Raw genomic sequence first — 71,918 nt, forward strand, 5'->3', positions numbered from 1 at the left:
AGAGAGAGAGAGAGAGAGAGAGAGAGAGAGAGAGAGTGCTAGGACACGAATCCACAAGTTAGGGAGTCTCTTTCTCCTCCACCATTCCTGCAGTTGATGCTCCATAAGTGTGTGTGTTGACAGCCTCATGGAAAGTTTGAGAGGCACTGGCTCTGGCAAAGCCCAAGACCTCCTTGGCTACGATGACAAAAATTCCTCTACTTGTCTATGTCTGGGCTTCTGGCAAGACCCCAAATTCCTTTTAGGAAAAACCCCTAAGTACAAACTGTGATGATTATGTAAGGAAACAAATTCTGGGAGAATCAGTGGAATTACTCATAAAAGTGGGCAAGGGGAGAGAATGCAAGTGTGAAGTGACCCAGCATCTAATCAGGCTATGGGCAGGGGGCTTTCATACTCACATGATAAGAGAGTGATAAATCCAAGGAGATGGGGACAGGCAACATTACAAATAATGCATTACAAACACCTATTTGCCCAGCTCTGAGGGTGTCTATCCATTTATCACCTTCATCTGGTCAGTTCTTTCTGAACCTTAGTGTAGACATCTAAAAATGTGATTATAGTCCCATTTTCACCATCTCATTTGGTTGTTGTGAAAATCAAAGTCATTTTTAGTGCCACAGATTTACACCTGAACATGACCTTAGGGGTTATAGACGTCAACTTTCTTAATTTTAGAAGGGAGGAAGACAAGTCCTGGAACTGCTTCAGTGTCAGTGGTGGTAGGTGGAAAGTGAGGGTTAGATAAAAGTTCTCTGTCCTTAAATTCAGCAATCCTGCCACTCTGCCTCTCTATATAAATGCCAATCTGACAAAATGACCAGAGCCAGACCGGGTGTGCAATAGGAAGACAGCAGGCTGGGTTGTGCTTGGACAACTGTGTAGTATAGCATGTTGTTACCTGACCTAAGAATCCTGTCTTTTTATCAAAAATGCTCTAAGTTAAGGCTGTATGACTCTGAATCTTATAACATCATCATCTTAGAAAGTTTAAAATTCTGGGTGGCTCACATGGTGGGTTTAATTTAATTAAGTAGGCTTCTACAATTGTCACTGATGACTTTGTGCAGAAAGGGTAAATGGGTACTCCACTGGACCTGGGATGTCCCTGTGGGAGTTTCCTCCAAGGATGCCCTGCCATCTTCTAGAACTTCTATCCTGCCCTCAGTTTGCTCCAGGGGTTCATCCAATATGTTCTCCATCTTCCCCTGCCTCAATTTCTCCTGACATTGAGGACGCTAGTACAGCACTCAGGCTAGCTGCCTTCCACCCTCACCTTTACCACACAAGACCAGCCTGTCTTCCGAATTTCTCAGATTTCCCCGTTGACAATTCATTTTGTTCTTTGAAGCTGATTCTCACTTCTATGTTGCAGCTAGCTCACATCCACCAGTTGCTTTGAGATGGACCTGTAAGTGATGCTTAATTTAAATTCTTTGGAGACTACTACCTTCTGTGACTTATAGCCATACTATTAAAAAAAAAGGTAGACTCTTGATTTAGGTAGAAATGTGGATTCATAAAAAGAGCTTCACAATTTCCCATAGCACTCTGGACAGTTCTCCTTCTAATTCCCACACACACACACACACACACACACACACACACACACACACGTATTTAATGTATGTATATATTAATGAAGGGGCACTGTTGTTGGTTCATCTAACTTACATTGCCACTTGGGCAACATATATTCCTAAGCCACCTAGATTTTCTCCTGTGTGTGGTCAGGCCAAATGGGTATAGAGTGGGTCACAGTTTTTGCTGGACTCTGCAATGTTCCAGGGCCTGATGCAACCAATGAGATCCACATCTGGAGCTTTGAATGTGGCTTCACCATTGGTAGATACATTTACGGCTTGAACTCTCTGCTGGATCTCCTGTATAGTGGTGGTGAACACCATTGGTAATCCTCCATCAACCTGATTTGATGCCTAGCCTTAAGTTAATGATCAGAGAGATGGTAAACTAGGTTCTCTCAGTTGTTATGTCAAGGAAATCATAAACTTTTGTGATACATGAATGGGAAGCATCTTGTTGCAAGAGTTGTTATGGTGGCATTTTGTTCTATGGAATCAGATGCTCATTTTTAAAAAAAAACAACAAACAAGCAAAGAGGTCTGCATCTTCTGCATCATTCTATTAACTTTATGATGTTAAAACATGCCATCTACCATGGAATATAACTGGTGATCTCACTCAGGAAATTTATGGTCAGAAAAAGAAGTGGGTCCATCATGTGGAAAGACCAAGAGTTAGATGGGCATCCTTGTCCTTACAGCTATGGGCCGTAGAAAGACTGAGAGGCTGGCAGAAGACATTAAGTAGATATTCAGTGGAATATTAATGGAAAAACATGGACAGAAATCACCCAGGATGTACAAGTTGGGTTAGGTGGTGATCTGTGACCACCAAAAGAATACCTCTTCTACCCATGATTCCAAGGATCCATTGTAATACCAATAGCAGCTATCAGTAGCAGTATTTCTATCGGGAGGATTTCTGAGCAAGATGGCTAATGCTGGTGCCAATCCTAAAACTTTTGTGGAAGGATTACTTTAGCTTGAGAGGAGACCCAGTTTAATGTAGGGTATCTGAAGTTAGAAGAGGTGTGTCTCAAGTTCTCATTCTGCTCATCACTCCTTGGTTAAGTTGCTTAGCTACTTGGGGTTTCAGTGTGACTAGATGGGCTACCAGTTTCAGCTGTGCAATCTCAGGCACATCCCATCATCTCTGTAAGCCTTAGCTTCCTCAGCTGTATGATAGGGGCATGATCCCTTTACCTTTACCTCAAATGCCTATACTGAGGAAACTATTGTGCTGCCTGCCCAAAACACGAATGATATGGACTGTTCATAACTCGCTCATCACTGCTCCTCCATAGACACTAAAATGATTTGATGTCCCTCTATACCACATCAAAGGAACTGGGGATGTTCTGCCAAGGGAGGAGAAGGCTGGGGGGAATAAGACAACTGTCTTCTAGTATCTGAAGGGTTGTCACACAGAAGAAGGAAGAGTCTTGGAGCCCGATATCCTGCTATTTCCACTAGACCAAGCTCATTTGTTTTGTTTGGCCTCAGAGGGCATAACTTGAAGAAATGGGTAGAATCTGCCAATGGGCAGATGTAGGCTTGCTGTCAGACCCCAAAGCAGCAAGGGTTGCTTCAGGGGGTAGGGATAGCCCCTTCACCAGAAACCTTCAAGTCAAGACTGGATGCTCATTTGCTGAGGGAGAGAAAGGGGTTTTGCTTGTTCAAATCAGCTTCTGAGGTTACCTCTAGCTCTGGAATCCCATGAACACGTCATTTTCAACATGTGTTTATTAAGAGCCCGCTAGGACACTGTATTAGGAGGCACTGGGGATACAGAAACAAACCTCTAACAGCTCCTGAAACTATAACATACCTGGGCAGGTACGTGAGCTCGTGAGAATGGCAGGAGGAGAGAGAATGGAGCCATTCAGCCTCGTCAGTGGCTTTTAGTTAAATATGCACAATTTTATTTATTGAAGAGATTAGGACAAAAACATGAAATCGAAATCCGTGACAAAGCACCAGAGGGTGGAGAGCCCCGCCATGCACATCACCGATCTTTCTTCTACTAGGGATTTTAAAAAATGAGGCGGGGGAGGGGAAAGGAGAGGGGGAGGGAGAAATCAGACAGACAAACAAACGGGGGAAAAAAGGTCCTTCTTGCCACAGCACCATCTTCAGAGTGTAAAAAATAAAATAAAATAAAATAAAATAAAACAATCCTCCTTTAGAGAGTCTCAGTGACCAAAATGAAACCAAGGGCAGCTTGGCGGCAGCTCTGTCTCCTGGGAACAGTTGTCTTGCGAGTGTGACCATGTTATATCCTGCCGGGCAGGTTGGGAGAATCCAAGCATCTGCATGTACATGCCACATACTCTAAGAAAACACAAATTCAAGTAACATTTACATCCTAGAGAGTCCACGTGTTACCTACCCAGAAAATGTGACCATTTCACAAAGCACACACACAATTAATCAAGTCCCCACAGTGAGGTACATACTGGAAACACAAAGACAGAGGCTGAGGGAGCTCCTTATCATACAGCAAGAGAAAAGCGGGGATCTGCCAGGCTAAATCAAAGCAAGCTAGCTACCTAGGAAAGCCAAAGCAACAGTCATCTCAGGGACAAATACCCGGATGGAGGAAGGAGCAAAGAAAAAAGGATCATTGTCAGCGATAGCATGTAACATGTCATCCCGGCGAACCCGTAACTGACATACTGGCATTTATCTATCACAATGGTGACTTTTTCCTTAATAAATAGAGTGATTGCAGACCATACAATACAAAACGAAGGTGCATCTTTCCTCTCTGTTGAGTGTGAAGATGACGGGCTGCTGTGCTAAATCAGAAGCCACAAGCTAATTAACACCCCCCATTCCAGTGGGGCACCACACCAGTTCAGCCAGGACTGGGATCCTCTCTGAAAGACAAGGACTGACCCTGGATTTTACCCGGGGGGCCAACCAGTCGTGATGCTGTTGTGTCAAAACCCAACGCTGAGAATCACAGAAGAGTCCAGTGTGAGAACCAGGAGGGAACCTGGAACCTGGATGGCAGAGCTGGAAGGGACTTGAGCAATCACCCTCTCATTTTACAGAGGAAGAAACTGAGGCCAAGAGAAGAACAGGACCAGACCAAAGTCACACAGTGACTTAACAGTATCCTGTTCTCTCTGGCCTGTTTGCTTATAATAAGCCCGGTAAACAGGGAAGCCCGTATTCCCAACCTATTCCATCAATAACAAAATGACAGTGCATTTCACTAGCCTTCTTTCCCAATGTCCCTCTTTTTCTATTAAAAAAAACAATAATTAGCTCTTGTAGCAGTAATGCTGCTGGAATTTCAGAGTCCTAATAGCTTCCTGTGACAACCCCCTCAAAACAAAACAGAAGGGTTTGAAGGAGAGACCCTTTCCTGAGAGGGGCATGAAGCACTCTATGTCAACTCCTGATGAGAATATTAGCTAGTTGACTTAGAAGAAACAGATTGGACATGAACTGAACTCTTCTTGGGTTCTATTTTAGCACCCCCTTTTCACACGCCAGACCATTTTGCACCGGCTTTCGTTTTTTGTTGGAGTGAGTCCTGTTTAGTTATCAGACAAGTTGGTTTGTTTTCTTGAAAAGTAAAAGTCGTCAGCCAATTGTCCCTTCCCTGAATAAATGACAAGGAATTAAATACTAACAGTGCGATGCCAAGATGTGTGTCTGAGGCAAAAAAGTAAAAAGGAAAGTTTCGATCCCACTGAGATCTGCAAAACAAAACAGAAATTGGAGTGGTCGAAAGCTGCCCCTGGAATTAAGAGTTGAATGTGCCATCTCCATGGAGCCAAGGTACATCGAGAGGAGTCACGCCCTCTCCCTACTGCCTTTGCTCCCATTGATCTGTCCTGATAGCAGAGTTCTGCCCTGGCCCACCCCAGCCCAGCCTCGGTTCTCCCCCCGTGCTACATGTGGTGGGGTAGGGCAGCTCTCATAGGGTGGATTTTCCTTCCTTGGACCCAGCAGCTCGTGAGCATGTCCCTCTCTTGCTACCAAGCTAGGCTGATGTGGCGGGGGGGGGGGGTTGGTAGAACTCAGCCAAGAAGGGATCCTTCATGTGACTCGCGTACCTTCTAAACACTGAGTCTCTAAGTGTGCTCAATTAAAAAAAGGGTCCAAGTCTTCCTCCATGTTCACATCTGGCACCAGCTGGTCAGATACTTCCTTAGCACCATATCCCGAATTTGAGACGTTAAAATCTGTTGAAAACCAAGGATGGTCCAGAATTTCCTGTGAGGTCAGCCGCTCGGAGGGCTCCCGCCGCAGGATGCTACGGATGAGGCATTTAGCCTTGGGGGACAGAGTCTCTGGAATGTTGAACTGGCCACGCCGGATCTTGCTGAAGAGGGAGCTGGGCTCAATGTCATGGAAAGGGTAACGTCCAACCAGCATGGTGTAGAGCATGACACCCAGGCTCCACACATCCGCGGCTTTGCCAGAGTAACTGCCGTTCGTGTTCAGGATCTCCGGGCTCACGTAGGCCGGGCAGCCGTGCTTGTCGGACAAGGAATCGTCACCACCTCGTAAAATGTACGCGTCTTCCAAGCTCTCGAGCTTCACTCTGGTCCTGCAGAGGGAAGGAAGAGGAAAGAGGCAGAGACATGAGCACCATCACAATGTCACAGCGGGATGAAGAGAATGGAAAAAGAGAAAGCACAAGCAGGGAACACGTCATCCCCAGTGAACCCATAACTGACGGACTTGAATGAAAACATGCCAACCGTGACCTCCTCCTTAACAGAGTGATTCGGACAACATAACGCAAACCAGTAATACAACCATAGTACAAGAATATAAACAAACAAATAAATAAACCATGATGCAAAGAGTTTGCTCATCATTCTAGAACATCCAAGCATGGAGGGATCTGAGATCAGGGAATGCCATAGCACAGAAGGGCCTTTAAGCAAGGGAGACAGAGCTGGGGAGACTGTAAAACCTGGGACAGAAAATGTCAGAAAGGAAAGGAATTTGGAACATAAAATATCAGAGAAGAAAATGTCACTAGAAAAGTTCAGACAAGTGCCATCAGAGCTGAAAGATGTCCTGAGAACAAACAATGATCAAAAAAAGAGAACCTCAGAACATATGGTGTCCGAACTAGAATGGACCTAGAACACAACGTCAGAGCTGGAAGGGCTTTAGAACACAGGATGCAGAACATTAGAGATGGAAGAGGCCTTAGAAAGTAAGACAAGAGAATGCCAGACAGGAAGGACCTTTGAAGCACAGAAGAGTGGAACTAGAAGGGTCTTAGAACAGTCATTGTCCTCAAAGAGGTGACGACCTAAGAGATCACCCTAACTTTGCAGGGAAGAGTTTCAGGGGAAGGTCACTGCCACATCGCATCGAGGTTGTGGAAGCAGCCTTCAGGGGCGTCCCAAAGGAGACATAACTAGAAATTACAATAGAAAGCTAAAGGAATCATACAGGAACAACAAATTGACATAGATGAGGTTTGGGGCATGAGATCCCAGATGCAGACCTTCAACTCCCTCCTTTTCCAGATGAGGAAACTGAGGCCCGGGAGGAAACTGTGGTTGTCAACCCAAGCTTGACAAGTTGTTAAGCATTTAAGTGCATATACACCACGTGCTTAAGTATAAATAGATTATATTTATACATAAAATTATTTGTGCAGCCAGATATATATAGGTATACATGTGTACACATTCATTCATACACACGTGAATGCATACATCTTGCCTCCCTAATACATATAGGCTTAAATATAGACTCTCTCTCCATACACCCCTATATAGTCATGTATGAAATTGTATGTGCATACACATGCCTGTATTCATGTCTACACATTCATATAAACATGCATACATGCACACATGTTGTCTCCCTAATTGAAGGTAAACTAGCTGAAATCAGGGACTATTTTATTTTCATTTCTGCTGCTAGCACCTAGCACAATGTCTTGTACCCAGCTAGTACTTAATACTTGTGTGTTAATGGACTGATCTTAAAATGAGGAATAGCTTGTTTGTAGATTTCATTAAACATAAAGTGACCACCCCTCATTCCTCATTGGCCCTGGGAACTAGAAGGAGCACAGATTAGTAGCTGAGAGACCTGGCTTCTGGGGCTGCCTCAGAAGGGACGAGGCTCCCGGACTGGTAATAAGCCTGCTCAGTTCTCATGCCTCAGTTTCTTCCCCTGAAAAAGAAGGAACTCAACTGGATGATTCTTTAGGCTCTTTTAGGATTTACTGTATGCATGCGCACACACACATGTAATGTAAATATATAAAATTATATAAAATTTATAATGTAAATATATAACATTATCTACTATCTATCCGTCTCTCTTTTAGTCTATCAAATCTACCTACTGGGCACAGAGAAGCTGTAGACTACTCCACAGAGCCATATCGCACCCCTGCCCCCACCCCCAGCTAAACATGCCACAAAAATAGGACTGAGCCGGATGTGGTAAGCTGGAATTGGAGGGATCAAAGCCAAATCCCTCCTGGTCTGTCAGCGGCTGCTCTGCTCTCTAGGACATAAGGCCCCCCTCCCTCTCAAGCCAACCCCCCTAGAATGGAGAAATAATAATAATAGCAGTAATTGCAGCTAATGTTTACATAACGCTTACTGTGGTGCCTCACAACAAGCCTGAGAAGGAGGAGCAATGGTCATCCCCATTTTTCAGATAAGGAAACTGAGGCAAACAGAGGGGGAGGAGACTTGCCAGGGTCACACAGCTAGTACATGCCTAGAGCCAGATTTGAACTCAGGTCTTCCTGACTCCAGGCCTAGGGCCACCTACTGTCTCCATTTTTTTAGATGAAGAAATTGTGACCCATGGAAGAGGGGTAGAGACTTTCTCACACTGACATGAGTAATGAATGGCTGGACCCCAGCCAAGGCAGAGCCCCTGAGGACACGCAAGATTTGTGGTCAGAAGGAAATGGGTTAGAATCCTGACTCAGAAGCTTCCTAGGACCCTAGATTAACAGTGGGAACAGGTTTCAAAGTCAACTAGTCAAACTTCCCCTTTTTACAGATGAGGAAACTGAGGCCTGTAAAGGGGAAGTGACTCCCATAAGGTCACACAAGTGCTAAGGGGCTAACCAGGACCTGAATCCAGGTCCTCTGATTCCACACTTTCCACCGCTCCATGCTATCTGGGTCAGACACAGTGGGAAAGCAAGCCTCTCTGAATCTCCTTTTGTAAATGGGGACAGTATTTGTATTCCTGACCTCACCAAGTGTTGTGAGGAGAAATGAGAAAGCACATAGAACACAAGACACAGAAAGAAAGACTGTGTTTCAGTGTCATTAGCTTAATAAATGCTCATTGGCTGATTAATTGGACGAGGACGAGCCAGCTGATGAACAGGCTGGGGGCTGTGCCATCGCAGACCCACTGGAGGACCAGGGGCCATTCTGCCCTAGGAAGGATGTGATGGCCGCTGACCCCAAGGCCTCCACGTGTGGCCGTGTGGAAGAGGTTGGCCGCGGCGTGCTTGGACATAGAAGGCAGAACCCGGAGGAATGGGAGGAGACTGTGAAGAGCCCAGTTTGTCAGAAGAAACTTGGGAGGAAGTCGAGCTGTCCCAACCCCGGACGGCCAGGCTCTCTCCTCCACCGGAAGGTCTCTGGCCAAGGCCAGGCTCCCCAGGGGACTCCTTGGGGGTAGGGCTTGTATGAGTCGCTCTGCAGATTTCTTCCTTCTCTGACCTCCTGAGATTCTGTCCATCTGTGTTTGGATGATCTAAGCCCCTCCTAGCTCTAAATGGATAACCCCATCACTTGTGCTTATTAATACATGAAAATAGCCAACTTGTGATTATTGGAAACTGCCTGAAGTTGGCCACTGCCTCCCCCCTGCTCGCCTCCTTCTAAGCCCCCCAGGCACACTGACTGTCCCTCCCGCAGCTCTCCATTTAAGCCACAGACCCAAACAAGCAGGAGAGAGGAGCACAGCAGTCCTGGGGCATAAGAATGGCCAGCCCCGCATCCAGGGTCTCGCTCACATGAGTGCCCCTCAGGGCAGCCGCTGTGGGGCAGGAGGCCTATCTCCCCTCCTGGGCCTGCTGTTGCTCAAGATGAAAGGAATGAGAATGAATGAGGGAGAGCGAGAGGATGGAGGAGAGGGGAGGGCTCGCTTCTCACACTCGGAGGTCATTGATTCTGCCCCTTCTCTGCTTAGCAAACATCCTGTTCTTGTTTACATCAATCCATTAGCAACCACACACATGAGACAGCTCAACCGTGTGAAAGAAAGGCCTATACCTAGGGCCTAGGGCCTAGGCAGGAAGAGACCCATGTTGGAGGCCTGACTTGGCATTTAATCAGGGCCAGGCCTCTGCCCGCTGGGGCCCTCAGGTGCCTCGTCTGTAGGATGGAGGGGGAGGACAGGGAGAGGCAATGGGCTGGATAATCCCAGCTCTGGCAGTCCATATTCTAAGGCCCCGTTCTGCTCTGACATTCTATGTTCCGTATTCTACAGGTCCACCCTAGCTCTACCATTTCATGTTCTAGGTCCTAAGGTTCTGAGGTCCTAAGTTACTTCTGAGCTATAACATTTTATTTTCTATATTCTAAGATTGTCTTCTAAGGTCTTACCTAACTGGTCAGCTCTGGCATTCTATGCTTTTTTAAGGGTCTGTATTCTGAGGTCACTCCCTGGTGATGTTTTCTGGTCCCTGGTCAAGTTTTCCCTTCTGTGTTCTAAGGTCCCTTCGGGGTATGGGTAATGTGCTCTGATCCAGGGTTCCCCTCAAGCTGAATCTCTAGTGTAAGATTCGGCCCATTGCCAGGCCGTCCAACTCCAACATTATAGGATCATGCAAGGTCTGAGTCCGGTGATGAGCCAGAAACACTGTGCCCTCACTCCCTGAGTCACAGACAGCCTCACCCACCATCCCCAGGCTTCCTTGGGATGGCACTGGCCCAGGGAGCTTGGGATGCCGCAGGGCCCCTGATCCCAGCTCAGTATCAGGCCGCCGGACGCGCTTTCAAGTTACAACATGTGAACGAGAAGGAGGCCAGGAGAAAAAATCTATTTGTCTGGTCATTTATATATATAAAAAAAAAGGTTCCATTTTTCTGATGTGTAGAGGGGGGGAAATAAGCCTGCCCAGGGCACACACACACACACACACACACACACACACACACACACACACTCACATACACACATCACCCATATACCAAATACATACTCACATTACACACACACCACACACACTCACACACACCCCACTCATTCATGTACACCACACACATATATCACACACAGCACATACATGCACCACCCCCCACCCCCTACCCCTGACTCATAGCTCTGGAAGGGGGAGGAGGGGGCTTGAGTTCTGCTGTGAACGTCTTCCCATGGCTGGTGAATGGAACCACAGAGGCACAGTCAGAGGGTGGCGGAGGCCCTCCGACGGAAATGCGTGGCCATCTCCATGGAAACAGACAGGGAAACCCAGGAAAAACAAGGCCACTCTGAGGGCTTATCAATATGCCATTCACTGACGCAGAGCACCCAGGCTGAACGGGGATCTTACAGGGACCCCAAAAACCTAGTGCCTCTTCCCTGGCCCCCCTCCTCCAGGCCAGGCACCCAAATGGGGGGAGGGGGCTCAAAATGTTCTTCCTCCTCCCCCCCTCCCTCCAAGAGATGCTCAGGGAGGGAACAGGCCGAAGCACCAAGCTCTAATAGCAGAGGCCCCGAAGCCGGCTCCCGCGGCCTCTCAGCCTGGGGCTCTGTGCCCTGAGCTCCCTCTGGCCCTGCTTCCTAGGCTGACATCCTCAGGCCTCTTCTGGCTCAGACATTCTCTTTTTAAAGTCTTCGGGTTCTGCTCAGCTCTGCCAGACTAAGGTTTCTACTTTAGATCAGGAAGAGGCCTTAGAAGCTGTGAAATTCAACCCCATCCCCTAACAGAGGGAGAAATGGGGGTGAAGTGGACTGCTCGAGGTTACACAGACCCTGGTATCAACAGCACATATTAACAGCACAGCTGGGATACAGACCCCAATCCTCTTCTCTCCTCCTTTTCTCCCTCCCTTTTTCCTTCCTTCCTCCCTCCTTTCTCCCCTCCCTAACTAACTTAACATAAACAATCAAAAGAAATCCCTGCACTGGCCACGTCTCATTCCACGTGTTAATGAAAGCATCTTCCCAAGAGAGTGCTGGCCTTCCAGTCTGAAGACCTGGGTTCAAATCCCACCTGTGACACTTAACTAACTCAGTGTCCTCACCTGTACACAGACATAAAAGTCCCCAAAGCCCCCAGCTCACAGGGCTGGGGAGGCCTAGAATGTGCTCTGCTAACACTGAGAGCTACGGCAAACTTACGGTTTTATTATGAATTCTACCCCTGAGATATCAACATGGACTAGAACAGGCAGGGAAACTTCCAGGACTAGGCTGGGCTAGGAAGGGTGGTGACAACTGAGGGAGGCAAGGAGGGCACTCCGAGGACAGGGAGACTGGCAGGGGGCACAGCACGAGCAAAGGCACAGAGAGTGGAGAATTCATTCATCAATACACATATCTTAGGCACCGATAACAATCAACATGGAAGCTCCCTGTGGGCAGGGGCTGATCCTGACTTTCCTTGTGTCCTCATTATTTAGCAAACTGCCTGCCCAGCTAGCACATAAGAAGAGCTTAAGAAATGCCTGTGCGCTGACACCAATACGTGTGTATTACATGTGTAGACTATATATGTGTATGCATATATGTGCATATAAACGTGTATGTACAGACACTACAGACAGAGAGCTGTTAAGATCTGCAAAGCACTTTCCACATACCACGTACTCCGTCACAAGAGAGAGAGAGGAAAGGCAAATGTCACCAATCACTCCCATTTCACAGATGATAAAACACGCCATTACGAAATGGCAAAGTCAGAATTCTAACCCAATGCCTCCTGGCTCTAAATCCACTGTTCTTTCCCGCTTCACTACCTGCCTAGCTCTGCAATGGGCCAATGGGGGGAAGGGCCTATTGGTAAACTCCAGATCTACAGGGGTCATTTATTTCAGCACAAAAGACTGAAGATGCAAGATGCCAAGTGCAGATGGGCCAGAAGATCCACTCAGTGGGTGATTCAAAGCACCTGCCCCAAATTACTTTGCCTTTTGTGAATTTTCACCCAGAGAAAGGAAACTTTTGGAGTTGTCAGGGTCCATGAGAGGTTATGTGATGTGCCCAGGGTCACAAAGCACGCCAGCTCAGAGGCAAGACTCGAACCCAGGTTCATCTTTTGACTTACTTTACGTTCACTTAGTTGTGGATATTGGAAGCTCAGAAGCTCGTGGCCTAGAGAGGCAGTCTGGGTAGAGAGAGAACTGGCCTCGTGAGGCAGGAGTTGTGGGTTCAAATTCCCCCTTTATCACTACTCCCTATGTGATGGGCAAGGCTGTAAAATGAGGACCTAAGAAAAGACATCACTTTCAGCTCTCCAAATCTGCTCTTTGGAACCTCTCATTGTCCTGGGCAGCTCTTTAAGCCTATAGAGGGGAAAGGGAAGGGAGCACGCATTTACATAGCACCCACTACGTGCCTGGCATTGTGCCGAGGGCTTTCCAGTTACCAACATTACCTCCCCTCAGGTGCAGGAGAGGTGCCACTCTTCACTGGTTGAGGGAATTTCCTCATTGGGAGCTAGATATTGATGAGCTCTCAGGTCCAATCCAAGAAACAGTAATCCCCATGCCTGGCACACAGTAGGTTCTTAATAAATGCCTGCCAATGAGTGAATGGTTTTAAGTACAAGCTCCACCAAAGACTGGCTGTGTGTGCTCAGGAAAGTTGCCCCCTCTCTCTGGCCTTCCATCTCTGACTCCCGTGCCAGCCTGGGCTCCAGCTGTTTACAGTGCTCTACAAGACAGAGCCTGGAATAAGATTTCCCCTCTTTAATTGTGATTACAAAAGCCCTTCACAAATGAAATTACATCCTGCCACTAACACTGCCAACACACTGACGCGCATGTCGCTTTTCCATAAATCATTAAGCCCCAGAAGGTGCAAAGGATTGGTTAATCCCTCCTCCCTCCCTTCACTGGAGCCTGGCACTGAAAATAGCTCTTTTCCGGGAGAAGCAGTACAGGTGACTCATAATTTCATTCAAAATTAGCCAAAGCCCCACAGGCTCCTTTGCCCTGAAGAAGCTGGAGAGGGTGAGTCCCCAAATCTGAGAACTGCTGCCAGGACGCAGGGGACAGGAGACCCAAATTCCTTTTATTCTTGGCTTCCTGTAATTCTAGGCAAGTCTCTGCCTTGCCCCAGGCCTCAGTGTTCTCATCTATAAAATGGACATGACCATCCTAAAGCATTTAGCTCTTAAGAAAATAATCTGGAAGGATCTTAGAGGAACTGGATTCAAACCTTGATGACTATCTGTGTGTCCTTGGAAAAATCAGTTGTTCCAAGCCCCCCCACGCCCACCCCAGGCCTTCAACTGCCAAATGGGAGGGCTGGACAGATGACTTCAAAGTTCCTCGCTAGCTTTGAACCTAGGATCCTTTCAGATTAAAAGTGCTATGAGACCGTTAGAGGAATGTCATGAAGCCCCAGCTGCCCTCACTGGACAGATAAGGGGAACAGGGAGGGGAAGCTGTCTGCTGAACCTCCCACAGGCAGCAGTAACAGAGTCATTGTCCTCTGACTCCAAGGCCAACAAGGAATGAATAACAGAATGAAGGAACAAGCACTTATAGGTCAGTTATTCTGCCCCAAGCTCTGTTCTCAGCCCTGGGGATGCAAGGAAGCCAAGGCTAGCCTTGTCTTCCAAGAGCTTGCATTCTCTGGGATAGCCCTGAAGAACACACTGTAAGTGCAAGCCTTGGGTAACACCCCCAGAGGCAGGGGATGGGAGATCAGTAGTGCACATGGAAAGGAGACTAGGGAAGAGAGGGCTTTGTCACCAAAGTCAAGGGAGGAGACAGAAGCCACCTCGAGGGAGAGGCCAGGAGCATTGAATGCCAAAGAAACGTCAAAAAGGCTGAACACGAAGGCCGGTTCAGGTAGGAGGCAGGTCAGAAAGAACAGAGAAAGGGAGCTTGGAAAGGAGATGGGAGGGCACGAGGGGGAAGGCACACCTCCTTTAGCAACCTGAAGCAGGGAAGGAGGAAGCGGGGGATCAGTGAGGTAGAACAGAGCAGGTAAGCAGGCTGAGCTCAAGGCCTTGATTTGCTCAGTAGCACCGGAGGAGACCCAAGCCGCCATGAGGAGAATCTGAAAGGAATGGGGTCACGTTGGCCTGGAGAAGACGCAGGGTGATATATTGGCAACTTTCAATTATTTGAAGGGCCAACGCATGGCAGAAGGATTAAGTTTCTTCTGCTAGGCCCCAACAAGACAAAAGGAGGAGAATGAGTACAAGTTGCAAATAGAACAATTTAAGTTGATGTTCAGAACCTTTCCCACAATTCCAAGCTGTCCCAAAGAAGGAGCAGCCCCAAGAACGTGGTAGGCTGCCCCTCACTCAGAGCAGACATAACTCCCTCTGTGGGCGGGGGGAGATGCCTTTGCTTTGGGCTAGCTGGCTGCTGGCCACTACCTCCTGAATTCTGTGATTCTGGGAGGGCTAAGGGGGCCGGCTGGGGAGGCTGTTAGCAACTGGCAAAGATTCGGCACAGATGCCGGAAACTGGGCAACAGACGGCAAATCAGGATAGAATGCAAGACCTGCCCTTCTGAGGTGAGGCCCAGCCCAAGCTGGGTAACAGGAGTGGGTAGGAGACCCAGCCACGATGGAGCAAAGGCTCAAAGCAGAGCCACAGTTCAGACAGGATGAGAGCTGTGCTCCAGCGTGAGGAAATGTCATTGAAATTCTGGCTATTTCGCCTCCAGGGCAGAGCAGTAATCCCTCACTCTCTCTCAGAGCGGCCAAGGTCTATTACAAGGATGACAAGGATTCCATTATTTGATAAAATCTGTCTGAAGAGAAAAATAAAGTGCCTGTTCTCTCCCTCTCCGTCATACATGCGATCCCAGGGAGGCTCCGTTTACAGGGCTGGGGGCAGAAGGTGACCTCAGACCATCAAGGTTCTTATGATATAGGTAGGGGGGCCAAAGGACCCTAGCATCCCCAAGTTGGAATGTATCTCAGAAGGAAGATTATTACATCTACTTTACAGATGGGGAAGTAGAGTCAAAGAGATTAAGTTAGGACTTGGGGTAGGGTCAGAACTAGGCAGTCCTCTAACAGTGCTCAGTCCAGGACAGAATATAGCAGAAATAGCCCGGCCCGAAGTTCAAAGTGTCTTCCATCTCATCACAGAACAAAAAATAATAACAACAAACTTTCAGATCACAATTTAAGGATTTCAAAGTACTTTACAGATCTGTGCATCCATCATTCATGGGCTGATTTCTTTCCCCCCTCCCAGTAAGCTGAGGGAAGGAAAATCTCAGAGTCAGAATGGAAACAGACCTCAGAAGACATCTGAGCCAAACTGTTATCTCGATGTGAATCCCCTGGGTACCAGGCCTGACACAGGGCATGATACAGGTGCGATAAGTACCTGAAACCAGGAATACCGAGGCTGCTGACTGAACATCTGGTACCCAGTTACGAGTTAGGGCTTGGGAGGGAGCGGGGCAAGGCAGACACTTCAGGAGAAGCCCGGGTGCTGCCAGACAGTTCTGTCTACCCTTGGGGCTGCACTGGGAGGGGGAGCCCTCTCCAAATACAGACCAACACTTTCTCCACCTCTTCTGGGCTTCAAGAGCACCGAGGGGCACAAAAAGGCTAGCCTGTACCACACAACTACTAAATGTCTGAGGTAGGATGTGAACTCAGGTCTTCCTGCCCTGTCCTCTACACCTCTCCCCATCAAACAAACAGCTACTGCAGGGGCAGCTAGGTGGTGCAGTGGATAGAGCACTGACCATTGGAGTCAGGAGGATCTGAGTTCAAATATGGCCTCAGACACTTGGCACTTACTAGCTGTGTGACCCTGGGCAAGTCACTTGCCTAGCAAAAACAAACAAACAAACAAAATCAAGCAGCTACTGCAGGAGCAATTCTTCTCCCAAGTTTTCCCTGCTCCCAGGAGCTCTGGGGCAACTGACTTTTCAGGAAGTGACTGGGCTTTTCCCTTTTTCTCAACCACTCTGGAAAGGCCTTCCAATTTGCTCTTCACTTCTCTAAGAGAAAGAACTGTTGCCTCTTCCTTTGACTCCTTCTAACTTTGGTGTCTTGAGACTTTAAAATCATTCCATCTCTGAATAATGATGCAGTTCTACTAGTTGAAAAAATGGGATATGCTTAGAGGGCAATGGGAAAGATCACTATGCTGGAATGGATATGGAATCAGGGCCTGGGTTCAAATCCTGACTTTGATAACATCTCTATCACCTTGGCCAAGTCACTGAAAACTTTCTGGTTGCTCAAGGTCACCATCCTATGCTAAATGCATCAGGTATTCACACTGGAAACCAAGGAAATAATTTCCAATCAGCTCAGGCCTTAGCTCTCTCTTACTTAATGCAGCCCCTTTATTAACTCACACAATGGGCATGCCCCTGAGGAGATTTAGGTCCATTGTTACAGAGCCTTCCAGCTCTCAGCAAGCCTGTGTGGGGCAGGTCTGCGAGGACCATTAACCCTATCCTACAGGGAAAGAAACAAGAGTCGTTGAGAGACCTCTCCACTATGACACAGCTTGGAAGGTGCCAGACATGCTGACTGGGGGGTGGGGGGCCAGTGGGATGTGGCAGATAGAACACTGGGCCTGGGGTCCAGTCGACCTGGAATTTGTTCACTGTGCCACCTTAATAGGTAGACAGGGAGAAAAGAAGAGTTTGGGGTGGGGGTGCGGGGCTAAGCAAGACTTTTTGTTTACTCTGATCAAGAGGACTTGAGGGAAGGGACTTGAGGGGAGTCATTGTTTTTAAACATCTGAAGAAACCTCATGGCAAGGGGAAGATTATACCAAGTCTGTTTGGCCCCAAGAGAAGAGAAAGAAGTGAAAGAAGGCAGTCCTTGGGAGGTGCCCATTCTCTGCTACATGGCAGCTGTGTGACCAGGAGAAAATCCTTTAGCTTCTCCCAGCCTCAGTTCCCCCCCTCTAAACAACAACAACAACAATAATGATAACTAGCATTTATAGAATGGTTACTATGTTTACTATGTTTATAGAGTGCTTTACAATTACTATCACATTTGATCCTCACAGCCACCTGGGAGCTACAGGCTTTTATTATCTCCATTTTATAGTTGAGGAAACTGAGGCTAAGTGAGTTGCCCTGGATCACAGTTGTCATTCTGGATATGAACTCAGGTCTTCCTGACTCTAGGCGTGGCTCTCAGCCCACGCTTCTATCTTGGTACCTCTAGCTCACCTGTGACACAAGGATAACAAAGCTGAGGGACCTACCTCAGAGGGGTGTCATGAGGATAAAAGGAGATAATACATGTAAAGTGTTGCCTATAAAAGCATTGCTGATGACTCCCCACATAATGAGCAGGCCCGGTCGTGCGGTGGGAAGAACATGGGCTTGGGAGTCAGGGCCTGGGTTCAAGAGTGACTCAGTGACTTTGGATGTCATCTTCTATGGTCCACAGAAAAAGCCCTGGTTCTGGAGTCAGAAGACCTGCGTTCAAATTCCCCTCCAAGGCTCACGACCTTTGTGACTGTGAGCAAGTCACTCACCCTCCCTGTAAAATGGGTTGGTTGGATGAAATGGTATCAAAGGGCCATTCAAGTTTGAGGTCTGTGATCCTAAGAGTCTTCCTTTGACCTCACTTCCCTCACCTGTAAGATGGGGATGATAACAGAGACTGTTCCTTTTTTTTTCCTCTCTGGGTTCCCAGCACTGAGGCCGGCGCCTGATAAACAGAAGGCGATTAAGGTTTGCAGACTGCCTCCTGCCTGCCTGCTGCTCTCTGCGTCCCTCACTAGCGTGTGGTGAGAACCAGATGAGATGATGCTTTGTAGCCTGTTGCGTGTTTCCCACACGTACGGGGGCTTGATCTCGGGAATGCTTTATCTTCTACCTTACTGCGGCCACAGGACACAGCCTCATTTCTCCTGTTGTTCACCTTCCCAGGTGACTCACTAAAGGGCTGGGGACAACCTGTGCCAATGACTGACCTCCCCACACAGATTCCAGAGGGAGCTGTCGAGAACTTCTCAACAACGGAGGAGGAGGTCCTGCTCTGACAAAAGCTTCCCCGATCCGTTCTTTTCCTCCAAGGCCAAAAAGAGACACCAGGCTATGTGAAGGATCAGGAAGTCAGGTGGTCATTAGTGACAGCCCAGTGATGGAGCCCTGACATCACTCTTTCACAGAATCTGAGAGCCAAAAAAAAAAAATGCCCAAATGATCCTACTATGTGAAACTGGAATACTGTCTACATCGGCCCTGCCAAGTGCTCACTCAGATTCTGCTTGGATACCTGCAGTGATGAGGGACTCACTACCTTTTGAAACACCCCATTCCATCATTGGGCAGCTAGAGATTGTTAATAATAAACAATATTTCACATTCATATTCATATAGTGACAAGATGTCCAAGGCATTTTGCAAATTCATCTTATTTGCTTCTCCCAACAACCCTGGAGAATGGATTGACTCCATTTTAAAGTCATTTAAAAGCATCTGCAAGGTGCTTTATGGTTTACAAAGTACTCTTCTTTCAATGATTCTGAGAAAAAAGATAGCAGGAGTTCCATCAGCTCCATGTAACAGATGAGGAAACTGAGACCCAGGGTGGGAAAGTGACTTGGCTAAGGACACACAGCTGGGCAATGGTCTCAACAGGGACAATTCATGTGGGACTCCTGTCTCCTAGACTATTATCCTTCCTTTTGCAACTATATTGCCTCTAGGAAATTCTTTCTTACATAAGACAATTAACGAGCATTTCTTAAGTGCCTGGTTTGTTGTTGTTTTGTTTTGTTTTTAAAGTAGGCAGTTGTGTTAGGCACCGAGGATACAACGAGGAATGTGAAACAAGCCCAGCCATTAAGGAGCTTAGAGAAAGAGACACTATGTATACACATAAATCTATACAGAGTAAATATAATGTATCTCTTCCCCCACCCCCACTGCCCCATGGGGGGAGAGAGAGCAGTATACCAGCCCCTACACGGGACCAGGAAAAGTCGAATGCAGGAGGTGGTGACTGAGACGATCCTTGAAGAAAACGAATAATTTAGCTGGAAACCTATCTGCCTGTAACCCTGCAGATGTTACAAGCAATCCCTGAGTGAAGGGACTGTCCTCTAGAGAGAGTAACAGGATAAATTTATACCAAGCACTCCCACCAGGAACAACTATTGTGGAGAGATTTCACAAGGAATCGAGATGCTTAGCTAGCCTAGAGGGAAAAAAAAGTAAGGGAGGAGGGGCACAGGGGAAGCAAGATCATTATCTTTCAGAAACATTAGAACTATCACAAAAAAAGAGGGATTTGCCCTGTTCTGCTTGGTCCAACACAGCAGAGCTAAGAATGATAAATGGGAGTACCTAAGAGGCAGATTTTTGCTCTATGAAAGAAATTCTTAATAATTTGAGCTATCTAACCATCAAGTGGGCTGCCTAGGTAGGTAGGGAGTTCCCCATCTCTCAAGGGTTCAAGCATAAGCTAAATAACTCCCTAATAAAGATGCTAGAGATCCTGTTTGGGGTGTGAGGTTGGGCAGCTGTTCCCCAGAGTGAGCTTCTGTGATTCTGGGGGCTGAGGAAGAGTCAGCAGACGGAGGTAATCTCACTCCTTCTCGTTCCCCAGTTTCTCAGGGCATTCATTCCCTGTTAAAAGGTAAGCTCACTGAGAGCGGAGATTGTTTCAGCATCTGACCCAAGTGGGTGCCTAATAAATGCTTGTTGCCTGATGGAACAGCCAAAGCCAGGATTTCATGGGGCTTGAAGGACCTTCAGATCAATGACCTGATGAAATACAGACCAAGCAACAATGTTCCTCTCCAGACTCAGACTCAGAAATGTCAGGACTTAAGAGGATGCTGATGCTTGTGCACAGCCCAGAGCATTCACTTTACAGCCACTTCAACTCTGATGACAACAGCAGTCAAATGGAGGGAAGCATGCGATCCGTGCAGCACGATGAGCCAAGGGCTACAAGTAGTATCGGTCTGATTTGATAATGAGGAAAATGAGGCTCAGTGACTTGCTCATAAAACTAGGAAGTGCCAGAGCCAGGATTTGAACTCTTCTCTTTGATGCCAAGCCTAGCACCTCTCTGCTCCACTTGGCTTCCTCACTACTCCCAAGCCTTCTCACAGGTCTTCCTGGCTCTCCTCTCTACCTGCTGCTCTCCATCTTTCACAGGACTACCAGACAAGTCTTCCTTATGTACCCCTTGCTCAAAGGCCTTCCTTTAGGGCTTCTTCATTGCTCCCGGCTCCTTACCATGGGTCTCAAGGCCCCACAGGCTACAGCACCCAAGTCTCTTGTCCCACTCTTACTTCACACCATTTTCCACCACTGGCACAGTACTTTGGCCAGAACAGCCCCCTGGCACCTCCTGTGTATATGCCTATCATTTCCCCCCCTGGTGCCCCCTTGGAATCTCCCTTCCCCCATTTCTGGCTGTTAAGCTCCTGTGAAATCACCCTAGCCCAACTCCAACCTGGCTTCCTCCTTGACACAGCCTCAGCACTCCCTCAATTAGTACTGACCTTCCACTTCAGGCCTCCCAACACACTTCCATTTGCATCTCTCTGATGCATTTATCATTGCTTAGTAAAGAAGTCTGATCTATACCAGTACGATGGTGTCTGAAAGGTGAAGACAACGGGAGAGGGCGATAAAGAACAAAAGTGTAAATATTTCTTTACAAGAAGAAGAGGAGGTAGAAAACAGCCTCCAACTAGAGGCTAGTGAACTTGACTTAGATTTTGGGCAACATCCTGGTCTGTGTTGTGCACGGGATGATCAGTGGTTAGTTAGAAAAAGAGCCAGCATGGAGTCATCCTCAAGAGTTTGCAGCAGACTGGCCTCATGCTTCCTCTTTCTGAGGAGGCGGCTAGAATGATCTCTCAGTAGATGGGCAATCGCTGTCCTCAGACCAAGTTCGAAGCTGTGTGAAAGTGGAATGAGCTGCCTCAGGAGGGAGGGAGGAGCAAAACCCAGACATATTCTCCTGGCTTTGTCACTTATTACCTATGTGACATGGAGCAATGAACTTGACCTCCCTCATTTGGAAAAAAAGGGATGACCTTCATCCTGCTGAAGATGGATGAGTCTCCTGGAGAAAGGGAAAATGTAAGAAGAGAATGTGGCCATAAAACCTGCCTCCACAACACACTACCTTTGGGATGCCAGGATACCTCAGTTCTCTCATCTGATAAATTTGGACTGGAGGGCCAACTAAGGCAGGTGCCTTCAAACCCTAGACTCCTGCTCCTATGAGATTCTAATCCAGTCAAGAGGGACTTAGCGCCTCTGAACTCTCCTTCCAATTCCTGGCACACAGTCAGTCCTGAATAAATGCTGTTATTTACTGTTACCAGGCTGAGGTTCTGTGATTGATTCTATTAAAATATTATCTCCAGGAGGGCAGGGAGCATCTTGCATCTTTTCTCTGCAGAGAGCTGTCACTTGAATTGAACTGACCTGAATTTTGCAGATGAGGAAATCTAGGTCCAGAGAGGCTGTGACTTGCCTAAGGTCACCCAGCAGGCTAGTGACAGAGGCTGGGCTGGAGTGGTAACTTACATTCCTCATATACTTCAATAGTATATGATCAGTCCTGGAATTTCAGTGCTTGGCACAGATTAGGTGGTTAATAGATGCTTATTAACAGATCTTTCAGAATAGCAGGTGCTTAAAAATATTTGCTATTGTTGAATTCCTAAAATTCATCAAGGTAACAAAATGCTTTCCTAATTTAAAATACAGGTATTATCATTCCCATTTTATAGATTGGGAAACTGATTCTCCCAAGAGGCAGAGTGACAGCTGTACTGTCAATGTCAGGATCTGAAGCCAGGTCCTGACTATGGGCAGCCAGCTTCTCAGGATACCAGTGAGCCTTGTAACTGGCCAGCTTGCTCTAGGGACCAGCAGAAGGTAAGCAGATGCGAAAAGAGAACATGAGGGTGGCCCAGCAGCAAGTTCTAGGAGTTCTCCAGTGAGGACTTTCCCAACACTGACGCCAAGAGGCCAACCGCCCATGCCTGGGCAGCTCCTGTCCAGGCCTGCAGACAGCACATGACAGCTGGTAACTACCAAGATGCCTGTTTTCTAACACAAACCATGGTCCCTTCAAAAAGCTGGAGGGAGTACTCCCTGAGAAGGAATATTGGCCGCATTTTATGGAGGATCAGGATTCGGGCTCAGACAGAGACTGTCCCGAGATTGGCAGGGCCTTCCACTGGCCCAGCTGCCCCAGTGTCATTAGTTTCCCACATTAGCCTGGAGAGGGAAAGCAAAGACAGCATTAGCCACTGCAGGATCTATATATAGTGGCGAGTATTAGGGTCACTAGGAACAGATGTCATTTGCAGATTCTCCCTAGGCAGGTATTAGGCAAAACAACAGTGAGGGAAAGTGCTCTGAATGTCAGTTTTCAGATGTTTGGAAAAGAGGACGCAAGCTCCTGTGATCTAAAATTGGGGCCAGCTGGGACCTTGAGACCCAGAACATCAGAGCTGAGAGAACCTAAGAATGCACAGTGTCAGAGCTGGAAGAGACGAGGCGAGAAGTGTTTATCAAGCTCTTAGTCTGTGACAAGCGTAGCCGTCCTGAGTGCGCCAGAGACCCGAAAAAATCCAAAACAGAATCCCTGCCTTGAAGGAGTTTCCAGACCAGGGAAAGTGACAATACATGCCATAAAATGACAGAGCCAGATGGGACCTTCTAGAACACTAAATAGCAGAGCTGGAACAGACTTAGAACACAGAATATGAGAGCTAGAAAGTTCCTTAGAACAGAGATGGCAGAAAGGAACCAAGATCATGTAATATGAGAGCTAGAAAGGACCTCAGTGATCATACAGTCCAGCCTCCCATTTTTCAAAACAGGAAACTGAGACCCAGAGAGAAGAAATGAGTTGCCAAAGGTCTCATAGGTAAAAGAGTCAGAATTCGAATCCATGCCTTCTGACTCCAATGCCAAGATTCCAACATAGTAACATGGCCTCTTTGAGCTTCCTGAAAAGGATTTGGAGTGTCCCTGCTAAATATGATCCCCACTGAAGACTTGGAGCCCATTCAGAAGAGTAAGACCAAGGTGGAGAGGAAATTTAATACCATTTCATGGGAGGAATAGGTAAAGGAGCTGCGGATGTTTAATGTGGATTGAAGAAGATGGCAGAGATCAGAGGAATGTAGGCCCATCGATTTAGGGACAAAGGATCTCCAAGTCTACCCTCCTCATTTTACAAACCAGGAAACTGAGGTGCAAGGAGGTCATGGGACTTGCTTAAAGTCACACAGAGCAAGGGACAGTATGAGAATCTGAACCTATGTCTCCTGACTCCAAACCTAGCCTCACTTCCACTCTATGCTTCCCTTTACAAGGGCCATGATCGTCATCTTTAAGAAATTGAAGGGGTTCCTTAAGAGAGGGAGATTAGAACCAGAGGGTGGCATTAGGCCAAAAGCAATTAGCCTTGCCTTGCTGGGCACCAGAAGAGAGAATCAGGGCAATGGTGGGGAGGAGTTAAAAATATGCAGATTTGATGAGAAAACTCAAAGAGCAATTCCCACAGTAAATGGGCTGCTTCTGTGGGCTCCCCTCCTTGGAGGTCTCCAATCTGACTGACCACTTGCGGGTCTACTGTGGGGGAAGGTTCAGGGTGGAATAGACAGGCTCTGAGGTCCCCACCAACCCTATGATCCAGGGACTTTACATGGACCTGTACAGATAGGACAGCAACATAACAGCAAAGCAAAAAGAACACCTTCTTAGCAATGAAGAGCTTTCCCACAAAATAGTGGGTAGCTTGTCATATAAAGGAGGGGCTTCTCATTTACTAGAGATATTCCAGGGGAGTGGAAGGTTGTTTTTGAGCAATGGAATGAGGCCTGACACACGGACAGAGGGTCCTGGACATTGGATAGAGGCCTGACGTGGCCACAGCCTGACACATGGACAGAGGATCCAATTAGCCTGGCCACTGTATCAAGCCCCTTCCAATTTTATGATGTTAAGCATCTAACAGCTGAATTACTCATCTATTCACCCATTCATCCAAAATCCATTCATTAAGCACCTACTTGACTGCTAGGCATTCCTGTTAAGAGAACATATTGCACTTGTCCTTTCTCATCTTTTATCCTCGAACACACACTGGAGGAAGCAAAAATCAGAACATCATTTGCACTGGGCTGATGGGATGGCAGGCGCCCAGCAAGGTGACATTTTCCGTCACACTCATTTCAATAAATACTTATAAAGCACCCACCCCAGACAGAGTACTCTAGAAGGCTCCTGGAAAAATAATAATAGCCAACACTTATATGGCACCTACTGTGTGCCAGGCACTATGCAAAGCACTTTATAAAATTATCATCTTATTTGATTCTCGCTACAATCCTGGAAGGGAGGTGCTATTGTGTAACACCATTTTACAGATGAGGAAACTGGGGCAAACAAGGTGAAGTGACTTGCTCAGTCACACAACGACTGTCTGAGGCCTAGCACTCTATCCACCAGCTGCCTGGGAAAGAAATAAAGGTCAGGATGGCAGCACTGTGCAAGGACAAAATACTAGACTAGAAGGTGGAAGAGAGCTCAGTTCAAATCCTACCTCTAGCATAAACCAGCTGCCTGACTCTGGGTAAGGCACTTACCTTTTCTAAGGTTTAGTTCCCTCATCTGTTAAATGGGGATGAGACTTAAACCTGTCCTGTGAGACCCATTCCCCACCCTGCAACAAGACAATGTCTACCAAGGCTCTGGACTTTGAGCGCCTTGTCGCTGTCAGACATCATTTCCCCTGGAGCTCATGGGCACAGAATCAAAGAATCTGAAAGGTGGAAGCCACCTCTGTGGCCGTTGCATCTTGTGCCAGAGGAATCCCTGTCATCCAGCCTGTGCTCAGAGACATCCCAGGAACAGGAATCACCTTTTGGACTGGCTGCTTCCCCTGCTAGGAACCCTCCTTGTCAGGAGGTTTCCTCCTCCTCACTCTCCACCCTCATAACAGCCCAAATCAGCCTCTTTGCTCCTGGGGGGCCAAGCCCAACAAGCCTCAACCCTCTTGAGGTAGCTAGGTGACCAACAGGTACAGTACTGACTTTGGAATCTAGGAGGTCTGAATTCAAATCTGGACTCAGATACTTCCTAGCTATGTGACCCTAGGCATTTCACTTCTCAGCTTTCTCATCTGAAAAATAGGGATTTCAGCATCTACTTCGCAGGATCATTGTAAGGATTGTTGTATCTTTTGTAAAGTGCTTAGTACCATGCCTGGCACATAGTAGGAGCTTATCGAATGTGTGTTCCCTGCCCTTCTCCCCTCCCTATGCTATCCATTCAGATATTTGAAGAAAACAATCATGTGTTCCCCTGAGCCTTTTCTTCTCCAAGTTCAGCTCCCACAGCTCCTTCAGACTAGAAGAGGTTCTGGTCCACAGGAGAACAGGCAGCCTGCTTCGCCTAGAAGATGCCTCTACCTCCTCTTCCCCTCTGGAGCCTCCAATGAGGAAGTGTCCAAGCACGCCAGGCTCACTCCTCTCTGGGTTCCCTTTCTGACCATCTGGACATCCCCACATGTGGCCCCCTTACCTTCCCATATTCTGTTTGCTGTCATCCTCCATTAAAATGTCAGCTCCTGGAGGGCAGGGACTAGCTTTCCTTTGGCTTGTATTTTTATCTCCAGTGTGCTACACAGAGCCTGGCCCAGAATAAGTCCTCAAAATCATGGCTATATCTAGCTTTACATCTATCCCTCCATCAATCCATCCCTCCCTCTGTCCATCAATCTAGCTAGCCAGTTTTCATCTGCCTCTCTAACATCCATCTATCCTGTTTGTCTCTTGATCTCTAGCTCCACTTACATATCATCTATATTATTAATAATAATAACCAATATTTACAGGCACTTTACAATTAGTATCTCCTTTGACCCCCACAATAACCCTGGAGAATAGGTACTATTATTATCTTCATTTTATAGTTGAGGAAACTGAGGCAGACAAAGTCACACGGCTAATAAGTGTGTGAGGTGGAATTTGAACTCAGGTCTTTTTGACTCCAGGTCTGGCACTCTATCTGACTGCACCACCTAGCTGCTCTCTTTCTCTGTCTCTCTGTCTCTCTCTCTCTCTCTCTCTCACTCTGCGTCTGTCTGTGTCTCTCTCCCTGTCTCTGTCTCTATGTCTCTGTCTCTCTCTAATTAAAAGTAGAGTCAGGTGCAGTACTCAGACTGCTGACTCCAAGCACTTCTTTTCCTTCCATCACAACACACTGGCCCTGTACTTGGCTGTCAGAAGGAGGCTGGCCAGATGTCTGACCCACATCAGCCAATGCTATGACACATGAAATTGTAATTGGGAGTCCTGCTGGGGTCCAGGGACACACCACGATGGAAAGATAGAATGCATTCCTCAGCTACGTGAACTCTTCTGAAGTCACAGCCAACTGTCAACTCAACTCACAGCCCAGGTTTAGTGTGGGGGGAAAGAGCCGGGATAAATAAAAAATTCTGAGGATCCATTTTGCCAATCCCCAGACCGTGGTCCTGCCTCCACCCAGCTGAGGTGCACAAGACCTGGGCCCAGAGCACCTGTCCCCTCAGCCAAACTCCCAATAGCAGGCCACTGCATTACCAGACATAAAGGAGAGCCACTTGGAGTGGGGGTGGGAGGGGCAGTGGGTTATCTCTTCAGGGGTCTGTAAAAGGTACATGAAAAGAGGATGGCTGCTAACTCAATGCATGAACTTGGGTCCCCTCTAAGCCATATCCTCTTCTGTCATCTCGAAGGTCCCTCCCAGCTCTGACATTCCATGTTCCAGGTTTCTGCCCAGTGCTGCTAATTCTAGACTCCAAGGATCCTGCCAAGCTTTGACATTCCATGCTCTGAGGTACCCTCCCACTTGGGATATATACTCCACTCCAGGACTCTGGGTGTCACAAGGAATGTGTGCCTTTTCCTGGAGGAGGGATGAATCAGGAGAAGCTGCCACCCTAGGGACACTCTAGTACAGGATTCCCTGGAGGGCCGGGCAGGGTGTTGGGGGTGGGCGGAAGAGGAGGAGTGTGAGAGAAGCATGCAGACTGCCTACATCAGGGAGTGTGTTTCTCTTTGTCACCACTTCCTGTGTTTACATTGTCTTCCCTGTTAGGACCTAAGCCAGCTACTCCCCATCCAACAGATCTCCTCTGTCTCAATTCCTGGCACCCAGTGAAAAGCTAGGCCCCATCTCAGGCAGTGCCACGGAAAGGGCACAGGAAGGAGATGCACAAAGATCCAGGTTTTCATCCTGGCTTGATCACTAGCAGTGACGTGGCTAAGGCCTTGAACCTGTGTAGGCCCCGGGTTCCACACTTGAAGAAGCCGAAGGGTGGACTGGGCTAGATCACCTTGAAGGTCCCTTCTGGTTCTAATTCAGTGACCCCAGGACTTCTCTGAAGGGTCTGTTTTCTCCTCTATTAAATGGAAGGGTGCAGAGATATTGTACAGGGTCCCTTTGGGTGACATGACTTTCCAGCTCAATCTTATCTCAGGTCATTTGTAGACCCCTGAAGGCCAGTACACCTCAGCTAGAAGCCACTCTATCTGAGGTCCTTACTGAACAATGCAATCATAAACCCTGGAAATATCCCTTGGCTCTACTACCAGACCACATCTCTGCCGGTAGCCCAGGAAGTCAAGGGGGTTTCCAAACCAGGTGCTCCAGATACCGTGTGGACGGTAAATAACTGCTCACATTTTCACAAGGTTCCCAAAGTATCTTCCTCCTAACAACTTTCTGAGGCAAGCAGAAAAAGCCCTTCCCAGTCCCCATGGCCCCATTAGTGATTCACCTCATCTATCCACTCATCCAAGATCTCTAGGAACCAGCCTGGCTGCGGGAACTGAAAAGGTACAGCATAAAATCCACTCTTTGCCTTTCTCCAATAAAACGAAATTGATCCAAAGCCTGGAATCCTAGATATTGCTTCACCATTTGCTGGTGCTGACCCCCAGAGAATCTCACCATCCTTACCTTTATAGTCCCCAAGCCCCTAAAATCCTGCTTCATTCTCATTTTGGAGATGAAACACCTCCTGGAATTCCGAAGGTACTGGTGAGTTCATCTGAATGGCCACGGCCCCACCCTATTCCAACATCTCTGATCTCCTTCCAGAGCCATAGCCCCCATTGCAGGAAGGCAGGTACAGCACACAACACACCCAGACACCCAGAACCCACATCGGTGCTTCTTTGCCATGACTTGTGGGGGATCTGAAAGAGTGATAGTCTTAAGGACAGAGACACCTACAGTGGTGTGTGATTTGTCACAGGTCATGGAACTAGGATGAACATCCAGGTCTGTTGGTGTATGGAGAAGTAGAAAGCGCATAAGACCTTGGTGCACAAAACACAGAATTACAGAGGAGGCCACAGACGGGATTCCATCAGCCCAAGATCCTGCAGCTACTCTGCATGGCCCATGGGAAGGATTTAACAAATACTTCTTCATTGATTACTGGCTTGTTTTGGAGCTAAATTCTGGGACTAAAATCCCTAGTACCCAGAGTTAGAACACGTAGGACCTTGAGGGCCTTCAGGATCTAATCTATACCCTCCAAAATGAGGTATTGGATTAAATCAGGGATTCCTAATTTGGGGCCCACAAACTTCTGTTTTTATGACTTTATAGCAATTTCAATGTAATTGGTTGCCTTTGTCAAACTCTGTATTTTATTGTGTGCATTTAAAATCATTATTCTGAGAAGGGGTCTGGGGTCTAGGACACCAATAAGGTAAAGAACTCTTGTATTACATCATCTTTGAGGTCCCTGTTCCTTCCTACTCTTAATTCGATGATTTTTCAAGCAGATAAACATTTTTTTCTTTAAATTTAATTGAGAGAAGAACCAAAGGTGAAGTGTGAGCCCTGCTGAACTCTAGGTAAGCCACATTTCAGTTTACTTGAAATCTTAACAGCAGCCTCAGCAACCATCTAGCGAGTCTAAGCTCTTCATTTTACAGATAAGGAAAGTGAAGTACAGAAAAAAGAAAGCATTTTCCAAGGTCACACAGATGTTTAGGGACAGAAATGGAGATGACCTAGATGTGCTGACTAAAAGGAAATAATATAAAGATTTGGATTTGCCCAGTAGTGAAATCCTAGGATTTAGCCTCAGAGGGCCTGGTTTCCAATCCACACTCTGCTACTCATCTGCTGTGTGTGCAACCTGAAACAAGCCCTTTCTCAGTCTCAATGTGTTCACCTCCTTTTGAAAGTGCACCAGTAGAAGGTGTTTACTCACTTGGGAGTTTCTCATACCCAAGGAATCAGACATCTGGTACCTATCCCTGCTTCTATTATTATTATCCAAATACAATGAGTTGTAGCCATAGAAAAAGGATGCATATTCTTTTGGCTTTCTCATCTTTTAGGCTTTTGTTGAAATCTGAAGACACTGTCTTTGTGGAAGCAGAGATTTAGAGTTGGAAGGGACCTAAGAAGCATTAAGATGAACCCCCTTCTTTTACAGAGGAGGAAACTGAGTCACATAGCTGGTAAGGTCCCGAGGCAAGATTCAAATCCAGGTCTTCCTGACCCCAAGCCCAGCACTCTCTCCAATATATTACCTAGCTGCCTCTCAGAGAATGCACCCTACCAAATTTCTCATACATCTCCACAACACCTCCACTAGAAAAGCAACCTTGCCCCAGGCCACCATGGTAAGAATGAGGAAGCAGGGAACACCTTACCTTTCCTCGTCCTTGAAGATGAACTTTCGAAGCTTGAGGTCCCGAAGGACCAGTCCCCCATCATGACAGTGAGCTACAGCAGATGCAATCTGATAGAACAGTTTGGCTGCTTCCTCCTCCTTTAGCTTCTTGCAGGTTCGCACAAAGGAATGCATGTCCCCATAGCTCCGTTCAAAGAAAACATATGCCTTGGTCTCCCCAAGAAGGATTTCGGTGATCTGGTTGATGTTGTTGTGCGCAGGTAGGCAGAAGCAGGGAGCCAGAGACTCCTGATAGCAGCTGACATCAAACACCTGAGGAGAAGCAGAAGCAGGATTGCAGAGGGTCAGGGCCTGGCTGAGCTGGCTGGCTCAAAGAAAGAATGTCAGAGCAGGAAGGGACCTTACAACACAAAATATCTGACATGTGAGGACTCTGAAAACAGGGAACAGAAACTAACAGGACCAGAAGGATCCCTAAAGGACATACCAGAGAATATCTGAGTTGGGATGGGAAACTTTAGAACATGGAATATCTGAGCTGAGAGGGATCTTAGAACAGAGAACAGACAGTAGCACCTTACAACACAGAATGTCAAAGCTGAGGAGAGACCCAAGAACATAAAAAACAGAATGTTAGAGCTGGCACACTCTTTGAACACAGAACATCAGAGTGGGGAAGGACCTTAGACACACCAAAAAATGTTCTAACTAGGAACAACCTTGGGAAACACACTAAAACCAAACAAAGAATGTTGGCATGGGATGGGGCATCACACATATGTAGAATGTTGGCATTGGATGGGGCTTCACAGATATGTAGGATGTTGGCATTGGATGGGGCATCACAGATATGTAGGATGTTGGCATTAGATGGGGCATCACAGATATGTAGGATGTTGGCTCTGGTTGGCACATCACAAATGTATAGTCTGACCCCCTCATTTTATAAAGAATGAGACCAATGCCCAGAGAAGTAGAGAAATAGCTGGGCTAAGTTCACCCTGAGTTAAGCATGGGGGCCAGGACCACAAGTGTGATCTTGTATCTCTTAGATCCAATTACATTTTCTAGACAATTCATTTCCTTAAAACAGTTAGACAGTGACTCCCTCGTGCAAAGCCCTGAGCTAGATATGGAAGGGTTAGTAAGATGAGGAAGGCCCAAGAAGGTTTCAGTATAGCAGGAGAGGAAGACCTATGTACAAATAGCCAGAATCCACAGAATATGTCTGAGACATACAAAGGCTGGCTGTAAGAGTTCTGAGGCACAAGAAATCAATGCCGTTTATTTTTAGGGAGTGGGGGATGGTAGAAGGTTTTATGAGGAGATATCATTGAAGCTGGATCTTTAAAAATGGGTAGGATCTCAACAGGTAGAGAGACAGGAAAGCAGGGAATTCCAGGCCCAACTGCCTTAATGAAACCACAGCAGAGTGATTTCCTGTCTCTTTTTCTTACTAGCTGGTAAATCACAGGCATTTGTGAGCTAATCAAATGCCCCCAAAGCACCAGGAATTGGAGCCCCATCTAACAGGGACCCAGACTGCAAAACGTGGTGGAAGCCCAGCCTATTGTCTCCAAGTCCTTGAATCTACCATGTGACTGAAAAACAGCGCCAGGAATGAAGGTTAGCGATGTCATTCATGTGAGAGCTTGTGAAGGAGAAAGAGGCAGACACAAAGTGTGGGCGGAACCATTACTTAGAAAGCAGCGTGGCTCCTTCTCTAAACAATGCACTTCATATTATCAATTAATGCCCATTCAGGACTTGGGGAGTGTATCAGCTACCAACCACAGTCGTCAGCTCTGAGTTCCTGCTTGATACATAATGAAATTCTCTGGGCATTTTAAGGTTATTTCCTAGGACTATAGATAATAAGCTCATAGATTCAGAGCTAGAAGGGATGTGGGAGGCATCCAATCCAAAACCCTCATTTTTCATGAGGAAACGAGAGGTGAAATGACTTGTTTAAGGTCAAACAGGATGTAAGGGTCAGAGCCAGGATTTCATCCCAGGTTATAAGATCACACATTTACAGCTGGAAGGGACTCCCGAGTCCAACCAATCTACTCATTTTTCAGATGAGAAAACTGAGGCTTATTGAGGGGAGGTGACTTTTGTGAAGTCACACAGGCAATAAATAGAGAAACCATGATCAGATCCGTGGTTGAACAAGGCTCTGGGACAAGTCAAGGTCACCCGGCTCGCGTACAGGGGGTAAGGCTGCGGCACATCTTCACTGTGGGTGAATGAGCTCTAATAAATGTATCTCCCGAAAGCCATCCAGCCACCACAGCTGCCACCGAGAATTTAAGACTGAACAGCACATCAGTATCGCTCCCATGACCACAAATCACACAGGGAGACCACCAAGTGCTGCCCTCAGAGCTGTGCCCTCAGAGCTCTGGCTTCCGAGGCTGGAGCAATTAAGGTTAGGAAATGTCTGAGTCAACTGGAACACCCAGGAAGGGACAGCAGAAACTGGGGTAAGCCTCACAGATTCCTCGGAGAAGGCTCCCAGGTCTGCCATGGCAGATGGAACCAGCCAGCAACAGAGGGTGTGTTAGAGAAGAGCAAATTCGGAGCCAGCATTTATCTGTTTGACATCACTAATTGCATTTGATAACAATTTACTATCTATTTCTTAGAGGCAGGATGCTTTTTTATTTTTTTTTTAAATCAGTGATTTTCAGAGATGATTTTCTGGAAATATTCAGCTAACGTGGGGCCTTGGAACATGAAATGGGGAAGTAGACAATGCACTAAATTTGATCACCAGAAGACCTAGGGTTCAAATCCAACGTCTGCCACTCTGACCTAGGGCCAGTTACCACTGTCTCTCTAAGCCTCAGTTTCCTTCTCTAGAGCTCACATGAAGGGGTAGGATGAGAAGACTTATAGGATCATAGATTTAGAGTCAAAATGACCACATAGATCAATGGTTCCTTTCATCCTTATATCACAGATGAGAAACCTGAGGCCCGTACAGGTAGGTGACATGCTACCATGACCCAGGTAAGTAGCAGGTGTAGGATTCAAACTCAGGCCCTTTGACTCTCTCCATTGTAATACCAGAGCTGGAAGAGGCCTTAGAACACAGGCACTGGGGCTCTCCAGGATCTGAACAACCAAGTCACAAAGCAGCCAAGGACAATGGGAAAACTGGCTGTCCACAGCTGGGCTCCAATCCTGGATCAGCCACTTAGGCAGGGGACAAATGAGGAAGATGCTTATTGGATTCTACCCTTGAATCCTCTGGACCTAGCAAGATCACTCACACAGACAGAAGGTCAGGAGGACCTGGGCTTGACTCCCCCTCCCCTCTCAGATCTTCCTTAGTTTGGCCTTTCAGGGCCTCAACTGTCTTATTTGTAAAATCAATAACAGCCTCGACCTCACAGGATGCAAAGAGATGATTAATACGTGAAGTTGGCTGTAAACCTAGGAGATTAAGTGTCAGCTCTTGTTATGAGAGTAAATGCTCAATCAGTGTTTGTGGAACTGGATGAGGTCAAAAAGTAAGTGGGGGATAGAGGGAGAGTGACTTTGGCAGGCAGCCCTCAGCCCCGTCTCCCAGCTGTCCCTTCCACTGTCCTTTGCTGTTTCCTTTCATCTGACAAGGCCAACACAGCCTATTGTTTTTCCTCCTCAGGGCAGGAATCCCTCCTGGCAGGAGATAGATTTCCTAAAATCAAAGATGGAAGCATTGGCTAGTCCAGCAGGAAAGGGAAGGGTCGTGGTCCAAGATGACAGACAAGTTCAAAAAACAGAGCAGCTCCTTCCATCTCATAAAATGAGAAAGAGCCAAATTTTTATTAAGGGAAATAACTCCACTTATGAGTTTACATTGCCAATCAATCCCCCTCTATCCCCCAAAGAGGAAACCCAGCCCAGCATTTGGTAAGTCTGGTTTCTTCATTTGGGGACTTGAATTGTAGAGAGTGACCAATGACATCTCTCTAAATGCTGGAGCCCAGAGGGACCATTCAGGCCACTGAACCCACTTGTTTTATAGAGGCAGAACCTGAGGTCCAGAGGAGGGAAGTCACAGGGTCATAGATTCAGACAAGAGACAGCTCTAAGAAGCCATCTTAAGTCCCTTCTATGTACACAAGGCATTCCAGGCTCTGCCTCTTGGAATCCCTGGCTTACCTCAAGGCTCAGCCGAACTACTACCTCCTACAGGAAGGTGGACCTTATCATCCCACTTGCTAAGGCCCTCCCACCAGAAATTACTTTCCGTATTTTTTATATCAGGCTTACATTTAATTTTTCTGAGTCCTACTGTTTTCCCTTAATATAAGGTAAGCTCCCTGTGGACAGAGACTGGTTTGTTTCTTGTTTTTGTATCATCTCAAAATGCCTAGGATGTAGCAAAGAGGGTGCTGTCCTTGCTACCTCACAGCACAAACCAGGCCTTCCTTCCCCAGGTTCCAAATGTAGGCCTCTTTCTGCTCTCCGCACTTCATGAAGGGTGAATTATTTAGTGTCTAATCATTTCTTCCTAGAGAGGTACTATATAACATAAGAGACAGAGGCTGGGGCTTCGAGTCAGAAAGTTTGGGGTTCAAGAACTATTCCTGAGACACACTATTAGAAATCTGTATCAGTGAAAGGAGCTTCCCTCGGTGCTGAAATACTATATCAAAAAGAAGAGTGGGGCGGGGGGGGGGGAACCTCCTGACAAATAAAGATGCTAGCTATTTTTCCAGCACCTTAATTATATCTAGTGTTTGAAATGAATTGTAATTCTCCAGTAAATGACAGATCAGAAAGAAGAACCCCTTAAGAGAATCTGCATTTTTGGTCTCAGAATGACTTTCTTGGACAGTGGTCTCTTACAGAGGCCTTAAAGGATCAAAGATTTGCAGCTGGAAGAGATCTAAGATATTATCTAGCATAACTCCTTGTCTTATAAACGGAGAAACTGAGGCCCAGTTAAGTGATTCAATAAACATAACACAGGGAGCAAGTTACAAAGATTAGTTCCCAACCCAGGCCCTCTGACCCCAGATCCAGACAATGAGATGGAGCTATAGATAGAGAACTAGTCCTAGAGTCAGGAGGATCTGAATTAAAATTTGACCTCTGACTTATACTAGCTGTCTGACCTTGGGCAAGTCACTTAACCTGTTTGCCTCAGTTTCCTCAAATGCAAATAGGGGGTAAAAACAGCACCTACTTCCCAAGGTTGTTGTGAGGATCAAATGAGATAATATTTGCAAAGTGCTTGGCATACAGTAGGCACTTAATAAATGCTTATTTCCTTCCTTCCTCTTTCTGATGCTGCCTCTTAAACAGGGTTGATAATTCACTTGTCCCCTGCCATCACCACATCAGTATCACTGCTACACCTATCCCTTGTGACAATCAGCTGACCTGTATTGAAAAGCTTTTGTTCTCTAGTCAAGAGTAGCAGGTAGAAAGAATGCCGACTTGAAGGAGCCCAGGCTCCTGGGATGATATTTCCAGGCAGTTCATGGCTTTCTCTTGGCATTCCTCTTAAAGCCTGGGCTGGAGCAGCCCTGCATCTGCCTTTAGCCTGTGCTCGCCTAAGCATCATTGTCTGGAAGCAGGTAGTAGGTGAAAACATGCCAGCCGGCTTGGGCTAAACAGCAACACCAGTCCTGTCCTCACGGGGGCGTGAAGGAGCCCTTTAGTTGGTGAGGGGTTCATAGAGGCTGAGCAATCACAAGTCACAGACTGAGTGGATTGTTAGGACTCAGAGCAACGGAAGGGCACAGGTTTACACAGTCAGCAGTGAGTGACTGAATTCAAAGGAAGAGCAGAAAAGGCTGCCACGGTGGGAAGGGCCTGGACTGCCAGCTTGGGCCTAGCTGCCAGACTCTGCCAGGACTTAGTTCAGTTACCTTAGACAAGCAAGCACCTTCCTGGCTCCAGCCTCAGCTTCCTTATTCGCAAAAAAAAAACCCAACAATGTCTGGAAGGGGTGGGGGTAGAAGATCATGAAGGCTCCTTCTAGCTTTGAGCCAGCAACGTGGTCAGCTCTGGTTTGCAACAAAGGACTCTCACACAGAACTTTCCTTGGGAGCCTGGCACTCAGGAAAGCAATCCCAATTCTGCTGAAAAATATGAATAAGGCCCTTTGGAAATGCAGCAAAAGGAGGGCAGCCAGGTTGAAATTTCAGCTTCATAGGACCTGACCATCTCTAGGGCTACCAGTGCCGTCCATTGGCCCAAGACTTCTGGACACTGCCTCTTGGGCTCAACACTCAGGGGAGCTAACCGAGTGAATGTGGAGATCCCAACATCCTGTAAGCCCCTGAAAGGATTCAGAGCAATTATGTGACCTCTAAGATTCTTTCCAGCTCCTAAGGGGGAAGGGGGGTGGGTCAAGGCTCAGCTCACTCAGAAGACAGATAGGAAGAAATCCCCCATCTTTTCCCTGAGGTTAGAGCCTCAAAGATGGTGGGAGGAGGCCTCTAAATCCTAACTCTGCAATAAAACCTGCCCAAACATTCCAGATCCAGCTGGGGGGAGGGAGGGGCAGACAATCCACACATTCTGATGAATCAAAAACCCTTCCAGAAAGCAGGAGTGATATGTCCAATGACTTGGGAGTCAGAAGACCTGGTTCCAACAGTTTCTACCTCTTCCAAGGCCTGTGCCCTTGGCCAAGTTATTGCTTCCCCTTGCACCTCAGTTTCCCTTTCTATAAAAAATAGGGGAAATGACACGCTAATAGTCTTGGTAGCTTCTGGAATCATTTTGAGAAAAAGCTCTTTTACAAGCTGCCAAAGGCTACCTTAAGCATTGCATCTGGAGGAGGGATGTGCTCATCTCCCTAGTTTTCCAGTGTTAAATGCCCAGACTTCATTCCTGGTCCAAACCGAGCAGTTATAAAAAATCCAAGGTTGGACCACGATGAAATGCTGATGCTGGCCAACTGCTGGGCAGCAGGTTAATCCAGGCTGAGTCTATTTCTGCAGATTTTGTATTTTCCAGGACTACTGGGGGACACACTCACATGCACACACACACACACACACACACACACACACACACTCCAGTCCTCATTCGGGGTCAAAACCAAACAGCAGAGATGACATCTTCCCCCTCCTCCACCAAGCTGAAAGCCAGACCTGTTCATTCTTTCACCGGCTGTGCCCATGCTGTGGCTTTCCACTAACTTCCCTTTAAACCTTAAAGGGAGCCTGGTAGAATTGGCACCACTGGTAAAGGCAGGGGAGGGAACAGAAGGAGGGGGGCTGAGATGGGAAAGAAAGGGAGGGCGGGAGGCAGTGTGCAGGTGGCAGCGGCAGCCTCGGCCTCTTCCTAAACCGAGGTGTGCCTGGGGCTTTTATCCCTTCCCCATTGTGAGAAGGGGCCTGGTAGGGAAGGAGGGAGGGCCCCGGACAAGCCAGGAGCCAGACCTCCAGGTTCCTTTTCAAAGCCTGATTCCAAACAAAGCTCTCCCACCGGTACTGCTACAGGAGACTGAGAGGAAAGCCCCAAGCCAGACCCTTGGGCAAAAACCTTCTCCAGCTCTGTGCCACAGTTTCCCCATCTGTAAAATGAGCCGTATTGGCCCAGAGAGTTATCTAAGGACCCTTCCAACTCTGACATGGTGTGATTCTAGAAGCATTGTATTAAAATGAGTAGGGGATTCCCTCCTCTGTGGAGGCTGGGGGGAGGGGGGAAGGGGTTCGAGAGACTGGAGAGGGGGTGGAAGGTTGTCTTCCAGGCTGTGTCCTGCAGCAGACGTGCGTTCGCACTTTTTCAGTAAAAGCCTTCCTGAGTCTGGACATTCGGTCCCTCCGGCCTCTCTTCTCTACCCAGGGCTCCCTCCTCAGAGCGACTCTGCCCGGAACGCCCCCGGTATAGAGACTGTCCTATTGTCTGAAGTGGCCAGGAAACTTCCGAGCTAGTCCTACGTTAAAATAATTATAACAATCATCATAATCATAAAATTAAAATAGGCACCAGGGGATTTCCTCCCAGCCCTAGAGTTTGGCCGTGGGAGTGTGCGGGTCTCTTTCCTTTAAAAGCACAGCAAGGGGGGAAGAAGGTGTTTTGGGGGGCAAGGGGTAAGTTTTACCTTGCACACAAGCTCTTCCCCACTGTGCAGATGCACAGCCCGAAAAACGTGGTCTCCTTCCAGAGGTTCCAGCAATAAATATTTCCCGATGCAGGAAACGCAATGCGACAAGTTGGGAGCCTCCGGCGGGCTCGGGGAGCCGAGGTTGGGGCTGAAGCTCTGGCTGGGTTCGGTGGACCTCAGGGACGACAGCTCTTCAAAATCCTGGGTTTTGGTCCGCGGTCTCCCATAGCGTGAGATTGTGATTGGGGTGGATCTTTGTATGTTCATGAGGGTGGCGATCACACGCAAACAACAAAACCCGGTGGGGACGGGTTACAATCGCTGGCGAGTCCGGCTTCAGGCGCCTTTGTGTTAGAGATTAAAAAAGGGGTGGGGGGGGAAGCGAGAGGAGAGGAGAGAAGAAGAGAGGGAAGGGGAGGGGGCTGCGTGCAGGAAGAGTTAGGAAATACGAGGGGCAAAGAAAGAGGCGGATAGGTTGGGCACCTTCGCCGCCGGGAAAGCGGGTTCTGGGAGCACTTTCTCCGCAGGCGGGCGGGTCGGCGAGCGGCCCCTTTTGTTCCCAGCACGGAACGCCGCCGCCGCCGCCGCCGCTGCGGGCGATGGACTGAAACCGCCGTTCGAACGCTGATTTGTTTTTTAATGCTTCCAAACGTAAGCGGAGAGGGAAACAAAGTAGCCGGCTTCAGAATGCAACGAACTGCAATGTTCGACTGCCTCTGGGCAGCCCGGGGGGGAGGCTTCCGAAGCCAGGAAAGAGAGCCCGAGCTGCGGCAGTGGCCGGAGGGCGGGATCGCACCGAGCTAGCGGGGTTCGAGGCCGTGCGGTCAGCGGGCCCAGGGTCCAGGCTGCCCGAGGACCGTATTTAAAAAAAGAAGGAAGGAAGGAAGAAAAGTCAAAGCCCAAACAGCGTGGGAAGCAAAAAGAAAGCTGCAGCCTGCGGGGCTTCTCAACTCCGAGCACAGCATACAGGATCCGTGGGTCCCCCTCCTCCTTTTTTCTTTTTTTTTTTTTTTTGGTGGGGGGCGTGGGGAGGCGAGGAGAGAAGTTGTCTACGTTTTGACTGTAGATGGCGTCTTCACCTTTTCCCAGCGAGCGAAGGCTTCCCTCCAACGCTCCACCAACTAGCGAGGGAGCATTGAACTTGGGGCAGGCGGACAGACAGACTGGCGGGCGGGCGGACAGACTAACAGACAGACCGGCGGGCGGGCGCACAGCGCAGCCAACAAAAGCAGCTTCCGAAGCGGCGCCTGGAGGCGAGCCTGGCGGCCCAGCCCACTCGTGGAGCGCGCAGCCCGGAGCGTCCTCGGCCGGAGAAGGAGAGCTTTGGGGTCAGGGGAGGCTCATGCCTCTCCAGCTCCGGTCCCTGCAGCTGCCGCCTCTCCTGCTCTCCTCAACTCCCCGGGGCGAGTCTGGAAGAGGCGGGGGCTCTCCGTGTGCTCTTGTGCCGGCGCGAGACTCCTAGAGGCCCCTCCAGGGCTCTCAGCCCGGTGCCCGCACACACCCTTAGCGTGGGGTGGAAGGGAAGGGACAGAAGGCTGTCCCACTCCAAGTCCCCACTTCTCAGCTCCGGCCCAGATGGCTCGTCTTCCCGAGCAGGTCTCGCCCCGCTCTGGAGCTCTAGCTCTCTATGTCTCTTCTCTGCCTGTCCAGAGAGAGGATTGCCTTGCCTATCTGCCGCGGTGCGGGTCCGGGACTCTTTTCTTGTTCCCCCTCTCCAGAGACCAAGGCGGAAATTCTCGGGGGGAGGGCAATGGTGGTGGTGGGGGGTCTCAACAGTTTGAAAAAAAGCAGGCGAGAGGCCCGGCTGGGACTCTGCTAGGGGTGGGGGTTGAGGCAGCTCAGTTCGGAGAGAAGCGAGGGGGCACCCACAGTGCCTGGGGCCGAGCCCTAGTCAGGAAGCCTGCATCGCCGCCACGGTCCGTATAATAGCTTTTTACGTGGCCGGGGATCTCTGGTCTGAGTGAGTGTGTGTGTGTGTGTGTGTGTGTGTGTGTGTGTGTGTGTGTGTGTGCGTGAGAGAGAGAGAGAGGGAGAGAGAGAGAGAGAGAGAGAGAGAGAGAGAGAGAGAGAGAGAGAGAGAGAGAGAGAGAGAGAGAGAGAGAGAGAGAGAGAGAGAGAGAGGCTGAGACTGTGTGAGGGAGGCTGTGCACGCGCCGGTGTGAGCCCCGCTGTAAGCGCGCACCCGGCAGTCTGGCTCGGCCTCCCCACCGGGGGCTCCCCAGTCAATGTCACCAGCACGGCCCGCCCCCCGCCCCAGCCGCTCCGCGGGGCTTCCCAGGCATAAGAGGGCTGGCCCGGGCCCCGCCCCGCCCCCAGCCGCTCGCTGTTCATTGAGCCACTCGCCCGTCAATCAGTACCAAGAAGGGGGGAATGCCACTCCGCGCTTGGGTTGCCGCCGCCTGCTTGAGCTCTGGCTGGGGGACCCTGACCGGCAGCATAGGGTCAGCCCATAGAGGTATCCTTCCGCGGCCGGATTTGCGAGGGTCAGAGAAGGGGCCGCTGGGGATGCAGCGAGGCACACGTGCCCAGCCCCGCGGTCTAGCGGGCGGGCGGCGCTGCCCGGACGTCTGCCACTGCAGCCGAGGCCAGCCAAGGGGCCTGGCCAGCAGCAGTCTGCTGACCCCCTTTCCATCCACCGCTTTCTTTCCTTCCCGCCTTTCCTTTACTAATCACCTTTTCGGGGTCTGCCCACCTGCCCTGCACCCACCCAGCGGGCGTGCACGTGTGCTCCCTTCCTACTAGTCCCCCCCACAGACGCATCTGGCCAGATGTGGCAGTGACCAGCCCAGTGAGGGGTGGGGTGGGCGTGGGGACCGGCTTTATTTGTTCTTGAGGAAGGAGAGAGAATAGAGTCTAGGGCTCTTTGCATATTGGCACGCGCCCCCCACCCCACCGCCCAGCGCTGTGTTGTTGCAAAGACCTGGGCTCTTCTTTGTCATTTCTTTGTCGTTTTCTTCCCCTTCAAAGAAGAAATCATATTTTCTAGGCAGCTTAGATCGAGAAAACTTACAGCCCAGTCCTTCCCTGTTTAATTTAGGAAGGAGTTTTGCTTCGGAGCACAGTTGAAGCAGCGGCTTCAAACCTTGGAGGAGAAAAAAAGTAAGCAGAACGTTTGCATTACACACAGAAGCCCCGGAATGGGTGCAGCCCCTGCCCCTTACCCCAGAGGCTTAGACTACGTGCGTCGAACACTGTGTGGGTGTCACAGAATTAAAGTCATTAATAGGCAGGTGGTATTCTGATCCTGCTCAGCTCCAGCCAGATGTTAGGCTAGGGAAACCCAGCCGCTCATGCAAACGTGCCATATTAAGTGGCCACTAGGTATGCTAAAATGCAGCCTGGAATAGTGGACAGTCAGAAAGACTGAGAATATTACAGATAGTGCTTTACAAATTGGATCCTCAGAACAACCCTAGGAGGTAGGTGTTATTATCATCCTCTTTCTACAGATGGTGAAAGGGAGGCAGGCAGGTTAATTGTCTTCCCCAGGATCACATCTAGTAAGCAGCTGAGGCTACATTTGAACTTGGGTGTTTAGGACTCCAAGTCAATCATTGGTTCCATTGTGCCACCTGCTACTGCTTTGTGGCCAGAATCATTTGGCCAAGGTCATACAAGGAAAAGCATCCTTCTGGGATTCACCTACAACTGCTGATTCCAATCCTAGGCCTTTTTTCACCAGGCAACCAACTCTGGACTAGATTATTTAGATTTCTTTTGGCCTTGTATTTTTCACAAAGCACCATCATTCCCATCTTAGGGATTGTGAAGCAGAGACTCAATGAGCTGTAAAAGTACCTTTCTCCCAAGGCTGAACAGTTCATAGAAGCATAGATCTGGAGCTGGAAGGACGTTGCAGTTCATCTCTTCTGACCTTTTTGGACCACCAAGGGGATGTGACTTACTCAAGAGTACCTGTTAGCCATAGAGCTAACTTTCAAACCCAGATCATCAGACTCCAAAGCCCTTACTCATCATGCCAGATGATGGCTCCTCCCTATTTAAGTGTCTGAGCTGAGATGTGACAAGAATAATTCACCAAGGTCCCTAACCTTCCTTCTTCCCTCTTTTCCTTCCTTCTTTCCTTTCTTCTTTCCTCCTTTCCTTCCTTCCTTCCTTCCCTCCTTCCTCTCTTACCTAAGGTCCTTTTAGAATCAGAGAAGTAAAGGCCTTGAGGCTGGTAAGCTTTTCCCACCCACACTGGCTCCCTCTCCCCCAGAAGCGGATGGCTCTGTCCTATCTGAAAAGATGAAGAAGCCCCCTTTCAAGGACAGAGGTGATTGGAAAGTGGGATCCAAAGCCCAATATTTTCTGAAAAGTGCTGGGCTCCCTCCAGCCCAAAATGACCTGAGCTGCCCCAAGAGGCTGTTACAAACTGCCGAGGGGCTGGGAGGTCTGCAGGAACTGGGCTTAGGACAGTGTTTCAAATCCAGACAGACAATTCCTAGCCAGGTAACCCATTCGAAGGTGAGCTCCTTGAGAGAAGGGACCTTGTTTTTGCCTTTTTATTATTATCAACCAGCACTCAGCACAGAGCCTAGAACACAGGGAGCTCTCCATAAATGTTGAGTGACTGACTGACCACAGAAGCCATCTTGCTTCTGGGACCTTGTGCAGACTAAGTCAAATGATGCCTGCCTGTATCACTGACCCCAAGGGGTGGTCATGGGGAGGAAGCTTTGGAAACCTTGAAGGTTAGAGAAAAGTGGCATTATTATCCATAAGAAAGCTACCAGCATCAAAATGATTTTCTCCTGAACCGGATCTTTGCTCCCCTCCACCAAATAAAAGACAAAGACAGAGACAGATGAAATACAGAGAAACAGACAGAGTGAGGTCCCTCCCAGCTCCATCTGAATCCAAGACCCTATAATTGAGTCGATCCATACATGAAAGGGATTCCCACTATAACATACCTGGGAGATTTTAAAAGGGGCAACCTAGCTCCTTCCACTTGGGGGCAGCTCTCTTTAAGAAGTTTTTTTCTCATATCACAGCTAACTGGGCTCTTTACACCTTCCCCGAACTGCTTCTGGCTCTGCCCCCTGGGGCCAAGCAGAAAGAGGCTGAGCCCTGCCCCACGTGACAGTACCGCTACTTGAGCACAGCTATGCTGCCTTTCCTCCTCCCCCGCAGTGGCAGTCGTCTCTTCTCCGGGATCCGAATGCCCAGTGGTATGTGAATGTTATGAAGAGGTGCTATGTAATGGAGAACAAGGAATACAGGGATTTCCCATATTAACTTGGGAAAGCCTATAGGACCCGATGCAACCAGAACCATTGACCCAGTGACCACAATGCAAAGTAAAACGTCCCTAAGAGGCAGTGGAATTCAGCTTAATGTAATGACGAATCTTGATTCCAGACCAGTGATGAAACCCATTTCTCTCTCTAGAGGTCGTAGGTTCCAGGTGTGGGATTCTGTATATACTGCCAAGGTCGATGTGTAGACTTACTCACTTTGCTGTTTCCCTTCGTAATTCAGAAAGGTGATAAGAGGTATAGGGGTAATTGGAAAGTGGCAATTGTTTGTGTGAAACAAAACATCAATAAAATATTTTACAAATCAATTTATTTTCATGAGGAAAAATCTATTTTATTTCCCTTTTACCATCCCTACTCTCATTTTAAAGAAAAGAAAAACACAACCTTCATAACAAGTAGGCATAGTCAGGCAAAACAACTGTCTTCACTGACTGTATCCAAAAAGATATATATTCAACCTGGATAGAAGGAAGGAAGGAAGGAAGGAAGGAAGGAAGGAAGGAAGGAAGGAAGGAAGGAAGGAAGGAAGGAAGGAAGGAAGGAAGGAAGGAAGGAGGGAGGGATGGGGGAGGGAGGAAGGAAGGGGGGAGGGACTTATTAAGTACCTGTTGTTGTCAAGCACTGTGCTTATCATCCCATCTGATTCTCATAACAACCCTGGGAGGTAGGTGCTTTTATTATCCCCATTTTACAGATGAGGAAACTGATACAAATGGTGATTAGATGACTTGCCTGAGGATCACACAGCTAGTAAGACACAGTTAATAAGTGTCTCCATCCAGATTTCAACTCAAGTCTTCATGATTTCAAGCCTGTACTCTATCCATTGCACCATCTAGAAGATTGGACAACATGACCACCAAAGTATCATCCAGAAGAGTTGAGGATTTCATAGAATTTTACAGGATTTTGAAGCTGGGACATCACTAATTGTCTCATTTTATGGGTGAACCAATTGAACCCATGAGAGAGGAGAAATAACTTGCTTGAGGTCACCCAGGTATTAAAGAGTAGAACCAGCACTTTAGTCAGGTCTGCTGACTCCAAAATCATACTAATTGATTCCAAGTCCACGCAAATCTATACTATATGGTTCTATAGAGAGATTCTGCTCATTGTATCTCATATGAAACTGACTCTCACAACCATATCCCACCACGCACCATGGCCACCCACCTCTGTTCCCATGTCTGTGGGTAGCAGTTTAGCCCTTCTTTAGCCTGTTGGTGAATCTGGGCTCCCATCCATGTGGCATTCCCCACTTCTACAGATGTCCCTCCAGCATCCTAATCTAGTGTTTCATCCTGACGTGGAGGTGACATTGTTCTTTTTTGAAAAATGTGATTATTTTTTTCAATTATCAAGTATTTATTCTTTTCTCCCTCCCATTTACCCTCCCCTAATGAGTTGGGGGAGGGGAACAAAATTATTGTAGCAAACATGAAGATTACCTAGTCAAGGGTCTTATACTGGCCCTGGGTGATGATGATTTCTTAAAGTTTCATCCAGAAGAATCTTGGCTATGGAAGCTCCTGCCTCTTTCCCCAACCCCAACTTAGACTTTGAGTACAACGGATGGTGAGCAGAGAATGTGGGGCCAAGTATGGAGACTCTCAGTCAAGTATGCTGATGGCCATTTCCAACCACCATTTTATGGCAGAACATAGGCATAGACACAGTCTTTGTTCTGACTCTTTCCTCCCAGGTTGGCCACCAGATGATCAACGCTTTGGCCATTACAACCACCAAAAACTGAAGAGGTCCTAATTCCAAGGTTGCTGTTGGCATTTGAAGTCATGGTGTCACAGTGACTGGAAGAAAGGGCAAAGGGTTCTAAGAATCCACTATCTCCATGGTAGTCTTTAAGCAGAGGTTGAATGGCTTCTCTTTTGGCTTGTGGTAGAAATTCCTTTTGGGGTATGGGTTGAACCAGCCAAATAATCAGTATGTATTTATTAAATTCCTGCTCTGTAGAACACTGTGCTAAGTATTAGGGACACAAAAACCAGTAATGAGCTCAAAATCTATCTAGGGAAATAATAATAATGTTTATAGAGCACCTACTGTGTGCCAGGCACTGTGATACCTTGCAAATATTATCTCATTTGATCCCCATAACAACTCCGTGAAATGGGTGCTTTTATTGTTCCCATTTGATAGCTGGAGAGACTGATACACACAGAAGTTAAGTTACTTGCCCAAGGTCACTACAAATATCTTCCTGACTCCAGGCCCAGTATTCCACCTAGCTTCCCTGATATATGCAAATATAAAGGAATTCAGGTGGCAAAGGTACTGGGAACTGGAGGGATTCAGAAAGCCCTCTGATAATACTACTGCTACTTGGGCTGAGCTTAGAAGGGAGACAGAGATTCTGAGAGAAAGAAGTGGGGAGGATGTTTATTTCAGAAACTGAAGATAGTGCAAAAAGACACATCGGGACATTGATCAGCCTGTGTAAGGAACGGCAAGAAGACAGTTCTGGCTGGATCACAAAACCTACGCGTGGAGTTAAACCTAATTAGACTTAAAAGTCCATTTCAAGGCAGATAGTGAAGGGCTGCAAATATCACACAAAGAATTGCTTTTGTTCCTAGAGGCACAAGGGAGCCACTGGAATGAACTGAAGAAGGAGTCATGAGGTCAGAGGACTCTCACTTGATGGCTGTTAAAGTCAATTCTGCTACTGCAATGCAGCTATTCTGGAATTCTGTTATTTGAACCCTCTCCAACTACCTGATAATTATTTGTACTTAATCTTTTCATATCCATTAGGTATATATGAACATATGGATATACATGTATGTGTGTATATTTACATATGCAGATATGTATACCTAAAACATGCACATATGTGAGCACATCTATCTATATCATCTATGTCTATGTAAATATCTATGTCTATCTCTATCAGTATCTATGTCTACAATAATATCTATGTCTATATGAATACCAATATCTATATCTATAACAATATCTTTGTTTATATCTATATAGATATCCATGTCTATATCTATGTCTATGTTTATATCAATATCTATGTCTATATGAATACCAATATCTATATCTACAACAATATCTTTGTTTATATCTATATAGATATCCATGTCTATATCTATGTCTATGTTTATATCAATATCTATGTCTTTAACAATATTTGTCTACATCAGTATCAATATTTATGTCTATATCTATATCAACATCCATGTTTCTATCATGTCTATATCTTGTCTATGTCTGTATCAACATCTATATCTATTTCTATTTCAATATCTCTGTCTATATCTGTACCAATATCTATGTCTGTGTCTATATCAATATCTATGTTTATAACATGTCTCTGTCTTGTCTATGTCTATGTCAACATCTATTGCTATATCAATATCTATGTTTATATCGATATCTACGTTCATATCTGTATAGATATCTATGTCTATGTGTCTATGTCCATATCTATATCAACATGTGTGTTTATATCATGTCTATATTTTGTCTGTGTTTATGTCAATATCTATGTCTATATCAAAATCTATATTTATGCTTCTTTCAATATCAATATCCTTGTCTCCCCCATTAGAATGTTAAGCTCCATATGCATAGGGATTGTTTCATGCTTTCTTTGTACAGGGAACTTCATCACCTTTCCCAGCAAACAGCAGGTGCTGAGTAAATCATGTTTGTGGATTAATTGGACTATACTCACCTGGGTCCATGTTGTATCTACACATCCCACCACCCAGAGAAATGTAGGGCACTGAGTGCCCTTAAACGCGGCACAACACAGAGTCTGGCACAGAGCAGGTGCCTGATGTTTTCGCAATGTAATTAAATCAACAGTTTAGTGGAGGTTAAAGGAACAGCAAACATCTTGTTGCATAGAGGAAAGAGAGCTTAAAATTGGACTTAAAATTGGAAAGCCCTGAGTTTGAATCTGGCCTCAGACATTTACTTTGTACTTCTGAGCACATCTCGTCACCTGTTGGCCAGGTTCCTCATGTGGATATGGGCACAGTAGTTGTACTTGTGCCTATCTCACCAGGCTATTGTGAAGATCGTAAGTCCAGAGCCAGAAGGCATTACTGTATAGATGAAGGAACTAAGGTCCAGGGAGAAGTGACTTGCTGAGTGTTTGAGCCATGATTGAGGCTTGGGTTTTCGTGCCTCCAAGTCCTTCATGCACTCCCCCCACCCTGGACAGAATGAGATAATCTATGGAAAAGTGCTTTGCAGATGTGAAGCTGATTTTCGATGTGAGTCATCGCTCCCGTCATCAGCTGCCTTGGAGCGCTCTGGATGACACACAAAAGATCACTATGAAGGTAAAGGCAGCTCACATCCCCCCGGTGAGTACAGACAGAATGCAGACTTCCTACACCATATTTAACAGGGACCCCCAGCCAAGGCACCCTGGACTTTGGTTCTCAGCCACTTCAATAAAAATCAGGAGTGTAGGGGAAGACATATGGGAAAATACGGAGAAAGATTAGGAAACAGAAAAGACCACAAGAGTGTATGGACAGCTCAGAACCCTCAGGTCTGAGTATCATGAATACTTCCTTCAAGACAAGGCAGAAGGCTCTATGCCTGGCAATATCACACGCACACGCACACACACACACGCATGCAGAGCTGATGGTGTCTCAGTCCAGAAATGGTTGATTACTGATGTGAGAGTCATTAGCAAATTGATTATCTTTGCAGAGTCAGACCCCTTATAGCTGAACAAAATAGTCCTGGTACAGTCTGATCTAGGTGGAGTACTCTGACTGTTAGCTCCAGGCTCTGGGACACTCTACCTCTTTGAAGTCAGGCTGAGGTCACAGGAATACTTTGGCAGCCTTCCTGAAGCCCTCTTCTGTCTATTCAGCTGTATATTAAAATGTCCTGGACAAAGCTGTTTTTTTGACAAGTTATGGACTGACCCTTAGTGTTCTCCACACATGGCTGCCTGAACCAGACTATTCCCTGAAAGTCTTAACCCTTTCAGCTCTAGAATCCTAGCCTTGAGATCATGATGTCCCTATTGGCTGATAGCTGCTATAGCTGACACATTTGGGCAGGCTCATTCATCAAGCATCGTGGATTGATTCACCACTGGTATCGACACCCAGACTACAACCTTATACTTGGGACAGCAGAACTATACAGGGAGCCAGTGAAGTGGAGATGAAGACATTTAGGGAGGAGCTGCACAGAAAGGCTCAAACCTTGTCTCCTGGGAGTGAAGCCATCACATCTGGGAAATCTACCCAGGGTACTATAACATAAGAGCGTAAGATGGAGAGATAGTGGCAGTCAGTCCATTTATTAAGCACCTACTAAGTACCAGGCACCGTATTAAGCACCAGGGATTAAAAATAAGTCAAAAGACATCAGCCGCTCTCAAGGAATTCACAGTCTAATTGGGGAAACTACATGCGAGCACCTATGTGATAGGAATGTCTAGACCAAGTCAGGAAACGCAGACGTGAAAGCCAGCAGTGCTGGGATGGCAGGAGCAGAGAAACTTCGAAGTTCCTGAACCAGACCTCCTGGGTCCAACAATGGAACTCTTGGACCACGTATGATCGAAAGGGGAGGAGCAGAAGGAGACAAGGCCATGATGTGGAGGAGCATCCTGAATCTCACCCTTCACCTGCAATGTGACCTGCAATGGACCGCGCAGGTCTGAGGAGAGAGGTCATCTTTCTATTGCCTCCAAGTGCTTCTTCCTAATAGAAAACATCAGCCTCGGGACAGCTGTATAAGTCTGCATAGATCCCTAAGGAAGGTATATCTCATGAGAGACTGAGCTATTTGAGTCTTTAGCAGTCCCAAGGAGAAACGTCATGCCTCTTTAGGGACTCAGGAATGGGTCATTTTACACTCTTTGATGGGGTAAATAAAATATCTCTATATTCAATGGTTTGTCAGCTCGGGCATTTGCATGGGAACAAAGGGTCGTTTTAATTTTTTCTATAAACACTTAGACATGAACCCAATTCTGCTGTGCCTAAAGGAAATTCCAGTGGAGGGAGCACAAGCCCAGAGACTATTAAGAAGGGACCCCTTTTACCCTAAGATTAAAATAAACCCCCGTAAAACTCGACCTTTGGTTCTGAGGCACCACCTTTGATTTTCACCATTTCTTGAAGAAGTTTAGCAGTTTGAAAGGATTATCCACAAGAAGAAAGGGAAAGAGTCCAGGAATGACCTCAGCTTGAGTGACTAATACTGTCACTATTAGGTCATTTGGTCAGTGGAGGGGATTATTGGTGGGGGGTGAGAGGGGAGAAGGAAGCCCATCATTTTGCAGAAGAAAACTGAGGTGCAGAGAGGTGATGTAATTTAGGCCGTTTCACACAGGGAGTTAGGGGTAACACTTTTTTAATGTTTCATTTTATTTTTTGTAAATTTTAAATTTTATTTTAAACTTCAATACAAAACTCAGGCCTGGTGCTCTATCCACCGCACCACCTAACTGCACTTCTTAGCCCACAGGACATGTTTAATGGTTTGCTTTCCTTCAATTGCTCATTCATTCATTCATTCATTCATTCATTCATTCATCCACAGTCTAGTGTAGTAGAATAATAGAAAATGATAAAATAGTAGAAAAAAAACCTGAAGAATATGTCCAGCTAATCAGAGTGGTGAGAATGGATGTAGCTTCTAGGAAGACTATATACAGTAGGATACATTTAGGGGAAAGGATGTTTTGGTCAGCTTGTTAGACCCTTTGAAAACCATAAACTCCCAGATAGTTTTAGATCTTGGAGATCATTTGGTCCTTCCTTTTACAGAAGAGGAAACTGAGGCCCTGGAGGCGGGAGCAGAAAGAGTGATTGATCAGGGTCAGGCAGGTAGTGATGGTGGTTCTGGGAGTTAAGTGCAGGCCCAAGGGTGCTGTGACTGCACCATACGGCTTCCCCAAAGACAAGAGGATGGCTGTCCTTCCTCATCTACTCATCTATACCGTGTTTAAGAAGAGAATGGTGTTCATTGGTCACTGCTGCCTAATGCCAAGGGGACAAGGAAACAGCACACCTAAGTTCTAGCCTACTGTCCATCACTTCCTGACTATGTGACCTTGGCCAAGTTAATTCATCTTTCTGGGCCCCATTTACCTCATCTGTAACCTGAAAAGATAACACCTAACTCCCTGAAGGAAAGGGTTAGACCAGTAATCTCTGAGCTAGCTCTGAGGTCTTATTAGAGAATATCTGCTATTTATGTAGCATTTTCAAGTTTGTGGATAGAGAGCCAGCCCTGGAGACAGAAGGGCCTGAGTTCCAATCCAGTCTCAAACATTTGCTAGCTGTGTGGCCCTGGGCAAGTCACTTCACCCTGTTCACCTCAGTTTCCTCATCTTTAAAATGAGCTGGAGAAGGAAATGGTGAAGCGCTCCAGTATCTGCCAAGAAAACCTCCAGTGGGGTCCCAGAGTCAGACAGGACTGAAATGACTGAACACCAACAATTGTGGTTTGAAAACCAGTTTGCGCACAGCGTCTCATCTGAGCCTCTCAGTGACCCGGGGAAGTAAGGATTACAGGTATTACAGAATCATACAGTTTCATGGAGTAAGTGCTTAATCAACATGTTACTACTTAATTATTCATTCACGCGTGTTATCATTCATGCATACATACAGTTAGAGTCGGAAAGGGCTTAGAGGCCCAGGTTGGTTCAAACTGTATTTGAGTAAGAATCCTCACCACTACAGCCCCCCTCTAGAGGCTTGAATACCTCCAGTGATAAGGAGCTCACCACCTACTCAGGGGGATGGCTTTAAATGTTAGGAAACTTCTTCACCTGAAGGCTTACTTGTCCTCTTTGCTGGTTCTTTACCTTCGTAGCTCCTGCTTCTGCCCTTTGGGGCCTGGTAGAACAAACCTAATCCCCTTGGCACAGAAAAATCAGAGATTCCAGGCCAGCAGGGATCTTAGTAAGCACATCTTTCATTATTCTCATTTTACAGAGAAGAAAACAGTGGTGCAGAGAAGTGGCGCATCCGAGGCCCCATCACACACGGAGTGAATGTTTTTAATGTTTCTTTTTCTTTTCTTCGTAAATTTGTAAATTTGTAAATTTTATTTTAAACTTAAATGCAAAATGGGAAAAGGAAAAAAAAGTTGCCATGTACACAGCAAAAAATAAGAGAGGATTTATTATGAAACTATAAATTTCCATTTCAAGAAAATCTGTATAGTAAATACTACGCATTGTTTTCAAAGCTGCCCAGCTTTGCTTCTGTTATGGATTTTCTTTCATCCTCAGCTATGCACTTTTAACTTTTTCCCTCCTTCTCCCCTGCCCCCCATCCTAAAGAAGGCTACAATTAAACATATATATAGAGAGAGATAGATATAGATATCTCATATATATATATATAGATATATATATATAGATATATATATACACACACACACACACACATATACATAGAGATATGCACACATAGATATCTATGAACATACACATTCAGACACATACATGTAAGACCATACTACACTTACCTCCTCTTATCATGTGTTTCTCTGAAGATGGATAGCATCTTCCTTCATAAGTCCAAGTCTTGCCATGTTTTGCTAAATCAACAGCTCATTGTTTCCTACACTACAGCAGTGTTCTGACCCAATCACATCCTATCTGAGAGACTGTCAACGAATTTCCCCCCAATTTTCTGCATTCCTTCTATTCTTGGCTATATTGGTTTTATTTAAACAAGAACATTTTAATTTAAAATAATCAAAAGTATACATTTTACATGTGAACAATGCTCTCACTTTATAGTATAGTTTAAGGTCTGAAACTGCTGAATCTGCTTCCTTTACATCTTTTTCCTGCCCCCACCCTGGTTTCTTTGAAGTTCCTGACCTTTAGTTCTTCCAAGTGAACTTTGCTATTATTTTTTCTAACTCACTAAGATAATTTTTTAGTAATTTAATAAGGATGGTAATGAATACATAGGTTAGTTAGGTAAAATTGTCACTTTTGTATTATGTTGTCTTTTCCTACCCATGAACAAAAAATATTATTTCAGTTATTTAGTTCTGACTTAATTTGTATAAAAAATGTTTTGTCTTTATGTTCATATAGTTTCTGTGTATGTTTTGACAGGTGTACTCTCAGATATTTTATACTGTCCAGTTATTTTAAAGGGCCTAACGCAATATTGAATAAAATTGCTGACACATAGTATAGTTTCCCTATTTTGCTCTTGTATTAAATATATTTTAGCTTTAACTTTGTCTGAAATCATGATTATTACCCGTTGTTGTCTTTTACATAATAAATTCTTCTCCAATCCTTTATTTTATCTTTCTGTGTATCTCTCATTTTTATAGCATTTTCTGAAAGCAGCACATTGTTGAATTCAAATTTTTAATCTTGGTGTCAGCTTCTGTTTTATGGGTAAGTTAATCTCATTCACATTTTAAGATATAATGCTATAATTGCTTGTTTGTATTTTACTTCTTCCTGTTTTTCCTTACAATCCTTCTCACCCTGGTCCTATCCCTCCTCACTCCTCAGCTTTACTTCTACTGGTTACCTGGCCCTCCCGTTCCTTAGCCTACCCATCCCTCCAGGAGTTCCTCCCTTGTCCCCTTTCCCCACCCTATCCCTTTGCCCTCTTATTTCTTTCTCAAGTTAGAAGACTTTTACAGCCTTCTGGATGTATATGTTGTTCCCTCTTTATCCCGTTCCCATGAGAGTACAGTTCCAGCACTACTCATCCTCCCCCGCTAGCTTCCTCTGCATCAGTTTTTCCTTTTGTACCTCATTTGTATGAGATGAGATAATTACTCCTTTTAATTTCTCCCTGCACAGTTTTATTGTTTTAGAACCACCCCATCATACACAGCTCAGCCCAAGCCTTTCTGTCAAACTGCCCAAAGAATGACAGTCATGAGAGTATTGATAACATTTTCACACATACGAACAATTTGGCCTTACTGAGTGCCTTATAGTTGGTCTTTAATGTTTACCTTATATTTCTCCAGGATGTTATATGTTGATTTTTCCCTTAAGTTCTGCTGTTTTTGTCACAAATACTTTAAAGTCTTCCAGTTTGTTAAATGTCCTTTTTTTTCTTCATTCAAGATTACACTTAACTTTGCTGGGTAAGTTACCCTTGGCCGTAACCCTATCTCTTTTGTTCTGGAATACAATATTCCAAGAGCTACAGTCCTTCAATGTAGTAGCTTCTAGGTATTTTGTTATCCTTGTTTTAGCTCTATGATATTTAAATTGTTTTTTTTCTTTGTTGTTGCTTCCAATATTTTCTCCTTAGCCTGGAAGCTTTGAAACTTCCCACAAGTTTTGCTCCTGGGATCACTTTCAGATAGTGATAGGTAGATTTTTTTTTCTATTTCTATTTTACCTCCTTATTCTAGAACTTCAGGGCAATTTTCCTTGATAACTTCTTATGATACTGTGTCATTCTTTTTTATCCTAATTTTCAGGTAGTCTGACTATTCTTACGTGATTCCTCCTTTCAGTTGTTTTTCTGATAAGATGTTTCATATTCTCGTCTATTTTTTTTCATTCTTTTGATTTTGTTTTATTGTTTCTTGGTGTCTTAGAACATCATTACCTTCCCCTCGTTCAGTTCTAGTTTTCAAGGAATTACTTTCTTCCTTCAGTTTTTGATTCTTTATTTCAAGTCGGTTGGCTTTCTCTTCATAATTTTCTTGGATTGCTCTTTTTTGTTTTCTAATTTTCTCCCTCAACCTCTTATTTGATTTTTAAAGTCTTTTTTAAAGTTCTTCTGAAAACTCATTTTGTGCTTGGGCCTATTTGATGTTTCTCTTTGAAAAAGAAGTGGCTCCATTATCTTCCTCTGAATATAAACACAGACCCTTTCTATCCCCATAGTAGCTGTCTATAGTTAGGTTCTTTCTCCTTTGCTTACTCATTTTTTTTTTTGCTTGTGTTATTTTTGTTCTTAGCAGCTGTTAGTGCAATCAGGTTGTACTCCTGAGGTGTGGGGAGTGGTGCCTCACCCCTCAGGACCTTCTTACTGTTATTTTCTAAGGTCTATCTTGTGGGCCAGACTTGGGCTCTCCCCTCCACTCCTGAGCCACGGCTAGCCCCAGTCACACTGTCCCACAAATGGTCTTGCTCTCTGCGGTCCCTCCAGTGGATACAAACTACAGCTGTCCTCTCTGCCCTGGAACTGAAACCAGGGACTGTGCTCTCCTGCAGGTGCCCACAGCCAGCAGGGTCCCAGACCCCAGTCCTGCGCCCACCCAGTATGTGCTAGCTCCTTCTCCCTGCAGCCACAACCTGTGCGTCTGCTCAGCCCAGCTGTGCTTGGCATCTCTCTGCAGTAAAAGGTTCTTCAGTCTTCTCCTACTCGGCCAGCAGACCCCCACACTGTCCAGGAGATGAAAGTTTCTAAGGCTGAGACTGCCTCCCCGCCCAGCTACCCCCAGGACTTGTTTGTTGATTCTGCAGGGTCAGTCTGGAGGTATTTGTACTTCACTCAGGCTGAACCTCTGCCCCTGCAGGTCCATCTTTCCTGGGGTCTTCTCAAGTTCTCTTAGGAAAACAACTGCTTTACCCCAAGTTTATTTCTGCTGCTCTGAGGCAATGTTCTGCCTTTTTTTTTTTTGGAGGAACTTTGAAGAGCCAAAAGTTTTCTGACCTACTCTGCCCTCTTCCCAGAATCCTCCAGTGCCTATTATGTCCCCTTTAAGTCATTTCTTCTCCAGGTTAAGTATCACCAGCTATTTTATCTGATCCATACATGCCTTGATTCAAACCCTGCCTCTGGCACTTGTGGGCTATGATCACATTCACAGAGACTGACTGATGGATCTGCTGAGTATCACAAGATGATACAGCATCTCACTCGGTTTTATGGCAGGAGGACTGAATCACTTGATAAGACAGGTGAGCCTCAATTTCCTCTTCTACAAATTGGGCACAACAAGTCTGTTATTTCTATCTCCCAGTGTCCCTTTGAGGCTCCAAAGTAATGTGCCATCATGGAGTCTGGGTTCCTGAGGGCCAACTCCTTCCTCCAGCCCTAGTACAACGTGCTCATTCGCTTGCCCCATATACCAACCCTGGTCATTTCCAGCATCTCTCATACCCATCTTCTTCTCTCCACCCATGCAGCCACTAGCCTGGTGCAGGACCTCATTGTCTCTCACCTAGACTACTACATTCACCTCCTGACTGGGTCTCTGTGCCTAGGCTCTTCCTGCTCCAATCCACCCTCCACTCAGCCCCCAGAGTGATCAGCCCCCACACCCACTCAGAGACACTGCCTCCCTGTTACCTCTAACATCAAATACAATCCCCTTTGTTGAGCCTTAAAAGGCCATCACCACTGGCCCCTCCCTATCTTTTCATGTTCTAATACTTCATTCTCCTTCCAGTAGATCGAGATGCGTGGCCCTGTTTACTGTTGGTTGGACATGACTTGGCATCTCCTACCTTTGCTCTCAATGACCCTTATGCCTGGAATTGTCTGCCCTGTCCCATTTGTCCCTCACTAGGCCTCCTCTCCTTTATAATTCCTCTTAAATCCTACCTTTTGCAAGAGGACTTTCTCCCCTCCCCCAGGGTTTCCAGATCACTTTCTGTCTGCTCAGTTATATCTTGTATGAATCCTGTTATTTACATGGTGTCTCTCCCATTTAGAATGTTAGCCCCTTGAGGCCAATTTTCCTTTCCCTTTGTTTCTCAAGTCCTTAGTACAGCACTCGATACTACAGGCTTCATAAATGCTTCGTTGACTGACCGACTGAATTTGTACTCAGTGGGCCCCAAACCGGGGTTACTGGAGTGAAGAGAAGAGCCCTGTTTTGTTCAAACATTTCCTTCTGCTCTGTGGCCACCTCTTTAATGACTCTCTGACTTCCGACGACGCCATTTCCCAACTGCAATGCCTCTATTGTGCTTGCAGAAGCTGGCTAATTTGATTTGCCTTCTGTCTCCACAACAAACTCTTGGTGTTGCAATGATGGTCCCCTGCTACCTTGACCAGGGGGTTTAAAGTCACGACCGGGGCAAAAAAGACTATTCCTAAATTCAGAAATCAGCTACTAGGAACCTCAGCGCAAGGACAAGAGCTCTTCAGTGTCATCAGAGATGAGCTATATCTGAAAATCAACGTTAGAGCTATTTCTCCGGTATGAGCCTGGACTCTGGCCCCCTGCCCTCGTCAGCACCGTTTTGGTTCTCATTTCACCCTAAAACATTCGCTTCTCCCCTGGACCTCTCTCAGGGCCAAGGACTTTCTGCCCAGTTCTTTTATTTTGGCCTCTTCTGACTGCAGTTACTATTCTCACAGGTATCTCCCCAAACTATCGCAGTCTGCCCCAGTTTCAGAGTTGGGGGGATGTTGGAAGCCTTCTGATCCAACTCATACCTGAGGAAAAAACGCTTTCTTTTAGCTATATGACAAACAATCACCCAACTTATTCTTCTTTTTTTCTTTTAAGGCAATTGGGGTTAAGTGACTTGCCCAAGGTCACACAGCTAGTAAGTGTCTAGTGTTTGGTCTGAGGCCAGATTTGAACTCAGGTTCTCCTGACTTCAGGGCTGGTGCTCTATCCACTGTGCCATCTATTATCAATAACAGTAATAATGATAACGGTAATAATTATTATAAAAACTCTTCCCCTGATATCCCTTTAAAACCTGAAGATAGCTATTGGGTTGATCAATGAATACGCATTCATTAATCATTTATTATGTGCCCTGTGCTAAGTGGCTCCCAAGTCTTTGCTTCTCTAAGCAACATCACCCTTGTCCCGACCCACCACTGCCATCACCATGGCCTCCCGCATCCCCCCTGGATACTACCCAGCTTCTCAGGGTCCTTCCTAGACTGTGGTGCACAGAACAGAACACAGTCTACCAGATGACGTCTCACCAGGTTGAATAAGAACAATAGTATGATTAAACAAGTTATTACATCCACAGTCTTAGTGTCAGTTTTTGGAATGTAAAATGGACATTAATAGAATTGGAAATGATCCTAACAAGGGTAGGGTACTGTGGCTTAATCATCTTGGTATGGAGATCATGAGTTACTAACCACACTTTGTTAAGGCGAAAGGTAAAGGAACACACATTCGTTAAGTGCCTACTCTGTAACAGGTACAATGCTAAGCAAACATTACAAACATTTCAGTTTGACCCTCACCACAACTCTATGAGGTAAGTAAACTGAGGCAGACAAAGGTTAAGGGACTTGCCCAGGATCACACAGCTAAGTGAAGGCAGATTTGAACCCAGGTCTTCCTGACTCTAGGCTCAGTGCTCTGTCCCACTGCCCCACATAGCTAGATACCTCATCTAGCCAAAGATGATCCTTATCTAGTGCTCTCTTAAAGTTATGTTCTCTTTCCACATGGGTTCCACCCGGTAAATGGAGGCACTGATTCTCAAACCCTGGATTAGAAGCAAGCACAATTATTTTTTCAGGGTATATTTTTTTAAGGAGATGGCATAGGAAGGAGATAATGGATGCAGTTAGGAGGTTGGGAGCAGTGGGATCTTATTCAGCATGCGGACACTTTAGCCACTGGAAGCCAAGTCTTGCAAGTTTCCTCTCTGCTTCTTCACGCCTCTCCTTGAGGACAGGGGAATTTTTTTTTTTAGTTTTGTCTCTTGTATCTCCAAAGTCTTGTGCATTATTGTTTTTGATCTTGTTGCTGAAGTGACTTTGTAGCTGTGGGAACTCCTGGCATGGACAATCCCTCTACAGATACAGATGGGCATCTCATCTATAACTTGGAGTTTCTGAGGATTGTCAAGGGCACTGAAAGGGTAAGTGACTTTCTCATGGTTATTCAGTCAGGCAACTTCAGAGGCAGGACTTAAACCAAGATTTTCATGACCCTAAGACTCATTTTCTCTCTAATATGTACGCCATGTAGCTTCTAGCTCTGCACATAGTAGGTGCAGAATTTAATTACATTTCAATGTGTCTGACTCGGGATGATGGAAAGGCTCTGAAGCAGCTTCAGGGTTCTCAGCCCAGCTCTGCCACTAGTGGCTGAGTGACCTTGGGCAGGGCTCAGCCTCCAAGCCAGGGTTCTGGCAAAGAGTCTGGAACTCTCTGGCCTGACTTGCTCTGACTCTCAGAAAACACAGTCTTTGTTCTCAGGCTTTGGAACTCTCCCAGGTTTCTTGACAACCCCAGGTAAAGGCCGGGCCCTGCTTATGAATAAAACACTTGAACGGTTTTCCCCCTGCTGAGTTCCTCCCAGGGACGATTGCTCAATATGGTACAGCTGCTCATGAGAAATAAAAACAGACATTCTGTATCCGACTTACAATACAATATTGAATTTCCCTAATGAGATTGAGCTGCTCTCTTGGACTGAGTCAATTTCAACAGGCTGCCTGAGGTTTCGATCTTAATTTCCAGTGGGTGTAACAGGAAGTAGGAGTGTAAAAAACATATATCTATATCTATCTCTATGTATATTACTAATGCTATTGCTATTTAAAAAAAAATATTTGGCCAAGATGGTTAAGATATGATTCAGTCCTTGTTCATCAAACTGCTAAATATTACTCAATAGGGGTAGTCACCATATGGCATCACAGAGCTGACATGGCGCTTTGGTGCAAAATATGTCATTGGAAGAAGATGTTTCCATCTTGAAAGTCTTGTGGGGGGCATGGCCAGATTACCGCTGCATGCAACTTGGGCTAGCCAGGTCCTGTGCAAAGAAAAGGGTGCACCTACAGGCCGTGGGAAACTGGCTTGTCCTTGCATGCACTATCTGATGCTGATGGGAAATCTCAGCAAAGATGGTCGAGTGGGCAGGGTTGAGTATCCGGACACAGATTTCATCTCTGAAGGAGGCTCCAGCTGGGAAAGTCTCTATGACTGGAGCCCATGACTAAGAGGAATTCAATTACCTTAGAAACAAATGAAACACAGTTTGGGTGACTCAGTTCATTCATCTTCTTGGCTTGGGGTGCTGTGCTCAAGCAGATGGAATCCCCATTTCTGACTGAGGAGGAGAATACTGTGGAGAAGAACAGGACTCAAAAGTAGATAGATCCTATGTGGCTTGAAAGAGACTCAACCCGGAGGAAAGGATCCCCCCACTATGTCCCTCGGAAGCACCATCAGAGTCATTGTCATCGCTGTCCTCATCTTCAACATCATCCACCGCCATTATCATCATCCTCATGGAACCTCAGAGCTGGGAGGGACCTCAAAGGCCATCCAACCCTAGCCCTCTCTCCAAGGCATCCTTGCAAGTGGTCCTCTGACCTCCACTTCACAAGCTCTACTTTGAATGACATGGGACTGAAGGAACATACGCCCTCGAGAGGTCTTCAGAGAGATGTTCATGTGTAGTAGAAGGGGCTGGTTCGAGCAAGGAGCGCTTGGACACCAGCACCTTTCCGGCTCTGTCCGGCTCTGACCTTCAGTGACACCTGATGGCCAAGCCATTTCGTGTTGCTCCCTTTTGCATACTCTGCTTTCCAGCCAAGCTGACCTCTTGCCCATTCGTCACCCCTAACTTTCCATTTTCACTTGGTTGTCCCCAGTACCTGGAATGCCCTCCTTCTTCACCTGCACCTCGAGAATTCTCAGCTTCTTTCAAACTCAGCTCAAGTAACTGCACCTCCACGATGCCTTTTCTGTTCTCCCAGCTGCCAGCGCACCCCCTCATTCCTCTCCAGGCTGCACTCCAGACCTCCTCTCCTGTTTTCATCCTGAAGCCTCAATCCAGACCTGGAATTCACGCTTTGGAAGGAACATCTGCTTTTGCAGTCTCTCCATCTGATTCCCTGGTTTTTCCCAGAGCTTTCATTTAAGGAGAAACCCAGTCCAGCTACACCTCATTCCTCTCCAGTGCCCCGCCCCCCGAGTTTACCACTATATCCTCAAGTGGGGGACTCTTGTATGTCCTAAGCTCCTTCTCTCACCCCATGGTCTTTTTTTTTTGGTTTGTTTGGTTTTGTTGTTGTTTTGTGGCCAGGCAATGGGGTTAAGTGACTTGCCCAGAGTCACACAGCTAGTAAGTGTTATGTGTCTGAGGCTGGATTTGAACTCAGGTCCTCCTGACTCCAGGGCCAGTGCTCTATCCACTGAGCCACCTCAATGCCCCCCCCCCAGTTTTCTTTGATGTGTTATCTTCTCCCATAACAATCCACACTCTTTGAGGACAAGGACTGTCTTTCTGTCTGTCTTTCATTCCCAGCATCTAGTACGTTGCCTAGCATGCAATAAGCACTCAGTAAATGTGAATGCATTGACTATCCCCTCAGATTGCTTTTGGTATTTGGAATAAATATATACACACATGCAAAAGCATACAAGTCACATTGGAAAACACTTATTAAGCACCTATATACACAATGCACACTCTGTTTGGGATAGAAGATAAGTTCCTCAAGGGTGAGGAATGTTTCTCTTCTGTCTTTGAGCCCAAAGGTGCTTGAACAACACACGAGATAGAGTAGCTATTGAATAAATGTTTGTAGATTGGAGGTATTGGTCACCCACCAACACTGAATGAATTCTTGTTGCCAGTAGGACTTTGTGCTAGGCACTGTACCGTCAGCTTCAATCTCAACATAGAGATCTTCGAATGAGAAATTCAGCCTTCCATAATCTCTGGGCCTTCAGCCCTCTCCTCCAGGGAGTCTTCCCTCATCCTCCACCTTCTCAGCCAGTAATGAACGCGCCTTTCTCACAGGTCAAGATTGTAATGTGATTATTATGTGGTAATATGCGTTCTAGTAACCTGCTTATCTGTTTTATCCCCCATCAAGATTGGGAGTATCATGAGGACAGGGCCCCAGTCTATTTAAAGTCTAGCTGTGCCCTCCCCACAAGAAAGCCTCCTGGTACTCCGTACCGAGTAGGAATAGCGTGATTCAGCAGAAGAACGTCAAGATCTGGACTTGGAGAACCTGGGTGAGAATCCTCACCTCGCTCCCCACTACCCGTCGGACCTTGGGCAATTCCTTAGGCTTCCTGGTCCCCAGTGCCTCCTTCCATAAAATGGGCCCGCCGGACCAGGTGACCCCGGAAGCCTCTTCTAGCTCTTACTATGTGAACCTTCAATACTGTTTGTTGAATTGGATTAAACATTCCAACGTTTGCCATTAAGGTCACCATTGTTGAGGCTGGTCTGTAGCATCTCTAAGTCTCCTTCCAGATGGAAATCCCATTAGCTCAGCCTTGAGTCCCTCATTGCTTACAGTATGGTGGCAGTCTTAATCTTAGAAAGCAGGTAGGTGGTGCCACAGGGGATGCAATGCTGGGTTGGGAGTCAGAAAGACCCAAGTTCAAGTTCAATCTCAGACACTTCCTAGCCATGTCACCCTAGGCAAGTCACTTCACCCTGTTTACCTCAGTTTCTTCATCTGTAAAATGAGCTGGAGAAGGAAATGGCAAGCCAGTTGAGAATCTCTGCCAAGAAAACCCCAAATGGGGTCACAGAAAGTTGCACACAACTGAACAACAAAAAAGCTGACCCTTAGCTCCTCCTCGTACCGCATGCCCAAAGGATCAATAAATATTTATTGATCACCTACACATTGTTCTAGCATTGGGGAATATAAAAATGAAACTGAAGACATCTGCTTCTAATGAACTTACCTTCCGAGTCAATACCAGGCAAAAAATCCTGTCAATCATGCCTTGGCAATATATCTTGCACATCGCCTTTGTCCATTCTCCAAACTAGGTTTTAGTTCTAGTGTTTATCCCAACCCACCTGGAGGATTGACCCAACCTCCTTACCTAGTCTCCCTGAACTCCATTCCCATCCCCACCCCCTCCCTCACAAATAGCTACAGTCACCTTCTCAATGCATACACCCAACCACCCCTGAGTCCACAGAACATTGTCACAACCTCTTAACTGACATTCGAGGCCTTGACCAATCTAGCTCAAATGGAGTTTGCCAGCCTTGTCTCCCCTCCTAGTAGTCCCGATGGTCAAACCGGATGACTCACCATCCTCAGACCGTGCCCTTTAATATATGACTTTCCAGCTTTGTTCAGGCCATCTCCTACACTGGGATGCCTCCTCTCCATCCTGGCCCACTGATATTCAAAGCAGTCTTTAGGGCCTGATATGACTTACCTCTGCCATGAAACCTGGTCACTGACTCAACTCCCCTACCTCAAGCAGAGATGGCCTATGTCTCTGCATTGAAAAGGGATAACTCATACATTCTCTCATTTGAGCCTTGTGATGCCCCCTGATGTGTGGGCTGCTATCATCACCAGGTAGTGTCCACTCCCATTGGCAGGTTGAGTCCCAGACAGGCAGTTAACTGAAGTATCAGGCTCCATGATGGTAAGTGCCCTGAAGGCAGGAGCACAGACTTCTTCCCCTTGGCCCCTCAGAGCAGCTAATCTAAGGCCCTGCCTGTGTGAACACTGGAATAATTGTCTGATGTTGAATGACTGTTAGTCTGCACATGTTCTGTGCTGTCTGACATGAGGTCTGATTGAGGAATTACCTTGTGAATTCATTGACATAATGAGTTCAGGCCAACAGTGAAAAGTCAGGTGGGATGTCAGCTGTCTTCCTTCCCGTCCAATTAAAATCATAAAATAAAAGTGGACGCTCTGATCTCCTCATCAGCCACGCAACATAGGATGCCTTATGGGTGTCAATGGGAAGGGGACAAGGTGGGCCCATATCTACACTGCCACTCCTCCCCCAGTTTTGGATGGGTGTGGGACAGCCAGTCTCAGAGAGGATAGACTTTTTTTTTTCTTAGAGCTAAAATCCGGCTACAAACTGTGAGAGGCTCTTTTCCCCGGTTCCTTCCTTTGCCTCCTAGATGAAGGGGAATCCTCAAAAACCCTCTGTTAGACATGAATCTGCCCACTAGCCCAGGCTCTTGTCTGTGGCTTCCCACACTGCCCTCCCTCAGCCCTGCCTGACTCAGGACTTCTCTTCACATTTCTTCTTAAGAGTCCGTGGGGCAGAGTGGATAAAAGACAAACAAACCACTAGGCAGCATCAGAGGATCTAGGCTCCTATCTTACTTCTGTTACTTATTAGTGGGGCCTTATTAGTAGTCCTGGAACTCAGTTTTTCCATCTGCAGAATGGGAAGAATCCAATCCAATTTAACAAGCACTTCCTAGGTGCAAGCACTCTGCTCAGTAGGCCCAGGGGTTACAAAAAGAAGCATAGAATACTCTCTGTCCTCAAGGAGCTCACATTCTGGGGGCAGGGCGGGGGGGGGGGACATGAACACAGGTAAGTAAATATGAAATACAAGGTGTCCCAAGAAACTTACTGCACTTTGACTTGTGGGGTGCCCTGTATACACAAAGTAAATATGCCGTTTTAAGTGGGGAGAACTTTAACAACTAGGATGTTCAGGAAAGGCCTCCCATGGGAGGAGGACATGAGTGGAGCCTTCAAGGGGTTGAGGAATGCCAAGACCCCTTATCTCATATGCTTGTTTGGAGAAAAGTACTTTGGGCACTGGAAGACTCTTGCTCTCTCCAAATGTGAGTGATGGTCATTACTGCTGGTTAACACAGCCCACTCTTCAAAATGCACAGACTCAAAAGGCCATCTACAAAGGAAGGGTTCTGTCTCTGGTCTAACATGGGAGGCCACCATGGTACATTGGAGAGAACCCTGATCTGAGTCAGAACCTACGTCCAAATCGCATGATCGGAATTTATGACTCGTATGCCCGGGGACAAGTCAGTCAGTCTCTTGAGAAACATTTATTAACATCTTACTGTATGCCAGGCACTGTGCTAAGCAGTGGAGATACAAAGCAAGGTAAAAGCCGGTCTAATAGGAAATCGATTTACTTCCCAGAGCTTCGGTTTCCTTCACCTGTAAAATGAAGGGGGTGGATTAGATGCCTTATGAGGTCTCTTTCAGCTCTATGGTTATGGTCTTATGATAGTGGAGAGTCAGGAGAAACTGGGTCCATATTTTGCCTTCACCATTTATAAAGGAGTGACCCTGGGAAAGGCACTCAACCTCCATGGCCTCAAGTCTCTCTTGCAAAATGGGCATAACAATAGGACCTATCGGACAGAGTTTCTGTAGGGATTAAGTGAGATAATATATCCATGGCACTATTGAAACATCGGCTTATTTTATTCTAATTATCCCCAGAGGCACAAAAGACAGAATCATGGAGCCACCAAACCACTGCCCAGGTCACTGGGTACACACACAATTCAGTGAAAAGGAGGCTATGTGTTCAGGATACACAATCAAAAAACCGAAGCAGGCCTTGTCCTTAAGGAGCTTACATTCTAATGGGAGTCCTCAAAGCCTAAGTTCCGTTCTAAGCTTAGTAGCTGCATGAAGACTTCTGGGACACCCTGTGGTAGCTACATAGGACACACAATCAAATCCACCTTAGAGCAGAAGGCCCTAATGTCTAGCAGAGGGGAGGCAGGAAAGTCCTCCTGTAGATAAGTATGCAAGGAAGCCAGGGATTCCAGGAGGCAGATGTGTGGGAGGAAAGCACTCTAGGCAAAGGGGATGACCCGTGCAACAGCGAGGAGCAGGACATGCAGCGCTCTGTGTGTCGCCCAGGAGGAAGGCCAGGCTGGATGGCCCCTAGAGAGGCCCCTGGAGACTGTTACCTAAGTAGCCTGGAGAGGGAGGGAAGGACCAAGCCAGTGATGGAAGGACCAAGCCAGTGACAGAAGGACTGGTATCTGATCCTAGGGGCAATAGGGGAGACACAGACATTTATTGAGCAGGTGGGTGACACAGGCAGAGCTAAGATCTAGAAAAATCCCTGTGGCAGCAGGGTGGATGATGGCTTGGAGTGGGGAGACACTCAAGGTAGGGAGGCCAGTGGTCTGGAGGAGAGCTAATGAAGGCCTGTCCTAGGGTGGTGGCAGGGCAGGGCAGAGAAGGCATGTGGAGAGAGAAACATGAGATGAATAAGATTTGGGGACCGATTGGAGCTGGAGGGATTCCCTCCTTGCTTCTCCCGGTGTTTGACTAGCTCTGCCTCCTGGGGCTCTGCGCTGCTCCACACGACCCCGGAATGATTGTCCTGCCTGAGCATGACCCCGAAGGAGCAGGGTCTCTGCTGGAAGCTGTGTTTGCATGCATCCCTGCTCCGGGGAGGCAGGCAAATCAGAAGGAAACTCGCCAAGCCACACCCCTAACCACAGCAGCAAGCTCAGCTTCCTTGGGGGTGGGAGAGCAAACAGGTCAGACTGAAAACAGTGAACCTTTGGGGGATTAAGTTGAGTGAGACAAACAGCCAGCTCGCTGCCCCTCCCCACCCTTGGGCTCATTACTCTCTTACATTCGCCACTTGCTGGAATCTTTGCTGCAGGCTTCTCTTCCCATCCATCTTAGCCCTGGGAGCTTGGTGCCAGAACCACCTGCTAATGGTGGTTTGACACAGAAGGTTCTGCTTGTTCTTTGTGCTCAATCTGGACCCCTCCTTCTCAGCTCCAAAGCAGGTCCTGACTCCCGCCCCTTGCCCTCCTTGGATTTGCCTAATCACTGACGCATGGCGGTCTTCACTTGTAGGCGGGAAATACTTCTACTGGTGTGGCCGGGGTAGAAGGAAGGTGAGAGAGGGCTGGACTGGCAGAGGCAGATTAGAGACAGAAGGAGATGGTGATGAAAGGTGGCCTCAGATGCCACTGAGAATGCCATCTGACTACACGTTCTGAGTCTACCGATGATTCTCAGGCTGCCCAGGACCCATGTAGGACTTGCCAGGCAAGAAGAACCAGCAGAGAAGAGACCCTCCCCATTGAGTTCCCCTCCCCCTCTTCCCCAGGGACCCTGGAGCTACTCAGTCTCTAGCCTAGACCCCATTTGGACCAGCCAAGTAGGAAGAACCATTTGGCCTTCCCCCTTACCTTCTTTTCATCAGGGTCACTCGGATGGGGCCTCCGACAAGGAAACGCAACATGGCTGCTCATATCACTGGGATGAGCTGGGGGGTGGGTCACCAACTAAAAGTCAGTCAGTTAATAAATATTTATTAGGAGCATTCTGTGTGTCAGGGGCTATGCTGAGCACTAGAGATACAAGGAAAAAGAAAAGATGACCCTGCTCTCAAGGACCTATTGGGAGACACCACATGCAAGCACCTATGTGCAGACCAGTTGGCAAACTGCAGACACTCAAGAAAAGTCTTCCACTAAGATGGGGGACCCCGTGGCCTGCTCCCTGTGCCCTCCAGACCCCTGGACACTGCCAATGGATGCGTTGATTCAGCATTGGCCCTCTTACCTTTGGCGTCTCTTGGCCTTTACCTTTGCCCCCAAACTGTAAATCTCTAATTAGAGTGTAAGCTCCTTGAAAGCAAATGCTCTCTCTGTCTCTGTCTCTGTCTCTCTTCTCTGTGTGTGTGTCTTTGTCTCTCTGTCTCTGTCTCTCTCTCTCTAACTCTCTCTGTCTCTGTCTCTGTATCTCAGTCTCTGTTTGTCTATCTCTCCTCTCTCTTTCTTTCCCTCTGCTTGTATGCCTTAAATCTAACACAGGTCTGGACACACAGTGTTTAATAAATGCTCACTCATTCCCTTATTCCCTCTGTCTCTGCTCTGAAGATTCCATTCCTAGAGAGGAAGTCAGCTCCTTTCACACTCTGTGTACAAGAGAAACATACAAGTAGATGAAGTAAATAGAAATTTGACCCTCTGGGTTCTCATCTCTGACAAACCAGGATTCCTCATTGGTCAATCACAGCCATGTTATTAAAGCCTGGTGAAGCAAGCGGTTTTATATCATCATCTATTATTCACATCATTCATAGAACTCCTGGTCATGAAATACAATGACTCACATCTGTGCCCCTTGTCCTCCCTCCTGTACTGTAAGCCCAAGCACGGTGAGGACAAGGACCTTCCTATCTCTCTCCACTGCGCCATTCCCAGAATTGGTAGAAATGGTCAATGGGAACTGATCAGTATTCAGTTCCATTCATGAGACGTTATTTAGCCCACATGCTGTCCAAGGCCTTGGGCTGAGTGTGGAGGATGTATAGAAACAAATTTAAATAATCCTGGCCCCCAAGAAGCTGTCACTGTAGCTAGAGAAGACAATACATAAAGTCCAGCTGTAGGGAGGCTGGAAGGCAGTGAAAGTCCAAGGGTGTGGAGACAGCATGGATAACTAGGCCCACAGTCCTTGGATTGTATTAGGAGGCTAGAGGGTGGGAAGGCATAGATGTAGAGCGATACCTGGGAGGAGTACAGTTGGTGATTTCTATTTCTTCTAAGCCCAGTGAGCTGTCAGATACCCTGGATGGGTTTTGAGTGGCTGAAGTAGGGGAGGGAGGGAGGGAGAAATGAAGGGTGGGGGGAGGGCATCCTCAGTGGTAGCAGGTTCTGGGTAGCCTAGAGCCAGGGCAGGAAAGGTAACTGGGAGCTATACCCTAGAGAACTTTAAATGTCTTCTAAAGTATTTTAATAGTCTTATTGAAGATTTTTAATCTAAAATGTAATTTCTATGCCATCACCAACCAGCACATCTCAGACACTGTGATTTGCTGTTATAATCAGTACAAAAAATAACAGATGTCACTGTCCTTTGCTAAAACAACGGAACCAAGATTTGCTGCTCCCCACATCATGCCACCCCTCCCAGGCACCATTTTCTTGCACTAAAATGGAGATTAGAATCTGCTTTCACTACCTTTCAGGGACTGTTTGCTCACCTAATGATTAGTGGCTTTGAAAACGCTCTGAAATGATACATTAAAGCTCATCCCAGGGAAAGGCAGCATTAGCTTTGTTCAGGGACCATGGGCCAATAGGTGCATGAATATTCATGATGAAAAATCGTCACAATCATCATCGTCATCACTTAAGGTGAGGAAGTTGGGCTAATTTATTTCATTTGGACTCAATCATTTTGGAAGAGATAAGTGAGGCTTCAATTTATTCTTCTCCAAGTCCCTGTCCAGGGTAGGAATACCAAAACCACAACACAGAGTATCAGAGCTGAGAGAAACCTTAGAACAGAAAAAGCCAGGGCTGAGCGAGGCCTTAGAACACAAAACAGGGAATATCAGAACTGGAAGAGGCCTCAGGACAAAGAATGTCAGAACTCGTAGGGCTTTAGAACAGGGAATGTCAGAGCTGGGAGGGTCTTTACAACAGGGAGTGACAGAGTTGGAAGGGGCCTTAGAACAGACAATGTCAGAACTAGGAGGGGCCTTAGAACAGAAAACAGAATGTCAGAGCAGAGAGAGGTCTTAGAACATAGAACAGAGAATGTCAAAGCTGGGTGGGGCCTTGGAACAAGGAATGTCAGAGCTGGGAGGGGCCTTAGAACATAAAAGAGAGAATGTCAGAGCCGGGAGGGTTTTTAGAACATAGAACAGAATATCAGATCGGGGAGAGGCCTTACAACACAGGACAATGTCAGCGCTGGGAGGGACTTCAGTCACTACTAGATCAAAACAAGCGGGACAGTATTTCTAGAGACTTGCCAGAGGCTTGAAAGCTATGGAACTTTCCAAGGCCAGGCCTTCTGCCTCCAGCCTGGTGCTCTTTCCCCAATACTGAATACCCTTCACGAGCAGCTGTGCAGGCCAGTGACACCAGAATCCAGAGCGATGCCTCTGACCTGGTGTTTACTGCCATGATTCATTTCTGTCTTCATTCTGGTCGTTTTTGTTTTCAAATGCACTAGCTCTATATTCTTAATGGCCAAATCCTAAATAAAGATAGGAGTGACTAAAGCAAAGCCACCACAGGAAAACTCCTTGGTTTTTATCATATATGATTCACATTGAGGAGGAAATGGTATGCAACGTATTTGAGGCTCCCTGCCTGGCTCCCTCCTTAAGAGGGGGGAAACACTGAATTCCCTGAGGCCTGTTCACCGGAGGACACTCTGCCTTCCCAGAGACCCTGTGGCCATTTGTCTCATAACACTCCCATTTATAACAATGCCTCCGACATGGATGTTAGATTATTCTAGACCCCAGGTAACCTCATAGCAGCATGCATCATTGGGAGCTGTCATTTGTGGTGTGGTAATAGATATTTCTCACTTACTGGTACCCATTTTATTAGTAGCAATGGAGCTGGACATTTCACCCTTTGGTTTGTGACCACATGAGGGCCTCTGGCCATAACCGAGCCATTCTTACTGCCTAATAAAAAGTCTCCTATTCGAATGTGAGCTGGAATTTCCAATCCTGATTCCCATGATGACTTCCCCTTCTGAAAAAGGCAAGACAGGCCCCTAAGGAGCTCTCCATGTGGTCATGTGAGGACATGGCTGTGTTCTCATGAAAGGGGCAGCATAGAGTGAGAGAAGACAGAATTTGCACTTATGGGGTCATAGATTTTCAGCAGAAGGGATCTAGCCTGAAGCCTGCATCACGTGGGAGGAACATGAGCCCAGAGAACCTTCCCGAGATCACAACGGAAGAAAGCTACAGCTGCGTTTGATCTTGTCCTGGGCAGAATCACAGAACCAGGCTCGGTGGCCACTGTGTCCAACCCATTCCCTCCTGGAATACACCAACAAGGGGTGATTCCACCTTTCTGCTTGATACCTCCAGGGAAGGGGATCCTGCCACCTCTCAAGACAGCCCATCGTCCTTTGGGAGGGATTTAACAATGGAAATATCAAGACTAAATTTGCCCTTCCTCCGATTTCCACCAGTTGCTCCTGCTTCTACCCTAGAGGGCCATGGAAAACAAGCTTAACTTCTTTTTCATGTGGCAGCCCTTCAGATACTTGAAGAAAGCCAACTTCTCCTCCCCAAGTCCTCTCTTCTCCAGGCTAAGAATTTTTGGCTCCATCAGCCAATAGTCAGGTGACACGGACTCAAGATTCTCTGCTCTATGTTCCCCAAACTTTTTCATATAAGCCATGCTTCTGCCATCATATACTCCACTCCATCCTGGACATCTCCACTTAAACCTTGCTTCCTGTTACTTATTTTCTGTATGAAATTAGACAATTACCTGCTCCTGTACTGAAAGAATGGGTGGATGTCATGTCAACAAACATTTATTAAGCCTCTACTATTGCCAGAGGGTAACTATGTGGCACAGTGGATAGAGTGTCAGGCCTAGAGTCAGGAAGACCTGAGTTCAAATCCAGCATCAGGCACTACCCCTGTGACCCTGGGCAAGTCACTTAATACTATTTGCCTCAGTTTCCTCATTTGTAAGATGATCTGGAGAAGGAAATGGCACACCACTTCAGTATCTCTGCCAAGAAAACCACACATAGGGTCATGAAGAGTTGGACGCAAATGAAACAACTAAACAACCACCAAACTATGTGTCAGGCACTGTGCTGAGTGCTGAAGATGATAAGATTCCAGAAGCACTATCAGTCATATCTGAAAGACTGTGGAGAACTGGGCAGGAATGTGATCCAAAAGGTGAGAGAATGCGACCTGCGGACTGGAGACCCATTGGCTTGACTGTGATTCCTGGCAAGACCCAAGACTACGAAGGAGACATTTAACCTATGACTAGAAAAGGAAGTGAAGACTGTGAAAAATGAGCACTTCTTCATCAACACAGGCCTGATTTCCTTTTCAGATAGGGTTACTAAACTGGTAGATCAAAAGAATGTTGTTTACATACTTTACCTAGATTTTAGGAAAACATGGTGTGATTATGCTCTGCCCTGGCCAGACCTCATCTGAAGTGTTGTGCTCAGTCCTGGGTGCTACCACTCAAGAAGGATGCCCAGCAGTTGGAGAGCGTTCAGGAGAGAGTGACCAGGATGGTGAAGAACCTTGCATCCCTGTCATACTGGGTCTGCTTGAAGAAATTCAGCCTGGAGGAGAGAAGATTGGGAACACATGCACACACACGTGTACACACACACAGTCACACACACACACACACACACACACACACAGCCGTCTTCAAATATTTGAAGGGCTGACAAATGGACAAGGGATCAGACTTATTCCTTTTGGCCCTAGAGTAGCATGTGTTGGAACAACAGAAGGCCATAGCAAAGAAGAGAATTTAAGATGAATGGAAAGAGAAATCTTTTATACATCAGAGCTGGCTAAAAGTTGAAGAGTCTAACTTGGAAGGTGTCGGGATGTCTCTCATCACAGGTGGGATTACCACCTGTTGGGTATGTTATAGTGTAAAGGCTGGATTCAACGGCCACTGACATCTCTTCTAATCCTCAAATTCTAGACCATGTCTACGATGGATGGTGGGGGTAGGGCAGAGTGTAGGTATCAATTTGCTAAATTATCTCGTGATATTCTTGTGGGAAAAGACAAAAGAACAACTGGATTCTGAGCTACTTGCATA

General features: G+C 46.7%; 1 protein-coding gene across 2 annotated transcripts; it reads right to left on the reverse strand.

Annotated features, from left to right (window-relative positions):
- Positions 1–3,476: 3,476 nt before the first annotated feature.
- On the reverse strand, positions 3,477–40,611 carry TRIB2 (tribbles pseudokinase 2). Of its 2 annotated transcripts, XM_021007750.2 has the most exons (4): positions 38,443–40,611; positions 30,403–30,695; positions 5,657–6,153; positions 3,477–3,917 (listed from the first exon to the last, which is right to left on the reverse strand). In XM_021007750.2, exons 1-3 carry the CDS (start codon positions 38,710–38,712, stop codon positions 5,685–5,687), a joined length of 1,032 nt encoding a protein of 343 aa, XP_020863409.1. In that variant the 5' UTR covers positions 38,713–40,611; the 3' UTR covers positions 3,477–3,917; positions 5,657–5,684. The 2 variants fall into 2 exon arrangements, with proteins under 2 accessions (XP_020863409.1, XP_020863408.1); XM_021007749.2 differs by having other exon boundaries at positions 3,477–6,153.
- Positions 40,612–71,918: the final 31,307 nt, after the last annotated feature.

Source organism: Phascolarctos cinereus, unplaced genomic scaffold (genome assembly GCF_003287225.1).
Source record: "Phascolarctos cinereus isolate Bilbo 61053 unplaced genomic scaffold, phaCin_HiC Scaffold_2;HRSCAF=192, whole genome shotgun sequence".
NCBI lineage: Eukaryota > Metazoa > Chordata > Mammalia > Diprotodontia > Phascolarctidae > Phascolarctos > Phascolarctos cinereus.

Bases quoted from the DNA above. Each gene is read 5' to 3' on its own strand.
- TRIB2 (XM_021007750.2), bottom strand. From the start codon at position 38,712: ATGAACATACAAAGATCCACCCCAATCACAATCTCACGCTATGGGAGA. The intron at 30,696-38,442 runs GTAAAACTTACC...GCTTCTCCTCAG, and splicing joins GGGAAGAGCTTGTGTGCAAG to GTGTTTGATGTCAGCTGCTA. The intron at 6,154-30,402 runs GTAAGGTGTTCC...TTCCCTCTGCAG, and splicing joins ATCTTCAAGGACGAGGAAAG to GACCAGAGTGAAGCTCGAGA.